We start from the raw sequence: 72,089 nt of genomic DNA on the forward strand, positions 1-72,089 counted from the left end.
TAATGTTTTCTCAATGTTCATGCATCCTTATATACTTAGTACATTCAAAGTACTAACGCATACTCTTTTGCCTACATGATATCACCATGTAGGGATCAGTGCTCCTCCTCATTCTCCTCCACGTGGCTAGTTGATATTCCATTGAAGACTACTTTTGGTGAGTTCCCATGTTCCGGGAACAATACTCCTTTATCTTTCTAGTTTATGATATGTTAAGATATTTTACTATGGAATTTCTTCTATTATGATTGAGGGTGATCTAGGGACTTGTCTTAGCCCCGTTAAATCTAATAGTTAGAGGTATTGTTGGACATATGTAAGTTGAAGATTTATTATGATTTCCGCTTGTTTATTTATCATCATTACCTATGAAAGTCTAAAAGAATGCTAAGAGGCTTGTTTGGGGTACTTTCGGGTTCCTCATTCGCCATGTCACGTCTAGGCCCTAGGCTTGGATCGTGACAACATGATGGGTGAATGGACCCACATATATCACCCTGTATATTGGGGATTCAATGCCCACTTTGATTACTGATGGTATAGTAATTAATTTGCCTTGAGAACATGCAGCACAAGAGAATTCTTTAAATTGAAGAATTTTTTGGTTCTTCAAAGAGTGTCCATGTGAACTCTCAATTATTTTGCGCATCATATTAAAATCGGGATGGCCCAACTGGTCATGCCAGATAATACAATTATTTGAGTGAGTAAACTTTTGGTTTATTGTGGCACGTGTTTCAATCATGCTGATACTTATGAAGTATAAGCCGGATGAAAGAGCGGTAACTTTTCAAGTATAATTTTTTTGCCCGACATTGTAGTAATGTAAAGATATTCATTTTTTTCATCATTTGTAGTCTCAATATGATAACCATTTTGACGAATATCTTTGAAACTTAATAAATTTCTTTGAGACTTACTAAAATATAATGTTTCATTAATTGTTCAATTTGTTCCTCTAGTAAGTACAACTTTAGCTTTTCTGGATCCTTCAATTAATCTTGTACTACCAGATATTGTATTAATATTATCATCTTTCATAATCAAATAAGAGAAATATTTCTTATCTCTTAAAATAGTGTATGTTATGTCACTATCAATAAGACACATATCATCATAATTGATTTTGGATTCAACTGATGACTGGAGAATTTCCATATTCTTCATAAATAAAAGATACATTGTAAGAACATGAAGTACTAACAACATAAAAACTTTAAGAAATTGTACTGTCCTAAGAAACATTTTTACGAAGTACACCATAATATCAAACATAATAAGAAAACAGTAACTATTTTTATAAGATTTATCCCCAGTTAGATGATTAATTTCTCAGTCAATATTCATAAAATCTTCAGTTTCCAAATGAGTAATATTTGGTAGATCTCCAAAATCATCATCTTTATAATCAAGATTTGCCTCAATATTTTCATGTTTATTTGAGAGGGTTGCTTCATCATCATTTCGAAAATTCAAATATGCCTCCACATTATTATCTCTTCTTTTGAGAGAGGCTTGATAAAGTTTCACAAAATAATCGGGCGTACGACATTCACGTGCCCAATGACTATTCATACCACACCGGTGGCAAATATTAGATTTACCTATGGAATAATTATTTTGAGGAACTTTATTGTTCTCATGTTTATTTTCATCATGATGACGATAATTGTTTCATCCTCTACCACATCCTCGTCCACGTCCACGGCCACGGTCGCGATAATTATTTTGTCTCGATTCAAACTGATTATGCACTGCTACAACATTCGCTTCAAGGAATGGAGCAGACCTAGTGGGACGGGCTTCATGATTTTTCATCAGCAAAGTATTATTTTGCTCAGCCACAAGTAGACATGTTATTAATTTAGAATACTTCTTAAATCCTTTTTCACGCTATTGTTGTTGTATCAACACATTTGAAGCGTGAAAAGTGAAAAGAGTTTCCTCAAGTAAGTCATCATCAGTGATAGAATCTCCACATAATTTTAACATGGAACTTATCTTGTGGATAGTAGAATTCTACTCTATCACAGTTTTAAAATCTTAAAAATGAAGGTGTATCCAGTCATATCGGGCTTTTGGTAACACCGTAAATTTCAAGTGATGATACCGATCCTTCAAATTAGTTCATAATTCAAGAGGGTCTTTAACAGTTAAATATTCAGTTTTTAATCCTTCATGAATATGATGACGGAGAAAAATCACGGTCTTTGCTTTATCTTGGCTTGATGCATTATTATCTTGTTTAATAGTATCACCAAGACCTTTAGTGTCAAGGTGAATTTCAGCATCAAAGATCCATGATAAATAATTTTTTCCAGAAATGTCAAGTGCCACAAATTCAAGTTTTGATAAATTTGACATGATAAAACTGAGATAGAAATTAGTTTAGAAATAATAAAGACAACTAAAAATAAAAAATTTCAGTAGATATACCTGCTTTAGGAGTTAATATATCTGAAGAAAATTAGAACTTCGTGCTGATAAAGTGTTATGAAAATAAACTAAATTTAGCAAAATAAGGCGAAGAGAATAAGAGAGAAGAAGGAAAAACATAGTAGAAAAAATTATTGCCGTGTATGTATTGCTATATTTCTGTGCGTCGAAATAAATTGTAAGAAAATGACAATTTATAACCAAAAAAAAGGGTAAGTTTTGCAAATTGTCTAGTGAGCCCCACCTCATCAATTTGGTGGTGGGTCCCACTACTATGACATCCACTTACTTTTCTTTAACATTGTTTAGTTTATAGAAAGACTCTAATATTTGATTTAATAGAATATTCAACTTCTTAGTTTTAGAAAGAGTCTAATACTTGGTAAGAGTTGTCTACTAGTTTGTTTATGTGCCTATATAAAGGCTTATGATTAATAAAATTTATGTGGAAAAAAATATGCATTCATATTTTCTACTCGCACCTCTCCAAAAAATATAATACCAAGTTACCAACCACATCTATAAATTTAACTGTATTATTTTAAGGTAATCACCAATCAAGGAGAATACATAAACAAAGAATATAAATCTTTATTAATGAAAAATATTTCAACAAATACATTAATAGCATCTGTCATATTAGAAACTAATAGTATATATATAACTTTAATACATTATTTTCTACTTATTAGACTAATAAGAATAGATCTATGAATACAGGTAATTAATACAAATGATAACCTTGATCTGAGCTATCAACATCTGAGTTGCTACTACCTTCATGACTATCTTTCTTCACCACTTTCATTTCTTCAACTCTACTTATATTACTCTTAGGACTTTCCTCTTTCATCTTCTTATGATGTTCCTCTCTTTTTTTTCTCCAATCACTCTTCCTTTTCCATTGTCTCACTAACAAAATCCCCAAACTTAGAAACACAACCATAGTGCATCCTCCCCCTATGATCATAACTTCACTTAGCACCCAATGAGCCCCCTTTCCTTGTGGCAATATTGACCATATTGCAGCTATATAAGCTGATGACATAAAAATTGTAGAAATCCACATTACTTTGTGTGTTGCCACCATTAATTTCATCATTGTTTTTCTCTTGAATGGGACAACACTAACAAGGACATTAACAATTCCAAGAGAGAGAAAAAGTGCCACAATGTTGCATACCAAAAATACCTTAAAGGCTGATGTTTTACCCAATAGAGCTTTTCCAGTTTGTTGATTAAATCCCCCTGGAGGATTAATACCAGCAGCAAATGTCACAGTTGCTATTAGAACTGCAACAACTGTTAACGTTTTTCTTGCATTTCTTAGACCTTCACTTTGGAGCTTGATTTTTTTTGTCCTAGTAGCGCGATGATTATTGATGTGCTTCCTTTGATGATGGTTATTATAATACGAATGTTGAGATGATGAGGACGGAGACTGAAAACTAGTAGTTTTTCTTCTTGTCCATGATGATCCCAAAATTGGTGATACAACTACCTGCTGGATGTCTTGAAAATTTGGTGGTAATTGATCACATCTTTTGGCACCAGCTTCTTGTAATGCTGGAATGATTGCAAGAGCACCAGAGTTACTTGCATCTGCTTCTACTACATCTAATGCTGTATATCCTTTTTGGTTCAAAGCATTTACTTCAACCCCAAGCTTAAGTAGATAAACAATCATCTGAAGAGAGAATTAACAAGTCATGTATACTTAGTTTTGAGCTTTTTATATACAACTAGTGCAACTCTGTTTTGCAATCCAGGAAACTAATTTCATTAATCATGAATAATTATTAAGTTAAAAGGGAAAATACTCAAAGATGTCATTCGTTAATAGTTGTGTTCACTTATGTCATCATCGTGACCCAAAGTGCCCATTCATGCCATTCTCTATTAAAGGCTGACATATCTGCTTCTCCGATTAAGTGATCACGTCAATAACTTTACACCCACCAAATTAAACTGACCCATCCACATTCCTCTTAACTCAAATATTGTACCCGATCCACTACCCTTCAACCCAATTAGTTTCTAATATGACAGAAGGTTATTATTTCTTCTGTTTCAATTTATGTGTCACAATTTTAATTTTGAAAGTTTACTTTTTTAAGTTTTAACCGCAAATTCAAACATTACATATAACCACAAAAACGTAAAGAAGTCTTTTCTTAAATTCTATGTGTCCAATCAAACACATTTACATAAAAATAAAACGACCACGAGTTAATAAAAGAATATTAACCTAGAAAATGGTAAAGAAAACTTACAGTGGTGAGTTTCCTAACAGTAGCCAAATGTAGAATGGTGTTTCCATCAGTATCTTGAACATTCATGAGATTTGAAACATCAAGTGACTCCATCAAGAACTTGAGGACTTCAAAGTGATTGTTCTTGACAGCCAAATGAAGAATTGTCTCACCATGTTTTGTAATCATTTCAGCAGATTCAAGAGTCACTGAGAGTATCTCAGCAATAATGTTCACTCTTCCTTTAATGACTGCCGAATGAAGTGGAGTTCTGCCTTCATTATCTTGTAAACTAGAAAGATCCATATCCATCTTTAGCAATTCTCTTGTTATATCTAAGTGCCCTTTGCTGCATGCTATATGTAATGGACTGCAACCATTCATCAACACATCCTTTTTCCAAGCAAAATCGGGTCGAACTTTAACCAATTCCTTCACTACTTCTGCAATCAATTGTTTTTTTTGACAAAATAAGGATCACTAGGGGTGTGTTTTGTACCAATGAAAATGTTTTTTGTCCAAATGTCTTTTCGCTGCTATAGCAACATGTTGTTATAAAAAATATATGATATAACATAATATGAAAAATAGTTTAAAAGAAAACCTGATTGTTTAAGTGAAATGTAATTATATAGAATGTCTGTTATAAAAAGATCTATTGTACTCTTTCTATCCCTTTTTGATTATCTTGTTTTTCTCTTTCACGTCCCTTTAAAAATCACAAGTAAGAAATATTTTTTAACTAATTTACCCATATCTCTATTTAATAGATACAAACTTTAGTTATATGGCTTATGCTATGTAATCAAATATTATTTGCTTTCGAAAGAACAATTACTCTCAAGGGGGAAATGGAAAAAGTATTCGTTCTAATTTTTTAAAATGACACTTATTTTCTATATTGACATTTTTAATAATCATGACAACTAAAAAAGGATATAGAAAGTATTTAGATAATTTTCAAAATTACATTACCCTCAAACAGTGTTTTAAAAGGCATGGTCAAGAGATAAAGAGTAAGCATCGAGGCACTGAGTGTAAGCTTTGTGAACATAAATTTTTAATATTTATGAATTTGTATAATAAAAAATATAAAACTATATAGTAATTTTAATAAAATATAAAATATACAGAAATATATACAAAACTGTTTCATCTTTAAAAATTAATCAAAATCAACAATTGACTATATAAAATAATCAACTGCTTATCTCAAAAACCTAATGATGCTTATTTTTTTAAAAAAAATGAGTAGAAATTATAAATTAACTTGGAAAAAAAAAGCGATGAAGGAACCTACAATCAGAAGCATCAAATCAAAACAAGTGATGAAGAATGATGCGTTTTTTTTTTGTTAACGAATGAATGAAGCGTTTTTGCTTTGTAGTTTGCACATTGAGTCATTTTCCCCTTTAACCCGTGAAAGACGAAGAGAAAAGTAAAAATTAGGGCTAAGAATAAAATATATTTAAGTTTTTTCTTTAAATTTAATAAAAAGTTGAATTTTGAGTTTTTTGGTATTAATTGAAGGACTTATTTCGCAATTATAATATTAATTAGGAGAGGCTTTTCTTGACATAAAACTAGCCCAACACCTAAATGTACGTCATAAGACTTATGTCTCACAATACTTTCACCTCCATAAATCACCATAGTGCGATTTAGTACGCTTATTCTAGTCTCACCCCAAACTCAAATAAAAAGTAATTGAACAAATTTAAAACAACACATGAATGGGCAATTAAATAACTTAATTAAAATTTATTAATTCTGTGAACATTCATACGTAGAATGAATAAAAATGCACATTTCTATTAATTGTAGGTTATATATGTAACTGAATATCACAAGAATCTAATTAAAATTATCAATATTTCATAGAATAAAAGCACAAATTTCCCAAATTATATATATATATATAGAAAAGAGGACTTGGCCCAGACGTAGACTTTGGCCGTCTGAACATTTGAAAATAGATACCATCCATTTAGTCTTACTTCACGGTTTTATTTATTTGATCTTTATATTCAAATAATTTATTTTACTTGTTTATTTTAATAAATTAAAAGACATTTATTATTTTCTTTTAATATTACTAATATTATTATTATTATTAAGTAATGATATAATGTAATAGTAGTTGAATTAAATTTTCAAAATATAATTAATAAGAATAATTTAATGAAATAAGTTAAAGAAAAATGTTAAGGCAACAAAGAACAAGTAAAATGAAACTAAAAGAGTTTAACATTGTTTTGGCGGGTATTTTTAATTGGACTTTTACCGAAATGATGTCACGATTTAATTAGACAATTTTGAGTTATGAGAATAGTTAATTAAGTAGCAACGATCCAAGTTAGCACACATACATATATTACGTACTAGTTTTTCCACTATATATGGTGTCACCGTTAAAGAACAAAAAAATTAAATTTAAGTAGGTAAATATACATGTCTTTACTCTTTAGTTATATTAAATATAATAATAACTTGAAGGCGTACATATTATCCTGTCATCCCTTGAATACATAAATCGCAATAATAATTGGAAAAAGAGATTGTCCACAAGAGTCCATGTCATATATAAAGTTAGGTATTACGAAATTATAAGAATGAGGATGTGTCCAAAAATTAAAATCATTTTTTACGTGCTCTATTGGCATGTTGAAAATTATTTTCTCATTTTGGTCAGAATTTTTCTACTTTGATGGTTGTAAAACATCTTTTGTGAAAATAATATCTACTTTAATATGTCTACTACATTTGTCTATTCTATGAAACTTGCTCTTACCGACACCATTAATTAGGAGTCCAATTCCCTCTTAATTAATTACCCCACATACTCAAATCCAGCATGCCATTTATTATACAATACAATAAAAAAGATATTTAATAAACATATATTTTATTTTTTAGCAAAAATATTCATTACTTTCCTCTCCACTTACTCGTAACAGATTTTTCTTCTATAGAAGCTACTTCTTCTGAATGGCATAATTGTCCGACACTACATTCCTTAGGAACATTTAGTGATAATTAAATTAGTTTTATTGCATCTAGAGTTACTAAAGTCTTTAGCGACATGTAAAGGGCTGGTTATAAATATCCTTATTATATTATTATCGTTAAATATAATATAGTGGTAATTATATAATTACAGCAAAATCTTTTATTTGTCATAGTAATAAAAGAATTGATTTTAGTTCAAGAACAACTTTTATCTATGCTTATTAATTAGAGATAAGTAATAATTTTCCTAGAATAAAAGAGGGTACAATTTATATACCTAAATTATTAATTAAGTTGAAGAGCTAAGGCCATCATTTTTGCGATGAACTCTTTACACTATAGTCTAATTTGATAGGAAAATGGCATAACTTTGCAAAATTTACTATTTTTTGTGCTCTAACGACTTTCTTAATCAAAACAAATTTCCTTTTTTCCTTTTGTTTCAGACTGTACATTCCTTAATCGAACCAAATTTTCCATTTATTTTTTGCCTTGTATAATATAGTATCAGTTATCATTTTATAGTATTAGTTGTGTGAATATCAATATTAAACACGATCTCCAAGCTAGTTGCACCAAACATAATGATCTGTCAAGTTAGTAAAGATCCTGAGAAACTGAGGTTCAACTTTTAGTAGAGACAAAAAAAAAACTACTCTGTACATAATTTTATTGTAATTGCGTAATTCTTGGTAATTAGAAAAGTAACATACATAGTACTTGTGCGAATGGAAGGCAGCCAGGCAGGGACGAAGCTAGAGGTCGATCAGTTTAAGGGGTTTGACAGAATCCTAGTAGCTTTCTTTATTCAGAGCTAATTAATCATTTTTTAAAAAAAAATAATCCAACACTCATAAATTCAAAATTTGAGCTAACTACTCCTCTAATAGATAGGTAACAAGTGTCTGGTGGATTAGTTAAGATACTTATGAGCAAGAGCTAACTGGAATAGCATCGTTATATAGAGAGAGAGTTTTACTCGAAGCTTGAACATTTAAAATCGGCGGAATATAATTTTTTTTACCTGTATGGCCTGATGAAGCTGCAGCATGTAGTGAAGTAGTGGACATATCAACTTCACGCATCAACAACATGTTAACATTATGTAACAAATGCTTAACCACTTCAATCCTCCCTCTCTCACATGCTACATAAAGTACACTCTTATCCCACAAATTTGTCTTGTAAGCAACCCATGGATCATTCTCAAGTAAAATTCTCACAATTTCCAGTTTCCCTTCTCTACATGCTTCATGCAAGGGCGTCTCCAAATCCCGGTTCTCCGCGGACACCATCTCCGGGAACAACTTGACAATCTCCCTGACCAATTCAACATGCCCAAATCTAGCTGCTAGGTGTAATATGGTGTGTAGTGACTCCTCAATGGTTTGGTTCACTATGTTTGAATCTTCTTCAATGAGTTTTTGAATGGCTTCAACATCTCCCCTGAAAACTGCTTCATTCAGCCGCCGGTCCATTTTTCTGATTTATTAAAAGTGTGTGATGGAAAATTATGTTTATCAAGGGGGACTCACTATTTATACAAAATTAACGTCATTGTTTTTCCACAACTGCAGCAACCAAGAAGATTCCTAGCTAAGGGACTTGTATAGAGTGAATATATGCAATAGAGGAATATTCCTCTCTTAATCAGAGATCTCGAGTTCAACCTTAGGTATGGAAAAATATTGGTAAGAGGATTTTCCCCCCAATAGGGTTCTATGCGGTGTGACTTCAAATTAATCAGCGCTCCATTGTGGATATCGAAAATCAGATAGAAAATCAAAACAATATAATATGTGAGTGTGTGTGGCGGGCGTCTCAGCTTCTAGCAAAATGGTGAAAGTCAAGACTTTGGAATAATTTTGTTTGGGTAGGTCGGGAGTGTAGAGAGTTACTACAATAAATATGGATTGTGTATTACTTTATGTGACATATAATTGAATATTTTTATCTGATTGTAATTTTAATCTACTTAATGGCGATACATAATTTAATTTCTGAGTTCAAATAACTATATTAGTGAAGTTCTGGTACAAACTTTTAATCTTATAGTTATTACTTTATTTAGGATAATGAATGAAGTTTAATAAATTTATGTTTTATATTTAAATTTACTGCCTTCATTTATTAAACTAATTATATCCATGTGATCCAATCGTATTCAAACCTCAATTTAAATTATTTATTTTTCTTATATGATGTCCCTTAACATGTCAATTTATTATAAATATAACTTGTTAAATAGTGATATAGATCATATATGGATAATGTTAATGAGCTGAGTTGAGTACTTAGGTAATTAGTCAACGATCAAATAAAGGAGTAATAATAATTTTATATATAACAACGTAATTAAACATATGCTTCTAAGAAGAATTGACAATCACGCATTTGTGATGTCAGTATCATTTATTTTACATCACTTATTAACATAGTTAACTATTGTTTGGGAAGGATGAAAGCACCTTTTTAGTCAAAATTAAGTATATATTTTAGGAATTTGGTAGGTTATTTTATAATCAAGTGTTAAATTTCAAAAATTAATTAATTAGATATGGTCCGAATGATTAAGACAAGAGGACAAATGATCTACTCTTTCTAGCAGCATGATTAAGGTTTCTGTTTTTGTTTTGTTTGAGTACCGAGTAATATTTTTTTAGCAATCAGTAATTTTTATTGGGGAGAGATAATTCCACATGACATGTCCTAATTTCAACTTATTTAAGAGGTAATAGAGAACACGTATTAGAATAGAAGATTAATAAATATATAATTGCATTGTCTAGCTTCTCCTTTCATATATACCAGTAATAGTATATATTCACATAGGCACTTGTTCTTTAATTTTTATTTTGTACTTCAATTACCTAATTATTTTGTTGTAGTTATTGTTCATTTTAACATACTTTGTCATGTTTTCTTTGTTTTTAATTTTTTTTTGTCATGGTTTTTTCTCTTCCTACTTTTTTTTTATCAAATTACTTTAAAGTACTTTTACTTGAGGCAATGATCTATCGAAATAATATTTTTACTTTTCAAAATAGAAATAAAATCAACATAAACTTTATTCTCTTTAAGTTATCTGTAAGATTACATTAAATATATTACAATTTTTCTTTTCTCCTGAACAAAGTTAAGTAGGAAATAAATGTGAATCCATTAGTATCTCTAATCCATTACTTAGAAAATACCTCATAATTTCACCTATGGAGACATCATTATCAATCAAAACGACAATCTATGTGACCTCACCTCTTGCATCAACATTTATGCATTAATAAAATTTATTTTTGGTGACTCGAAGGCGGTCCATTAGTTTTGTTATATTCCACAAAAAAATTTGAGACGTCAAACAACAAGTGACACATAATTTCGTACGAGCAGCCTCTGTTTATTGTTTTTAGTTTGGTGTGAATAGGATTTGAAATCCAAGACTTTTTGAGTTAAATTATGAATATTAGAAAAGCTGAAAAGGGATGTTTGTCCATATTGATTTTTTAAAAAAATTTAGGTATAGGTATAAATAGCTTAGGTATGAAACCCACATTTTTAATAATTAAAATATAAAGCTCAATAAAGTGAGATAATTTAAGTATGTTTTTGACTTTTAACTCTAAAAATATTAAAATAATAATAAGTTTTCTACTTATTCTCGTGTTAATTCTTTTTCCCCATTTTAAACATACGTTAGTTTTGCTTCTGTTAATCTATTATTCTTCTTTTTCCTTTTGAATTTCAATTAAATTTATGTCCAAAACACTAAAAGACATTTTTGACACATAAGTGAAAGTAGGCACATGCAGAAAAAACCTACATCAAAATTGCAAGTTTTCCAAAACAAAAAAAAGAAGAGAAAAGAAGACCAAAAGATATATATGAGAAAACCCAATGTATCAAAATTGAAGTAAAAAATAGATATGTTTTTAATGATATTAAATTTCCTTTCTTACAACATCCATTCTGCAATATTTTTTTTTTTGGAAGGTATACTAATTATGTTATTTTCTTTAAATAAGAAATTCTTAAATCTGTACTTTTATATTATTTTCTTATCTGTACTTCCTAAAGCAACTATAATCCAATTCTATTTAGAAATTTAAAGTTTGTTGTTAATATGTTCTAGCGGTATTGACATCAATTTTAGTTACATGATTTTAAAAAATTGTGATTTATATATTGAGTTTTTATGTGAGTAGTTTTACAATTTCGCTTACTCAACCATTTAATTTAGTACAATAACTTCAATCAATTAAATAAGTGTCTCAAATTATTTGAGATTTTATTTTATTTAGGTCCATATATAGAATGTGCTTAGATCTAAGATAGAAAAAGAAGAAGATCCAAGTTGAATATAAATAACCGAACAAATTCAATAATTAGAGCTTCAAAATAATATTGGTGTTTTGTTTTGAATATATGAATGCAAAATTCATAAAAGACATAATTGAAAGTGTGAAGATAAACATTAACACTTACAATATTTTAAAAAAAAATTTTAAAAAAATCCTTGAAGAAAGAGAGTTTGGAATTGCTAAATGTGTTGAAATCAAAATAACACGATGTCATACTAATCGAAAGCTAATAATTACAAATATTGACGAAGAAAAATCAGATGACATAGAAAATTATAATAAAAGAAGTATAATATTTAATATGATTTGATCAAGTGATCTACATATTAAAAAAATTAATATTAAAAACACAAAACCTATTGAAAGAATAATCTCCCCTAAACAATTGTGGAAGTTATTTTAGTATTTGTGAAAAACAAAATCTTCATCTTATAGAAGTGCAAAATTTTATAGAAGGGATTTTCCTCCAACAAAAAAACCTTTTCCACCAAAAAAAATAATTTTAATTATGGTATAAATATAACCCTGACAAAAGGACTCCTAAACGTGAAAACAATTAAATGACGTAAGTGGTTAAGTCTAATTTATTCGTACTCTAAGTAACAATCTAATTCTTTTCTACAAAAGACTCTTAATCTCATAGAAAGTAAGTATCCTAATAGAATTCTTACTAATTAGATAACAAAATATTTTTACTAATTTCATAATCTAAGTCTATAAAAGAAACAATAAAAAATGCACGTGAATGACTCTTTTTAAATATTAGAAAAAATATTAAATATTATTTTTATATATAAAACAAAATAGTGAAAAGACTATTTTGTCTAAATCAAAGTGTTTTAATGAACAACAAAAAGTTCAATCAATATTTGTTTTTAATATAATATAGATAGTGTCACGATCCAAATTGGGTCATGAGTGGTACCCAAACTAACCCTCCGGTGTGAGAACCAAAACTATACCCTAAACTAGCTTTCTAACACAGAAATAAACATTTAAAAATGTGGAAACAGTTTTTATAATAGTTTAGACTAAGTTTTCATAAACTCAAAAAATTAATCAATAGAAAACATTAACGTACGAAAATTAACCCTTAGAACCTGAAAGTCGTTGTACCAAAACTCTTAACTAAGGTCTAAGATAAGGGGATGCAACCCCGAAAAATAATATATAAAATAAAGTTTGGAATTAGTCTAAGTCCGAAGAAAAAAGACTAAGATAGAGAAGAATCCACGGTAGCCTGAAAGAACTGGCTCACCCTTGAATTCTACAATCATTGATCTCTTAACTGAGGTCTGTTAGTAGCCGCCTGAAGATTCCATGTAATCAACAAAGAAAGAGCAAGTGCAGTATCAGTACACACAACAACAATATACTGGTAGGATTAAACAGTCAATCGAATAAATGTAATATACACAAGTAACCAAAACATAGTAGAGACATTCATATACAAAAAATACATTACCAATTACCATTTCATGAGCAATAAATAATTTTATAGTGTCAATCTCAAATAAATAGTCAACAATGGTCCTCTCATGGAACCCATATCCAAACTGTTAGTTTGTACCGCCGTGATACCCGATCCAATATATGTTGGTGTGACATTCAATCCAATACGTATTGACATGGTACACGATCCAATTATGTATCGGCGTGACACCCAATTCAATATGTACCGATGTGGTAACCGATCCAATAACCACAGTCACAGTCGCAATCACAATCACAATCACTATCATAATTAACAATGAATAAATAGTAAACTTACATAATCAAGTATCCGGTTCATTTCATGCAATTGATCACAATAGTCATTTCATCAAGTTCATTATGTTTTTTTCTAGTCACATACATGCACGCAATACGATCAATTGCAGTTAAAAGGCACATAAAACATAGAAGAAAAATAAATCATCACCTACCTCAAAACTGTCACGACCCAAATCGGGTCGTGAGTGGCACCCACACTAACCCTCTGATGGAAAAATAAAAATTACACCCCAACTAGCATCCTAACACAAAGGTAAGCATGAAAAGATGTGGCAACAATTTTTATATAAGTTTTAAGCTGAGTCCCCATAAACTCAAAAATTTAATTCAAGTCAAGCATAATAGGAACTCAAACATGCGGAAGTTAAACCTCTAGAACTTAAAAGTCAATGTACCAAAACTGTTCTAAGAAATAAGTCTAAGAGTATGGGGATGTAACCCCAAAACAACAATATAAAAATAAAGTCTAAAAGGTCCAAGTCTGAAAAGAGTGGACTGAGATCCTATAAGAACTCATGGCAGCCTGAAAGAGCTAGTTCACCCTTGAATTCTGATGCAGTAAGTGGTCCCCTAACTGAGGTCTATCAGCAGCCGTCTGAAGATTCCCTGCACTTAACAAGGAAAGAGCAAGTGCAATATCAATATACATAATCAACGGTGTACTAGCAGGATCACATGGCCTACCCAGTTAGTGAAACATATGCAAGCAACTATAAAATAGTAAAGACAGACATCTATGAAACACATTACCAATTAGCAAGTTCATAAGCATGATTCAGTTGCACAGTTTTATTCTGAACAACAGTCAACAATAGTCCTCTCATGGGACCCACACCCAAATAATAGTTGTGTTAAAATATGACATCCGGTATATATATACATATATATATATATATATGTGTGTGTGTGTGTGTGTGTGTATGTGTGTGTGTGTAAGGGGTGTGGGCGTGTGTGGATGTATATATATATATGTGTGTGTGTGTGTGTGTGTGTGTATATGTGTGTGTGTAGGGGGTGTGGGCGTGTGTGGATGTGTAGGTATGTGTGGGGTGTGTATGTGTGTGTGTGGGTGTGTGGGTGGGTGTGTGTATATGTATGTGTGTGTATGTGGATGTGTGGGTGGGTGTGGGGGGGTGTGGGTGTGTGGGAGGGAGTATGGGTGTGTGGGTGTGGGTATGTGTGGGTGTGTATGTGTGTGTGTGTGCATGTGCGTATGTTCGTGCGTGTGTGTGAGTGCGTGTATGCGCGCACGTGCGTGTGTGTGCGTGCGCGTGGGGGGGATGTGTGTGTGGGTGTGTGGGTGTGTGGGTATGCATGTATGTGCATGTGTGTGCGTGTATGGGTGTGTGTGCGCATGTGTGTGTGCATGTATGTGTGTGCATATGTGCATGTGTGCGTGCGTGCGTGTGCGTGTGTGTATGTGTGTGTGTGTCTGTGGGTGTGGGTGTACGTCCGTGTGTGTGCGCATGTCTACGTGTGTGCGTGTGCGCGTGGGCGGGCAGGCGGGCGTGTCGGCAGGCGGGCGGGCGTGCGGGAGTGCGTGCATGTGTGCGGGCGGGCGGGCGGGCGTACGTGTGTGTTGAAATATGACACCCGATTCCTATATGTATATGTTTTTGAACATGAACTCAATACCTAGGTATACATTTATATCAACCACAACCAAATCACCTTCACAAAATCACAATGACTGTTTTACATACTTGCACAATTAAGTAACAGGTTCTTATCGTACAACTGCTTTCAAAATTTATTTCATTAAGTTTGTTACATCCTCCCTAGTCTCACACATACAGACAATACTGTCAATTACAGTAACAACTCATGAAACATAGACAGAGATGTAAAAAACATCACCTACCTCGAAATCAAACCTTGAAAACTCTATACAGCTGGATCTTTCCCCTTTTGAAATCTTTTGGCTTGTTCTCGATCTAGAAATTACACAAATCAAAGAACTATTAGCCTACAATATCCGAGTTACATCAAAATCCTAACCATTGACCAATTTCATGATCCTATCACCCATCTAGGGCTAATTCTTATCACTAAATTCAGGCCAAGAAACCTCCCCTAAGATATTTACCATAAAACCTAGGTTTTAAATATCAAATTACAAAGTAGGGGAGTATTCAACTTACCTTTGATGCAACAATGGGTGGAAAATGAAAAGAAATAGCCTAGTTCGTCCCTTTGTTCTCCAAAAATGAGAAAGTGCAGAAAATAATATTTTTTGGACTTTTTCCGTTTAAAACCGCATCTATCCTTCCATGGCGGCACTTACCTCCCCATGGCAGCCCCATCATAGCGGGAATAATCCTGCCGCAGCGAGTTGCATGGAAATAGAAGATTAAAATTTGTGTCCCAAGCCCCCATTTTGCAACATTCCCTCAAAATATGACGTTCTAAAATTAACCCTTCATGTCACGATCATTTACAAGAGTTTTACTCACGCGAATTTAATTTCGTAAAGTCGTACAAGCTCCTTAGTGTCTTGGTTATCAATTCCATATAAAATACCATTAAAATCATTGCCCATCCATTACCAGATTACCCTAAACGTCACCTAACTCAGATTTTATCCAAGTCTGGTCTAGGCTCAAATTTTTCAAGTTACTACTCAGAAATTTCATGGCCCAATTTCTTTTTCCATTGGCTTATCCATAATGACGGAAACATATTGTTACAGAAACAAGCCTTGGAAATTTTAAAAAACTGGAGCTTTCCCTTTATCCAAAGTCTTGGCTCAATCTTGGTCTAAAAACTAACAAGAAATACAAAAAATCAATTAAAAAATGGCCTACAATACCCGGATTATATCAAAATTCTAACTCTTGGCCACTTCATAATCATCTCCCCCAACTAGGGCTTTTTTCACTATTAATCCAGCCAAGACATTCCCCTCAGAAAATATTTATAGATTCTAAGGTCTATGAATCAAATTACCACTTAGAGGAATGATTAACTTACCTTTGACGAAGAAATGGGTTGAAAAATGAAGAAAAATAGCCCTAGGTCACTTCTTGTCTCTCAAGAACGAAGTAGGGGAAATAAAAATAGTTTTGGGACTTTTCTGACTCAAGTCCGCAACTGTCCTGCCATGACGCCACTTATCTTGCCATGAAAGTCATGCCATAGCAAGAATAATCCCACTATGACGGGTTTCACGAAGATAGAAACTCATAACTCGCATCCCTAATTTCCTGTTCGCAACACGCTCTCAAACCATGATGTTCTAAAATAAACCTTTCACCCCAAGATCAATTATAGGAGTTCTACTCACCCGAATTTAATTCAGTAAAGCTATATAGGCTCCTTAATGTCTTGGCTATCAACTCAAATGATCGAATTTATAATTAAATCCCCTATCCATTACCGGCTCACCCTATACCTCACCTGACTCAAATTTCATCCTAGTCTTGCCTAGGCTCAAAATTTTCAAATTACTACTCAGAAGTATTCAGGCACAAACTCTTTCCCCATTGACTTATCTATAACGACAAGAACATGTCGTTACAATAGATACCAATTTACCCATCACTCGTCCCTGAGTGATCAAAAATAGGAAAGTTGGCTAAAACAAGAATATAATAGTACCTGAATCATCAAATAATTAGCGATTGTTATCCCGCATATCCTTTGCGGTTTCAATAGTAGCTTCCTCATCCTGACGATGCTTCCAATGAACCTTTACCGAATTAATCTCTTTGGTCCTCATCTTTTAGACATCACGATCAAGAATTGCAATTGGTTCTTCCTCATATTGAAGATCTTTGTCAAACAAGATTGAGTCCCGCTTAATGATATAATCTCCATCCCCATGGTACCTATTCAACATAGAGACATGGAACACTGGGTAAATTCCAGATAGGCTAGGTGGTAGAGTCAACCTATAAGCCATTGGCCTTACACAATTAGGAATTTCGAAAGAACTAAGCTTGCCCTTCTTGACAAATCTTATCACACCCTTTATAGGTGACACCTTCAGAAGAACTTGTTCACCTACCTGAAATGTCATGTCCCCCACCTTAGGATATGCATACTCTTTCTATCGACTCTGGGTTGCTAGAAGCTTAGCTTGGATACTTCTAACTTTATCCTAAGCATCTCTTACCAAATTAACTCCTAAGGATTTCACATCTCCAGCCTCAAACCACCCTATCGGAGATCTACATCACCTCCCATAAAGTGCTTCGAATGGTGTCATGTCAATGCTGGAGTTGTAATTATTGTTATAGGAGAACTCACACAAAGTTAGGAATTTATCCCAATGTCTTCCAAAGTCAATTACGCATGCCCTTAACATACTTCCAACATTTGAAAATGTTCTTTCTGATTTCCCATAAGTCTGTGGATGGAAGGCTGTGCTAAAAGTGAGTTTAGTGTATGCACTACTCCTCATGCAATTTACCAAAAACTTTGATGTAAACTGCGCACCATGGTCTGAGATGATAAAAAGGAGCACCCCGTGCAGCCTTACTATCTTCTTCACATAGATCTTTGCCAACTGTTGAGAATTATAATCCACTCTAACATGAATAAAGTGGGCTGACTTTGTCAGTCTCTCAACCTCAACCCAAATGGAGTCAAATTTTCCAAGGTCTTAGAAAGACCCACCACAAAATCCATAGCTATTTGTTCTCACTTTCATTCTAGAATGGGCATCCTCTGAAGTAAATATGCAGGCCTTTTATGCTCATAGTTTTGCTGACAATTTTGACAATTAACCACAAACTCGACTATGTCTTTCTTCATGCCAGGCCACCAGTAGACACGCTTTAAATCTCGATATATCTTGGTAACACCCGGATGGATAGAATACTGCAAACCATGAGACTCTATCAACACCTTCTAAATCAAGTTATCCACTCTGGGAACATTAATCCTTCTCCTAAAATTGAACACTCCACCTAAATTAAGAGTTGCATCATGTACTTTGCCAGACATTGTCTTCCTTCTAAGCTCATTCAAATTCTCATCCTCAAACTGTTGGCCTTGATATCCTCAATGAAAGTGGGCCTAACCTCAATATTGGCCAGCACCCGACCTTTTTCTAAGATACCTAGCTTCATAAACTTGGTCTCCAAAGCCTGAATCTCCCTAGCCAAGAGTCGCTTAGAAATACCCCAAATAAGCCAGACTACACATACTCATTGGTTTCTAGCTTAATGCATCTGCCACCATATTAGTCTTACTCGAATGATACTGAATAGCGACATCATAATCCTTAAGCAGCTCTATCCACATTCACTGTCTCAGATTCAAGTCTTTCTAATTCTGAGTGAACATATGTTGTAGATTGCAATGATCAGTAAATACTTCACACTTAACACTATACAGATAATGTCTCTAGATCTTGAAAGTAAATACTACCGCTGCCAACTTCAAGTTATGCGTCGAGTAGTTTCTCTAATGAACCTTCAACTGCCGCGAGGCATAAGCTATGACATTCCTGTCTTGTATCACCACAGCATCACAATAAATAATGGAATCCTTACCTTTAACTAAAAATATTAGAATAGCTGTCGTGGTCAGAAGAGTCTTGAGCTTTTGGAAGATTTATTCACATTTGTCAGTCCACTCAAAAGGTACCGCCTTATAAGTCAACCTTGTCAAGTGTGTAGCAATAGAGGCAAAACTTTTCACATACTGCCTCTAATAGTTGGCAAGCCTCACAAAACTCCTAACTTTAGTCATATAACTAGGTCGGACCCAGGTCTTGACTGCTTTAATCTTTTTGGTATCTACCATCACCCCTTTTTTTGAAACCACATACCCCAAAAAGCCACTGAAGACAATTAGAATTCACACTTAGAAAAGTTTGCATATAACTTCTATTTTTCCAGGACATCCAGAATAATACGAAGATGGTCTGCATGTTCTTCCTTACTCTCCGAAGACCAAAATGTCATTTATGAACAAAATTACAAAAGAATTTAAGAACGGTTTGAACAACACATTCATCAAACTCAGGAAGGCTGCAGGTGCATTAATCAACCCAAACGACATTACTAAGAACTCAAAGTGCCCACACCAAGTTTTAAAGTCGTTTTAGGTACATCCCCAGGCCTAATATTTAGTTGATAGTAACCATTCCTAAGATCAATTTTAGAGAATATTGATGCACTCTAAAACTGGTCAAAGAGATCATCTATACGAGGTAACGAGTACTTATTTTGGATGGTGATCCTATTAAACTACCAATAATCTATGCACATTCTTCTTATGAAACAAGATCGGAGTACCCCATGGAGAGGCGAATGAAACCTTTATCAAGGAGCTCTTGGATTTGAGCCTTAAGCTCCTTTAATTCTGTTAGAGCCATGCGATAATGAGGGATAGAGATTGGGCGAGTGCCCGGCTCCAAGTCAATACAAAAATCTATATTTATATAAGGCATACCAGGTAAATCAGTAGGAAACACCTCCTTAAACTCATATACTACAGAAATAAACTCAATAAAGGGAGACTCTGCTTCAATATCCCGAATGTGAGCTAACTATGCCAAACAATCCTACCCCCCCCCCCCAATTTTCTTTCCCCGATGAAAGCTATGATTTGGCTATCTTAGGCTTGTACACCCCTTCCCACTCTAATATTTTCCTACTCGGGATCTTTAGAGTCACAACCTTAGCATTATAAATCAGTACAATATAATAGGGGGACAACCAAGTCATGCCTAAGATCACATCAAAATCATTCATATCCAAAATCACCAAATCAACCCAAGTATAAAAACCCATAAATAGAATTGAACAAGCACGATAGGCATGAGTGACTACAATAGACTATCCAAATAGGGTAGAAACATGGATGGGGGCATCAAACATGTAACAAACCACATCAAAACTGAAGGGAAAATATATTAAAACATAAGAGTAAGAAGAACCTAGATCAAACAAGACAGTAGCTATCCGTTCACATTCAAGAATAGTACCTGTGATCACCACATCAGATGCCTCAGCATCTGTCCTACCCGAAAAGGCATAAAACTGTGCCCTATCATCCTAATGGGCAACCTCTCTACTTGGATGCACTGCTTCTCTACCAGTATTTCCATTTCCCCAACCTCTACGAACTCTTTGATTTCCTCTTCTCCCACTTTATGGACGTTCTCTACTATTATTACCTCCACCTATTGGTACCATTGCACTGGTCTTCTATTGCGCTGGATCATTTATACGAGGGTGGGGAAAATTTCTCCTCATGTGTCCTAGTTCCCCGTAATTATAGCAATTGTGGTCAAGGGACAACCTGCTGCTTGATGTGAAAGAATCTCCTGGACCATTCTGAGTGGTATTCTGTTGTGGAGTCCCTGAGTAACCACCTGTAGAAGTGGGCATGGATGACTGAATTGGCTGGGCTGCAAATGTCGGCCTACTTGAACCCCTGGAGTAAGACCCATTGAAGTTACCTGTACTCTTGGTCTTCTTAGCCAAAGCTTTGACCTGTCCATCTCATCGAACTCCTTCTACTTTCTTCACAAAGTATGTCACTTCATTAAAACTCCTACCTGCAGAGATCATGTGAATACACAATACCTATAACTTGGGGTTCAGTCCCTTGACGAACAAACGGATCCTCTCCTCCTCTATAGTTATCAATTGCATAGCATATCTGGACAAGGTATGAAACTTAGCCTCATAAGTGCTACGGTCATGCTACCCTGCTCAAGATCTATAAGCTCATCTTTCTTATGATATCTCAGGGTCCTGGGCACAAACTTCTCCAAAAATAGGGCATAGAACTGAACCCAAGTGAGTGGATGAAAAATTGGCGATCGACATTTCACAAAGTCTCTCCACCACTTCTTAGCCTCACCATGAAGCTGAAAGGTCACAAACTCAACTTCATACTGGTGTACGATGCCCAACTTATGATGTCTCTCATAGTAGTCTAGGATAAATTCGTAGGCATCCTCACTCTCAGAACCCTAAAACACTAGAGGCTTTAACTTTAAAAACTTAGTCAACATCTCATGCTCATTGCCAGTCATCACTGGGCCCAAAACAAGACCGAAGAAGGCATTAGTGTCCAATGCTCCATCTATCTGAGTGACTACAACAATAATAGGACGAATGACTAGAGCTTCAGTAAGGGGCTCCGTGAGAATGGCTCCAGAGCTGAACAACCCACTAAGGGGGAATTCCTATAGCCTCAGTCTCTGAATTCTCTTCAACCACAACATCTACATTCTCCTCTACCACTTCCTAGGGTGCGGGAGGGGCCTTTAACCTGCCTTAGTTACCTCCTCACACTGTTGGCTTCTTCTCTTGCTCATTAATGAGAGAAACAGGCCAGATAATGTTATATCGTATGTTAACCATCTGTGGACAAGATAGTGAAAGATATTAGATACCAATTTGGATAACCAAATACCAATTGGAATCAAGTTATAGCACGAAGTTATAGCACCAAATCCTAAAGTCCTATAGCTTTTCAAAGAAAATTACAGACGTCTTTGTACTGCTTTGTAAGACTCTACTAGATTCATTTTGATACAACGAGATCAACAAATCTAAGGCTCTGATACCAATTTTATCACAAACCAAATTGGGCCATGATTGACACTCATACTAACTCTCTGGTGGGAGAACCAAAACTATACCCCAAATTAGCTTTCTAACACAAAAATAGACATTTAAAGATGTGGAAGCAATTTTTAATAATAGTTTAGACTGAGTTCCCATAAACCAAAAAATTAATCAACAGAAAATATTAACGTATAAAAATTAACCCCTACAACCTGAAAGTCATTATACCAAAACTCTAGATGCAACCCCAAAAAACAACATATAAAATAAAGTCTAGAATTAGTTTAAGTCCGAAGGAAAAGGACTAAGACGGAGAAAAATTTGCGGTAGCTTGAAAGAGTTGGCTCACCCTTGAATTCTGCAATCACTGATCTCCTAACTGAGGTCTGTCAGTAGCCTCCTGAAAATTCCTTGTACTCAACACAGAAAGACCAAGTGCAATATCAATACATAGAATAACAATGTACTGGTAGGATTACGCGGTCAGTTTAATAAATGCAATGTACACAAGTAACCACAACATAGTAGAGACAAGCATATACAAAAAAAACATTACCAATTACCATTTTATGGGTAATAAACAGTTTCACAGTATCGATCTCAAATATAATAGTCAACAATGATCCTCTCAATCCATACCCATATTATTAGTTCATATCGGCGTAATACCCGATCAAATATGTGTCGGTGTGACATCAAATTCAATACATATTGGCGTGGTACCTGATACAATCTATACTGACGTGGTACCCAATCTAATTATGTGTCGATGTGACACCCTAATCTAATATGTACCGGCGGGGAACCCTTTACAACAAACATAATCACAATTAATAATGAATAGATCATAAACTTGCACAATCAAGTATCCGGTTCATTTCATGTAATTGATCACAATAGTCATTTCATCAAGTTCATTACATTCTTTCATAGTCACATATAATACAGACAAGAAATAAATCATCACGTACCTTGAAACAAGCCTTGGAAACTCTTTATCTAAAGTCTTGGCTCATTCTTGGTCTAAACACAATCAAGAAATACAAAGAATCAAAGAACAATGGCCTACAATACCGGGATTATATCAAAATGCTAACCCTTGGCCACTTTCATGATCATCTCCCCCAACTAGGTCTTTTTCTACCATTAATTTCAAGTCAAAACCTTTCTTTAAGAGAATTCTCATAGATTCTAAGGTCTAGGAATCAAATTACTAGTTAGAGAAATGATTAAATTACCTTTGAAGAAGAAATCAGTGAAAAAATAAAGGAAAATAGCCCTAGGTCACTTCTGGTCTCTCAAGAATGAAGTGGGAGAAATAAAAATGATATTGGGACTTTTCTGACTTAAGTCCACAACTATCCCACCAAGGTGCCTACTTATCCAGCCATGGCGGCCCCTCCATAAAGGGAATAATCCCATCGTGGCGGGTTGTACGGAGATAGAAACTTGTAACTCGCATCTCAAATCCCATTTCTTAATACACCATCAAATCATGACATTCTAAAATTAACCATTCACACCAAGATTAATTACAGGAGTTCTACTCACCCAAGTTTGATTCTATAAAGCCGTAACGACTCTTTAATTTCTCTGCTATCATCTCAAATGATTGAATTTAAAATTAAATCCTCCATCCATTATCGAACAATCCCAAACCTCACTTGACTCAGATTTCGTCCAAGTCTTGACTAAGCTCAAAATTACTAAGTTTCTACTCAAAAGTGTTCAGGCCCAAATTTCTTCCCAATTGGCTTATCCATAACGACAGGAGCATGTCATTATATATATATATGACCAAAATTAGGACCAAAATTCTTTTTTTCCCACTATTTTCGTGCCATTTTTCCTAAAGGCAGCACGTTTCTTTTCCTTCAAAAAGACATTTTCTTCTTCCAATAAAGGAGCCACCATATTCCCTTACTTGTTGGAAACTAGATAAGTTTATGTGTAATATATATACATATATATATATATATATATATATATATATATATATATATATATATATATATATATATATATATATATATATATTATTGAGAAAATAATTTGAGATTTGGATTAAGCATTGAAGTTGTTCAATAATGGAGGGAAAGTAATTTGGGAGATAATTTATTTACTCATGTATTGCAAATGTAATGTCCAAATTCTTGAGAAATTACTTTTTCATGTGAAATAGCCATTTTTCCCTTTACCTTAGAGGTTTCATGCTTTGTTTGTATTTTAAAAATGGTTTATGTGGTCCCCAATGTGATCAAGAGAGATTTTGGTGATTTCGAGTTAAATTTTTATGAGATAGTTGACTTTGATTACATTATAAGATCCAAACGTCGAATGATAAATTTGTTAGTTTCGTTGTATATAAAATATCGAGTTTGATCTAGTATGGTAGTTGGTAAGAGCCCCGAGACCTTGGAATTCATTTTGAGTGTTTAGGCTAAAACTTAAGTTTTAGGCCTAAGAGAGGTCCGTGGGGGTATTTTTATCATAACAACTTTTTTTTGGAAATTTGATGATCCCATTGACTCCGAAATATATTTTATGATCAATTTTCACTTGCTTCATGTTTGTAGGGTTTTGGATGAATTCTAAGGGTCAACAACATGTTTTGTAGAGTGCTGGTGCAAGGTCACCACGGTCAACACGGTCAACAGGCCCTTTTTGCTTGAAAATAGCCTATTTTTTGGGTTTATTCCTTCTTTTTCTCATTTCCACCATTGTTACTCAATTGGATCTTAGGAGAGGTGATTTTTGAAGCAATCTTTTGAGGAAATTCATTTGAGTAAGTCTGTTTATCATTTCTAAATCATTTCCTAATGATTTCATCTTCCAAAAATATTTCAAAATCAAGATTTCAATATGTATTTTGTGTTGTTCTCCCAAATTTTAAAATTAGTAATTTCATGATTTCGAACTCGATTTTAATGAATTTCTACCACGAACTTCTCTTGATGTGTAGAACCTGATTTTCAAGTAAAATTTCAGTATTATCCTCTTCATTTTTGAGGTAATTTTTAGACAATTTTGACCTCAATTCTTAAATCTTACAATACGGGTATCGTTGAACTCCTTTTGATAAATTCTTTTTATTTTTGATAGTTTTAGATTGTTTCAGAATTGGTATTTCAGGTTAAAGATCTGTAGAGTGTTTGAGTAAAGTTTTTGGTCTTAGAGGAGAGTTTGGTTATCCTTCTTTGAGACTGAGATTGAATAATTGATCATTCTTATGTCATAGGCTTTCGGATGTGATCGTAATATGAATTGGGATTGTTGATTATATTATAATATTTGTGTGGGGCTTGATTATATTATGATGCTCGTGGGGGGTGGCTTGATTTTAATATGTTGCCTATGTGGGGGCTTATTTGTGCGGTTTAGTTCGTGTGGGGGCCTTATTTGTTAATATATGTGTTTTGGAAGCATGCGATTCATGAATTGCCTATGAGAGAATCTTGTAACACTAATTGATTTTAATGTCCGAGTGAGGGATTGAGTTGGGGTCTAGATCAAATTTTGAGTAAATGAAATGCTTTTCAAATGGGTGAACACTTATTTTAAATGAACTTTTTCCCACTATTTTCCATATGAAGGTGTATAACATGATTTGGTTGAGTTTTGCAAACTTTAAACCTTCTGATACATGTTGAGTTGATTGTTTCCTCCATGTTATATGTGTTATGATGCATTCATCCTCATTCATCATATCATGGTTCTTGAGAAGTTGAGAAACATGGAAATTCTTTTGATAAAGAAAATGAGACACTCTTTTATATCCTTGACAATGAGCTAGGTGGAAAGTTGATGAGATATTGAGATTATGATTTAGAGCCCATTTGGATTGGCTTATAAGTTATTTTCAGCTTTTTTGAGTGTTTGACTGGCCAACTTAAATCCATTTTGTGCTTAAAATAAGTCCAAAAAATAATTGAGTCTATTTGGCTTAACTTATCTAAAGTAACTTATAAGCTGCTTAAAATAAATTAAACCAAACAAGCACTTAGTATATGGACTACGAGTCCCTCATGGGTCCTTGTCTGGAAGCCTTAGCTCGACAAGGTGTATATGACAGGTTATGCGACAATTTTAATTCCACCGCACCACTACATCATTGAATCATCACATTGCATTGCATTTATCTTTGAGTTTTTGACTTGTCTGATGATATGCGGAATTGTTCTAATTATATTTGTTTACTTTACTCAAGCCATTCTTTATAAATTGACGACACCGATGCTGGAGTGAGACTTTTCTACGGTGGAAGCGATCCTTAGCTTATTTTATAAGTTTGATTAATTCCTTATCCTCAGCCAGTCAAACGTACTGAGTACATGTGGATTATACTCACCCCTACTTCTGTGTCACTTTTGCTACAAATTCTAATTTGGGTAATCCTCGTGGCGGTTGATCACCTCTACTGCGGAAGTTTATTTGGATTGGTGGTGAGATCCCGTATTTCGGATCACCATTAGTTGCATCTTCTATTTCAATCTTTATTTTTATTCAGAGACTCGTGATGTACTTCATACTCAAAAGTTGTATTAGATGTTCTTTATACTTATGACACCAGATTATGTGAAATTCTTCGTTATACTTCTTTTCTTTTCTTTTCATTTGTGGCATGACTTCCCCTTTGAGAGTCTCGTATGTGATTTATTATTCAACTTACACATCAAATTGAGTTTTGAAATGTGCGCCATCATGGCCTCGGTTTTTGGATCGTGACAGAAAACTTGAAAACTGAATTGAGTACAGTGTGTCATATATATAGGATTGAGGACTAAAATATGTACTCCTAACCGACTCACCATTGGAGCTCAGCTCCAACTAACTAACTAACTACTTTTCTAGCAAATAACCAACTATGTACAAGTGTTATGCATACATAATGTGCTACACATGACAACATCTATTTCTACACTTTCCCTCAAGTTGAGGAATGAAACACGTTAAACATTCCTAACTTGCAAATCATGTCATTATGTAGTTGCTTTCCTAGTCCTTTGGGAATTCACCTGCTCCTTTCTTGGTACATATGATGTCTTGTTGTATTCTTTCCTTAATAAAAAGATAATCTATTTTAATGTGTTTGGTTCTCTCATAATACATAATATAAAATTAAAGGCAATTTGCAAGGTTGCTTTACTGTTACAATTCAGCTCCTTGGGCAAACTTTCTTTCATTTCCAATTCACTCAGCAATTCTTTCAACCATACTAGTTTTGCCACAGTGGTGTTCATGTTTTTGTACTTAGCTTCAGCTAAGCTTGGGGTTGCAGTGCTTTATTTTTTTTATCTTTATGAAATCAAAGAATCTCCAAATGTGATGCAAAATCTAGTGAATGACTTTCTTGATAGCAGACATGAAGCCTAGTCTGCATCACAGTATGATGTCACCTTGTTAGATTGCTTGCTGCTCAACAACAATCCAAGTCCAGGGCAACTTTTGATGTACCATACAACATGCAAGGCTTCTTCATAGTGTGATTTCTTTGGGGTATGCTGTCACGATCCAAGCCTAGGGCCTAGACGTGACATGGCGAATGAGGAACCCGAAAGTACCTCAAACAAGCCTCTTAACATTCTTTTAGCCTTTCATAGGTAATGATGATAAATAAACAAGCGAAAGTCATAATAGTAAATCTTCAACTTACATATGTCCAACAATACCTCTAACTATTAGATTTAACGGGGCTAAGACAAGTCCCTATCTCACCCTCAATCATAATAGAAAAAATGCCATAGTAAAATATCTCAGCATATCATAAGCTAGAAAGATAAATGAGTATTGTTCCCGGAATATGGGAACTCACCAAAAGTAGTATTCAATGAAATCTCAACTAGCCACGTGGAGGAGAACGAGGAGGAGCACTGATCCCTACATGGTGATATTATGTAGGCAAAAAAGTATGCGTTAGTACTTTGAATGTACTAAGTATGTAAGGATGCATGAACATTGAGGAAACATTATAACATTTATGTAATATGGAGCATAATGTAATGCATGCATAATAAATCATATAGATATCCTTTAAAATATTCATTTTGTGGGAAAATGACTATAACCGACATTTAAAACCATGCGAGCTATTACATGGAATCCAACATAACCCCCTACGTTGGCCGGGGAGACTACTTGCCAGGTAGAACTCCGTCAACTTTATTCATTTCTTTAACTTTAACTTTAAGGGCTTTCATGGATCCATTAGCCTAAGCCTACAAGGGCCCCTATGTTGGCACATAGTTAATGAGACAAGGGGTTGCTACTAGGATTCACTTACTGAATCTCACCTCAATGCCTCATTCGGTGCTAAGTCAATCCCACGGAATAGTTTAATACTTTAAAATATTCATAGCATATAACTTGAGAATTCAAACATCATATTCGGTAAAATAGCTCATTAAAATATTTGAAAATTCAAATATGCAAGAATTGTCCTTATTGCATAAACAATCCATCATTCATATCATTTTATCATTCTTTATTTTCATAAGACTCCCTTTTGATCATAGATATTGCTTTCACAAACATTCATTTGGAGTCAAGGCTTTCAAGTCAAACTTTATTAAAAACATAGTAAAACTAGGTGAGTTCAAATCACTTCAACTTGAAAACATGTATGTAAATAAATATACATAAATACTTTGAAATTCATTAATTAAAAGTCATGCTTTAGACAACCCACCATGAATTTCAAGAACCTTTAAAGATATAAATAAATAAATTACTTGCAATCCATCAATTCATACATATAAAATTATGTTGTATCAAAATAGACCAATAATCATTAGTTTAACCATGATTCATACTATTAAGTAAAAATAAGAATTACCATAAGAAAATATTACTTGAAATCAAGAGACTTAATTGAAAGAGTTTTTGGACTACATGGGTGGAAGAACCTATGGATAAACACCCACATAACTTAGAGTAGAGCTTAAAGAAAATAAATATAATTTATCATATAATCAAAATAATTTAGACATGAGAGTGGAAGGAATACTCTCATTGAAATCTTACATACCTGGAATCTGAAGCTTTAGTCGGAACCGAAGGACTTAATGAACACTCTTGAGTCCTAGCTTTTCTCCCCTCCGGAACGTTTTGTGTACTACCCGGAGTATATAAATCACCGAAATAGTATTTCTTCACTACTAAGAACTAAACTATATTTGAGAATGAGAAAGAAGTGTATAGAGAGAAGAGTTGCTTGAGAAAACTTGATGAATTAAATGAGTAAATAAGGTAGGTATTTATAGGTGTGGAGGAGGGACCTAACAATAAATAAAATAATTATAAAGAAAAAATCTGAAAATTTAATAGAAAATTATGATGTCATGGGTGATGTTAAATGGAGGACAATTGATGTAATGAGTGATGTTAAATGTATCTAGATCTTTCCATGGTAGGTGAAATGAGTTATCTTTGACAGAATACTCCTTTTCGGAGCTGCGTTTGAACAAGATAAATTCCTTATTAGGATTTGGTGTCTTCATAAGAATTGTAGATATAGAATTCTAGTTTCATGTCATTCAAGAATCAACCAATTTAGAGAAACCTACAGTGAGATATGAAATTTCTTCTACAAATACTCCATTTCGTCACAACACACTATCTTACAATAATTAATTTATTTGACCTACTTAACCTCTGAAACTTAATATATGGTCTTCACAAAAGTTGTAGGTAATGATGTTGTGATTACTCAGAAATTTCAATCGCCTAATTTGGACTATTCTATGAAAAGTTATTCCCAAAATACAGAGGTTGTATTATTTTTAGGCGATAATTAAAACATCGTATACAACGTTTTTAGGGGATATTACATATGCATAAATTGTCTCAAGTGTTGTATAACATTGGAGATATCTAGTCGTGTTGTGGCTAAATACATCAACCTGCCTATAAGTCTCTGATAGCTCCCAATGTCTTTAAGCTCCTTATCATTCCCTATGTCAAAAGCTTTGTCATACTCCACGCTAGTTGTTTCTGGTTAGGTATCAAAGAGGTTGAAGCTAGCTTGGATCCCTCTAGCCCACATTATGAGATCAATTTCAAATCATATTTCCTTTGATTCATAAGTATTTCCTTTTCTGATCTAGCAAACTCAATACCAAGAAATATCTCGGATTTCCCAAGTCCTTCATCTTAAAACTACGATTTAAAATATCTTCAGTTTCTTTAATCAGTTATGTGTTACTTTCGATAATGAGAAAATCATCTACATAAGCTAGGATAATCACTAAATCAACACCAAGCCTCTTGGTAAATAATGAATAGTCTAACGTGCTTTGGTTGAAACCTAATTGTACCAATGAATTAGTTAACTTTATGTTCCCTTGTTTACTAGCCTGTTTGAGACCATAAAGTGATTTGAGTACCATGCATACCTTAAACTCTCCTTGACAATGAAATCCTTGTGGTAATGACATATATACTTCTTTATGCAAATCTCCCCGCAGAAAAGCATTATAAACATCTATTTGCAAAAGGGGCCAATGAAACTGAGAAGCAAAAGAGACAACACATCTCATTGTGACCATCTTAACCACATTAGAAAAGGTGGCATGGTACTCCATACCCTCTTGTTGAGTAAATCCCTTAGCCACAAGTATGGCTTTATACCTTTCTACACTACAATCAGCTTTATACTTTACCTTATACACCCATTTACAACCAATAATCTTCTTCCCTATAGGTAAGTCTAACTACATTCCAAGTGTTATTGTCAATGAGAACTTGTAACTTAAGATTCATGGCCTGAACCCAAAATGGATCCTGAAAGGCTTGATGAAAAGAGGAGGGCTCAAGAATAGAAAACATCGCAGACAAACAAGAAGCATAAGTAGGTGACAAGGAAGAGTAGGCTATGAAAGTTGAAATATGGTAAAGGCATGAGGTAGAAATGAGGCGTGTATAATCATTGAGCCAACCAAGGGACTTAGGCTCTGTGGAGAATGATAAGTCTATTTGGTCAATAATCACAATAGGATAGGAGAAAGGAACAGGTTCAAGAAATGCATGTTTTAGGGGATTCAAAAGGAAAAACTAAGGAATTCGAAAGGAAAAACTAACTCATCAAATGTGACATCTCTACTAACAAATACTGAACCAGTAGAGATGTTATAAAGTTTATAGCCCTTTTGGGTGTTAAATAGCCCAACAAGACAAAGGAAATAACTTTGGTAGAATTTATCAGTGTAATGAGTCTTAGTGGCATAAAAAATACAACAAAAGAATTTTAAGGAATCAAGGGAAGGGATTGTGCCATGAAAGATCTTATATGGTGATTTTCCTGCTAAAATAGTGGAAGGCAATTGGTTAATGAGATGAACAACAGTGAGAATACGTCCCCCTCCCCCTCCCCCAATTTTTTTTAAAGGCACATAAGCTTGAAATCTAAGCGCTCTGGCCATTACAAATAAGTGTTCATGCTTTCTTTTAACCACCTCATTTTGTTGGGGGTATGAACACAAGAACTTTGGTGAATGATACAAAGAGAAGAGAAATGAGTGGCACAATGATTATTAAAGAACTCAAGACCATTATTGGATCTAATTATTTCTTCGGATTTTTTTTTAAAACTAAATATTATCGATTTTAAAAAATATAAAAACAAATCAAATCAAATCAAACCCAAATAAAATTGGAATATTTAATTGATTTGGTTTAATTTTTTGGTTTGAATCAATTTTTATCCCAAATTGTGAACACCCCTGACCACGACTTGATTTCCTTTAGGGTCTGTTTGGAAAGCCACTTGATAATTGAAATTGGTGTAATTACTAGGAAAATAATTACTAGCCCAGTAATTACAGAGTCTACTAATTATGATGATCTGTTTATTTGCCACAGTGTAATTTCAGTGTAATTATAATTATTCTGTTTGGTTGCACAAGTGTAATTACGAGGTTATATTAAATTTTACAAATAAAAGTTAATTTTTTAAATTTAAAATTTATATTAGACAAATAAAGATCTTTATAAATGATATTAAATTAAATATTAATTAATAAACATATGTTCTTAACTAATATTATAAAAAAATAATTTATTTATATTTTTTAAATTAGTATATTTTAAATAATTTAATCAAATAAACATAAGATTTTATGAACATCATGAAATATATGTTTGACAAAAATGTTAATATTATAAATATAATGTCATAAAATTATTAAAATATTTTAAAAAAATAATCTATCAAGTTTAACTAAAAAATAAATTATTTGCAATGTGAATATCAATTCAATACTACTAAAACAAATAAAATTGAAAATATGAGAAAAATCCTAAATAAAAAATAAAACATTTAACATAATGCTCTTATATCAAATTTTAACACAACATACATAAATATTATTTTAAAAATTAGAATTACTAATAAAATTATGTAAATAAAAAAATAGAATAATAAATAAATAAATAAATAGTATGAAAAATTGCATGAAATGAAAAGGTAAAAGTTAAGAATGAGAAGGAAATGAAATATAAATTAAAAACAAATATTTAGAAACTATTAGAATAATAAAATATTTTTTAAAAATTTAATAGAAATAAAAAATAAATTAAAATAAAAAAATATAAATATAATAAAAGAAGAATTTTAAAAAGTTTCATGTAATTACATGGTGTAATTACACTCAATTCCTCTCTCACAAAGTAATTATTTAATCTACCAAACATGACAAAAAATATAATTATACCTAATTATATCAAATTTCAATTATATTGTGGCTTTCCAAACAGATCCTTACTTTCTGTTTTATTCATAGTAATTATATATAGAAGTTCTTTGTCTTTTTATTTTTTTCTAAATATTTATTTAAGTTCACACGTTGGAGAGAGAAATTAGGGTCAACGTCTGTATTTCTTTTCTTTTTCTACTATATGGAAAAGCCTTGGTTGGGACGACCAAGGGTAGAATAGTAATGTCAATTATATATTTTTTTAATTAAAGATATTTTTTGCATTCCAGTTCTTCTTGAAAAACTACTCCCTGTGGAAACAACTGCTTGTCGATTGTTCTTCACTTTGGGCATCTCTTTTCAATCACCAAATCAAACATTGTAGAAGACACGAAAAGGATAAGCATTTTAATGCCATTACCTTCAATCTCTCCTCCCTTTCCAGTTGCTATCATTTTCGCAGCAGTAGCTGCTGCCGCCGGATACCCATTATTTGCTCCATCATTGGGCTTCTCCATAGAAACTTATGTTTCCAGATGCTTATATGTAGCCACATCAATAAACTTATTTATGCACTGAAACAACAAGGAGGGACATTGTATATTTGTTTGACCGTGTGAATGTAGCGGAGTGCATCTGGGGCTTATTTGTCGGTGCTCACTCTTTTAGAATTTGTCATTTTTCCTCAACCATCAAGATTAATCCTTATAGTCATAATTTCACAGGCAGAGATGAAAACTATGTTGATACAATAAATAAAAAATAACATATCAGGACATATTTCCACATTATTATTTTGCTATTTATGTTTCTTCTTTTTTCTGTTGACTCAGTTTAGAATGGTTTGTTCGTAAACATCATTTTTATGTGGAACACAAAGGGCATAAAGACTGTTAAAAATCATAGATTTCTAACTGCAATGACGATTAATCTTTAGAGAGTATAGACAGTACTTGAACTCTCATCTCTTTTCTCTGCTTCTTCTATACTTCAAATTTAAGAAATAGCGTCTGTATCTCTATTAGGTAAAGCTTTTAAATGAGTATTTTTTTCTTCTCAACATAACATGATTAGCACAACCAAATAACTTGATGGATTCATCTACTGACAGGCAGTGTATTTGACAGCTCAGGAGTTGTACAGTAGCAGAGGCAAGTTGTGATGTTAATCCTTGTGAAGGTAGCAGTACCATAGGAAAAAGATCATTTCTCTCTTTTGGACATGCAATGAGTTCAAAAAATTCAGGTGTTCTTGATTATGAATTGACTTGCAATTTTTATTTTGTTATCGGTACTACATGATTCGAATTCGGTCAATAACAGGTAGTACACTGTGGATTTAATAACAGTTCATTTGTTTGTCTCAGTGAAGTATAATCTCGAGGTTACGCTACAATTTAACAACATGTTAGAGCATGTACTGCTGTGACATTTCAGTAACGTTTCTTTTGACTGGTGGTCTGAATTAGAAAAAAATATTTATCTTCTTAAGCATTCATGTGTTTTAGAAATTAAGTTGAGAACATTGTACAATTTAAAGATGATATCAGTTTCAACAGTGATAAGTTTCTAACCTCATTATTGATAAAGACTTTTATAACATCTCGTTGCCTCTTTAACAACAAAGACCCAATAGAAGTTTTAGAAATTAAGTTGAGAACATTGTACAATTTTGTTGTACTTGGCAACATGACATTTTTTGACTGACTTAATTGATTAAACTGCACTAATATTTTTGTAGAATCATCCATTGGTGAAGATTAAATAATGACATTCTGAAATGATTTATCATACTTCAGTTGGTTGGAAGTCGAAGAAAAAGAAGAAAATGAACTCTAGAATGTGCTACGAACTGCAAATTTGTAATGACATGATAACAATGACATTATACTGTCATTGAGTTGTGAAAAATTATTTGGTCCAGAAATTTAGGATTAGAAAAAACAGTGTCTTTCAGATATATTTAATTATTTATATCGTTGTTCTTTATTTTTTAGTCATATGTTGAGGTACTCGTTGTAGTTATTAACAGCTCCATAATGCTTAAATATATCTAATATTGTTATTGTAGACTCCATTTGCCGTAGTTGCCACAAGTATGCTGAAATAATTTCAACTTCTTAGTTGTGAATATTTTTTATTGGAATATTGTTCTAGAATACCACAAAACTAACCAATACATAATTTAAATGTTGGCACGGGCCATACCTATCTAGTATATATATATATATATACATACATACATGATTATTGTCTAGTGTTGATATCTCCTCTCAACTTACTCTTATCTCAAGTTTTCTTGGTCAGCTCAAGTTTTAAACTAAGGTAATTACTTTGATGAAGTCTAAGTCTGTTTCACATGATATTTTATCTAATGCATCAGATAAAGCTTCGAAACCTCTAGATCCAGAAGCAATTCAGAATTTAAATTTTGTGAGTTCAATATTTAAGCTTATTAGCACTGAACCTCTTCTATATGGCAGGGAATTAAGGAAAGATGGCACAATTTCTGCTACATGGTACTATTCATGTTACTTTATTCGAGGTTGATAGGCTTCATTCTAATTTTGGAAGAGACTTTTTCAATAAGGTGGAAATTTTATCCCTTCATATTCTTTTACATATATGATTTTACCCACAATGGATCTACCAAAAATTGGAAAAATTCCAGTAAATGACAAATCAAGTGAAAGTGTGTGTAGAAAACAAAATAGGAAATGCCACATTATTTCTTGTTTGGTTTGATTTAACATTGCAGATGAATTATGCACTGACTTCTTCTTAGGATTTAGAAATTTGGGGAATGGAAACAGTAGTTAGAAGAAACAGAAGGGAACTGTTTTTTTTCCCGCAGTGTTTGGTACCAGTATTGGGGTGATTAAGTTAGAGATCATGTTGGAAACCCTCATTGTTTATCGGAAAAATTGTCATTTTGGTTAACAGTAGAATTTGTAAAAAAAGATTAAAAGGCAAGTTGGCTAAAGTCAATCATGTTTATTTCCTTTAAACCAAATCTCCAAGGGAGGAAACGAATACAAGTGTTAACATTGCTCAAAGGAATAGAAAAATACAAGCAGGAAGAAGGTTCAGAGCCTCCTCCCTTGAAAATTCTAATAAAAGTAGATAAGAAGGCTTTCGGGGCGACTTCTGGGATTTTCTAAATGTCTTTCTTCCTTTGAGAGGGTTCTTTTATAGGCCAAAAAAATCGGATCTGTTGCCTCAATGTGAAATGACTACTCGCTTAGCTCTGAAAAGGCTACTTAGTAGGGCTCACGGCTGATTGGGGACAGATTGGCACTAGACTCGAGAATAATTGTTAATCTATCCAAGGATCATTATGAGGGTGTTGCATCTGTAGAGTGGTTCCTCCTAAGGGAGGGGCCCTGCTGGCTACCTGGTTACGAAGTAGCCATGACTGTCCAGACGTACTTCCATCGATGTCATACACATTATCTAGAATAACGATTAAAGTTTCAATATTTCTTTTCACACTTGTTTAGCATACAATTACAATTGTACAGTTTGACATGTTAGGAGACAGTAACAAAATTATTTACTTTTTAACAGATCCATATTAATGTACTTATTTGCTTTTAGGTGGTGCAAGGCGTTGAGGGAGCTATTGGATTCAAGAAGACAGCGTCAAGATTGTATGCAACGATTGATCTTGGAAAAGCCAGAGTTGGCAGAACCAGATTGCTGGATGAACACAAAAATCCACGGTGGTACGAGTCATTCCACATTTACTGTGCCCATATGGCTGCCAATGTCATATTCACCGTCAAATTTGATAATCCAATTGGAGCAGAAGTCATTGGAAGAGCCTACTTTCCAGTTCAACCACTGCTAGATGGAGAAGAAGTTGATGAATGGCTTGAAATCCTCAATACAGAACGAAAACCTGTGCATGGACACTCTAAAATCCATGTGAAGTTGCAGTATTTTGATGTCACAAGGGAATATAATTGGAATAGAGGGATAAAAGTCACTAGATTTCCTGGAGTTCCTTACACATTCTTTAGTCAAAGACAAGGATGCAGGGTCACCCTTTACCAAGATTCTCATGTTCCTGATAACTTTATTCCTAAAATTCCTCTTGACGGTGGCAAGTTTTATGAGCCACAACGATGTTGGGAAGACATTTTCGATGCCATCACTAATGCAAGGCATTTGATTTATATAACTGGATGGTCTATTTATACCGAGATCACTTTAATAAGGGACAGGAGGAGGCCTAAGCCTGGTGGAGACATATCGCTCGGAGAGTTGCTTAAGAAAAAAGCTAATGAAGGTGTGAGAGTTCTAATGTTGGTCTGGGATGACAGGACATCGATTCCTGTGTTGACACAAGATGGGCTAATGGCTACTCATGATCAAGAAACTGCTAATTATTTTCGAGACACTCAAGTAAAATGTGTGTTGTGTCCTCGAAATCCTGATGATGGACGGAGCATTATTCAAAATATAGAGATTGGGACAATGTTTACTCATCATCAAAAGATTGTAATTGTTGATGGAGAATTGCCTAATGGAGGCATACAGAGGAGGAGAATTGTGAGTTACATTGGTGGGATTGATCTTTGTGATGGAAGATATGACACACAATTTCACCCCCTTTTCAGGACTTTGAACACAGCACATCATGATGATTTTCACCAACCAAATTTCACGGGTACCTCAATTCAAAAAGGCGGACCAAGAGAGCCTTGGCACGATATCCATTGCCGAATAGAAGGGCCAGCTGCTTGGGATGTGCTCTTCAATTTTGAACAGAGATGGAGGAAGCAAGGTGGAAAGGACTTGCTTATAGACCTAAGGGATATTGATAATATAATCATACCACCTTCACCTGTTATGTATCCTGATGATCATGATACATGGAATGTTCAAGTTTTTCGATCAATTGATGGGGGAGCAGCTTTTGGCTTCCCCAATGCTCCAGAGGCGGCAGCCAAGTCAGGTCTTATAAGTGGTAAGGAAAACATCATTGATCGAAGCATACAGGATGCATATATTAATGCCATTCGTCGAGCAAAGCATTTCATTTACATCGAAAACCAGTACTTTTTAGGCAGCTGCTTTTCATGGTACTCCGATGATATCAAGGATGAAGCCATTAATTCTCTACAGTTGATCCCAAAGGAGCTGTCTTTGAAGATAGTAAGTAAAATTGAAGCAGAGGAAAGGTTTACGGTTTATATTGTGGTTCCAATGTGGCCAGAAGGCCTTCCTGAGAGTGCATCTGTACAAGCAATACTGGATTGGCAAAGGAGGACCATGCAAATGATGTATACCGATATAATCCAAGCTCTAAAAGTAAAGAGAATTGTGGCAAATCCTAAGGAATATTTGAGTTTCTTTTGCCTTGGCAATAGGGAAACAAAGAAAAGAGGAGAATATGAGCCTTCTGAAACACCAGAACCTAATTCAGACTATCGAAAAGCTCAAGAAGCCAGACGTTTCATGATATATGTACATTCCAAAATGATGATAGGCAAGTTCAATTACAAATATGTGTGTGTGTGTGATCATATATTTCAAAATTAACTTCTATTTTTTTTTTGTGTGCGCGCGCAGTGGATGATGAATACATTATCATTGGATCAGCTAACATCAATCAAAGGTCAATGGATGGTGCAAGAGACTCAGAAATAGCAATGGGGGCCTACCAACCATTTCATCTGTGTGTGAAGGATCCAGCTAGGGGTCAGGTTCACGGCTTACGAATGGCACTGTGGTACGAGCACTTAGGCATGTTAGACAACAGTTTCCTTCAACCAGAGAGCATAGAATGCATCCGAAAGGTGAACAAAATTGGTGACAAATATTGGGATATGTATTCAAGTGAGAGCCTCATTCATGATTTGCCTGGCCACCTTCTTACTTATCCTATTGGTGTTACTGAAAATGGAGAGGTCACTGAACTACCTGGGACACAATGCTTTCCTGACACCAAAGCACCTGTTCTTGGTACCAAATCTAATTTTCTTCCTCCCATTCTCACAACCTAAATCTCCAACGTTTAATTTGTTCCACTCATTCTCTAGACATATAATATGATTATGGTGTATATGTTAACAAGGTGTCTTATTAAGGAAAGGTTTATATCACCATAGGGTATTCACTGCCAAAAATCAATTATTTTTTCATTGAAATTTTTCATTGAAAAATGTTCAGTGGCCATTTCCACAAATACTTTGATTGAATCAGTGAGAAAATAAAAAATGTTCAGTGGTGATTCCCACTATATTTCAATGAGAATTTATTTTCCTCCATGCGTTTTTCAAGTGAGCTAGTTCAGCGGAAATGGAATGGAAAAAGTCATGCATGTATAACACAAATAATCTCATTGATTCACGGTGGAAAAAAAAAATTCTATTTCTAATAATAGTTATAGAATAGTTAATATTTATTTATTTTTAATTAGAGATATCGAATTCTATCTTTCGAAGTGAAACCACCCCGCTCCCAAGATAGGTCCACTACAAAATCCCATAGTGGTGGACTTTTTGCGGTGCAAATCCATATTATTTCAAACCAGTGACTTTGAGCACCAAATGATTGTACACACACAAAATGTGACGCCATTTGCGACGCTGTCCCTTTTTATTTTTAATTTTTTTTTTACAAAATGCGACGGACAATGACTATATTTATGTCGCTTTTATGGCGAATTTTTATGTCAAAAATATATAAAATTAATAATTATTTATTTAATATACGCACGAACGTTGTCTGTCTCTTTTAATTAAAAGTAATTATTTATAAATTAATTAATAACAAAGTCGTCCGTCATTTTTATTTAATTTTAATTTATCAATTTTTTTTAAAAAATAAGTGACAGACTATGTCGCTTATTCCATCAATTTTTGGTCAAATATTATAAAGAAGCGACGAACAACATCGCTTAGTCTGTCGCTTTTTAAAAAATATTTAACCAACATTTTGACCAAAAAAGCGATGGACTAAGTGACACGGTCCATCGCTTTTATCAAAATATCTGAACAACCAGATCACGATTCTCTTTCATTTTTTCCTTTCTTCTTCTCTCTAAAAGTACCCAACCGACATTGCCTCACTTGACACCACCTCCACCTCCGTCACCATCGCCCTTCCTGCCTCACGAGCTGCTGCCGCCCTTCCGCCGTCCAACCCTAGCCTCTTTCACATCAAATTAAGGTTAGAATTTTGTATTTGTGTTAGTTTTTTTCAATTTGAGTAATTTTTGATTTGTTAGTTAGTTTATTCTATTTAGTTTGTTGAATATATATTATTAACATAGTTGGTTTGTATATTTGATTGTGAATTAATGAATAAAGTTATAATTTTGATTTTAGGACTTTAGTTTGAATTGGGGTTTTTGAATTAGATTGTGAATTGGATATTTTTGAGTTGGAATTGAAGTGGTGTTGAAGTTAGAAGTTAGAACTAAGAAGTAATTAGAAGTCAAAACTAGTTGAATTATTGAACTTAGATACTTGAATGTAGGATGTTTGAAAGTTGAACTTAGAAAATATTGGATTGTATGATTTTTGAAGTTTAGAACTAATTAGAATTAGTTATTCAATGTTGTGAACTTAAATTTTAGGATTTTTGAAGTTGAACTTAGAATTTTTTTGGTTTGTATAAATTTTGAACTTTAGACTTTAGAACTATTTAGAATTTAGAATTTCATATTGTCATGAACTTGAATTTTAGATACTTGAATTTTAGGATTTTAGAACTTTAATTATACTTGAAATTTGGAATTTTGTACTTTAACTTAGAAATATTCAACTTGAATGTTATGAACTTATAATTTAATTAAGTACTACTTAGAACTTAATTATAACTTGAATTTATAAGAACTTGAACTTACAACTTTGAACTTGAAATGTTGTTGACTTTAGAAATCCTGATGAATTGAGTATTTATGAACTAATAAAGCTAATTAGAGTTTAGAAATCTTGAATTGTACGATTAATTTGAACTTAGGTTGTGAACCTTAAAAATTTTGAATTGTTCATGAATTTATGAACTTATGTTTGAATTTTAGAAATCTTGATGAATTGTAGTATTTATGAACTAATTAAACTTAAACTTTAGAAATCTTGAATTATTGTAGGATTTCTGAACTTTAAGTTGTGAACTTTAGAAATTTTGAGTTGTAGAATTTATGAACTTAGGCTGTGAACTTTAGAAATCTTGATGAATTATAGTCTTTATGAACTAATTAAGCTTAAACTTTAGAAATCTTGAATTATCGTAGGATTTATGAACTTTGGGTTGTGAACTTTAGAAATCTTGAATTGTAGAATTTATGAACTTAGGTTGTGAACTTTTGTAATGACCCTGAAGGTTATTTTTGGAAATTTTTATAAAAAGATCATTTTACCCCTTTTGGTAGTTTTCTCGACTCATATTTGGTTGATATCTGATGTCGATTTCGTGATTTTCTTGAAAAGTTGAGATTTGTTTGGAAAATTTTGAGTTTTAGAGGTTTAGAAGGACTAGAAAGTGGTATTTGAGGTCATTTAGAGTTTTGAGTCTCAGAACAGAATTTCGTCGATTCTACCAGTTTTGAAACGTTGAAATTGGTTTAGGAGAGTTGATGGAATCATAATTGGGGTCATATTGTGGATTTGAGGTGTTGGGAATATTTGAGTTTTTTGCCATAGGTTTGACTTTGGTCAATATTTGGGGATTAGATGCTCGGAATTAAATTTCGATGACTCCATTAGATTCGGAGGGTGATTTTAGGTCTAGGAAGAGTTCCTATGTATTTTTCAAAAGCTTCGAGGGCGTTTTGGTCTTTTAAGGCATAATGTTGATTTAGTTGTGACTTTTTAGTTTCTAGGTAAAGGAGACCTCAAAATTAAATTCCGATGATTCCGTTGAGTTCGGAACGTCGAGTTTAGTGGGGGTGCATATGTGGTTTGTCTAACGGGGTTCCGAACGAATTTCGAGGGGTGATTTCAGGAATTTAAAACTTAGAGAAATCTGTTGTGTATTGCAATCTGGTGCCTAGGAGTTTCTTCTCCGCGTTGGCAGAGCTATGGCTACGTTCACGGAGGGAAAGGAATTCCTTCTCTACGTTCGTAAAGTGTAGCATTTCTATATTCTGCCTTCGCAGAGTGGAGACCGCGTTCGCGGAGCATAGCGGCATTAGTCTCCGCATTCGCAGAGTTAGTGATTCGTGTTCGTGGAGAGGAAATTTGGCCTGAATAGTGAAAAGTCAGGGTTTAGCCTATTTTCACCATTTTTGATGATTTTGGAGCTTGGGGAGGTGATTTTTCAGAGGATTCTTGTGGGGAAACTTTAGGTTAAGTGACTCGTACATCAAATCTTAATTACCCATTGATTATTTAAGATTTTTAGCATGAAATTGAGGTTTAATCAGTCTGGATTTGTCCAAGGAAGGAGCATATCTGAGAACATTATGCTGGCTCAAGAAATTATGCATAACATAAACAAACCCAAAATTGGAGATAATGTGGTTATTAAACTTGACATGGCCAAGGCTTATGATAGAGTCTCATGGTCCTTTATCTGTCTTGTCATGAGAAAGATGGGATTTGGGGAAACCTTCATAGACATGGTATGGAGAATAATGTCTAACAATTGGTACTCTGTCATCATAAATGGCAGCAGACATGGTTTTTTCCACTCAACAAGAGGTCTCAAACAGGGAGACCCACTCTCTCCTGCTCTCTTTGTTCTTGGTGCAGAGGTGCTGACCAGAATGTTAAACAACCTTCATCAGCACTATCTATACACTGGTTTTCAAATGGAGAAAAGGGGTCCTCAAATTAACCACTTGAGTTTTGCAGATGACATTATTATTTTCACCTCAACTTCCAAGTATTCCCTTCAACTCATCATGAAGACTCTTCAGATATATGAAGGCATTTCTGGGCAGCTTATTAATAAGGACAAAATCCAAATCTTAATCCCTACCAATACACCTGATGATATAATGGATAGAGTAGTGACCATCACTGGTTATAAATGCACTCATGGGCCTATGACATACTTGGGATGTCCATTGTATATAGGAAGACATAGGGTCATATATTTCACTGGTATAGTTTCAAAAGTGATTGCTAAAATTCAAGGGTGGCAGACAAAGATGCTAAGCTATGGGGGGAGAGCCACTTTGATCAAATCAGTGCTCCAATCACTTCCTATACATCTGTTATCTGCCATAACCCCTACCAGAACCACTTTGAAATAAATAAAATGCCTTATTGCTGACTTCTTCTGGGGTTGGGATAAGGAGAAAAGGAAGTACCATTGGGCCTCTTGGGAAACCCTTAGCTTACCATATGAGGAGGGAGGTATTGGTGTAAAAAACTTGGAAGATATATGTCTGGCAATGCAATACAAACATTGGTGGTTGTTCAGAACTAAGAGATCTTTATGGGGGGATTTCTTGAGAGCTAAATACTGCCAAAGAGCTCACCCTGTCATAAAAGAGTGGCACACAGGTCAATCTCTCATGTGAAAGAACATGATGAAGAACAAAGGTGACATAGAACCTCACATTAAGTAGACCTTATGTTCAGGGAACTGCAGTTTCTGGTGGGATGATTGGCTGGGTATTGGCCCTCTAGCCAATCACTATGAATATATTCCAAGATTCAACAACTCCACTGTCTCCATGTTCTTGACAAATGGAAAATGGAATGAAGAGAAAATCAGGCAACAGGCCCCTCAACACATGATACACACAATTCTCAATACTAAAATCATGTACCAACAAAATACATTAGATCAAGCTCAATGGAAGCTGCAATCACATGGAAATTTCACTTGTAAATCAACTTGGGAAAATGTGAGAAAGAAAAAAACAAGACATTGATAGATAGGATGACATGGCATACTAACATCCCTTTCAAGGCTTCATTCTTGCTTTGGAGAGCATTGAGACACAAACTGCCAACCAATGATAAACTGATTTCTTTTGGGAGAGAAACTGCAGAGTGCTCATGCTGCTACAGGCCTGGTTTGGACAACATAGATCACATATTTGTCTCTGGAAGCTTTGCTAAACACATCTGGACATATTTCTCCAACTGGGGGGGGGGAATCATGCAGGACCACAACTCCATTAGAGGCATCTTGATGAGATGGTGGACCTACAAACCAAACAATGCTGTACATAAACTCATGTTGCAAGCCCTCCCTATATTTATTTGCTGGAATGTCTAGAAGAACAGGTGTGCAAGTAAATATGGAGGAAAGAAATCTAGTACTACTAGAGTGAAGTTCAATATAATCAAAGAAATATACATGCTTATTACTACATCTTTTCCATATATCCCATGGCCACCAGCTTGGAAGGATCTAATTATTTGGATAGAAAACTGTAAGCATGACATAAAAGTAATCCAGGTTAAATGGCTCAACCCCCCCTAACATAGTTAAACTTAACACTGATGGGAGTGCCATAGGCAACCCAGGAAAGATAGGAGCAAGAGGCATAGTAAGGGATCATAAGGGTAATCTGATATATGCTTTTGCCTCTCCTTTGGGAGTTGGAACCAATAATCAAGCGGAAGTGCAGGCAACCAGTTTTGGCATTAATTGGTGCATTCAACAAGGTTATAATAGAGTAATATTGGAAGTAGATTCTGAACTTGTGATCAAGTGGCTGAATCTGGACATCAAACCACCCTGGAACATTCAAAACTACGTTAATGAACTCCAACAACTGGTCCAACTGCTAGAATTCTTCCAATGCAAACATGTTTTTCGGGAAGCAAATTTTCCAGCTGATACATTATCTAAGTACAGCCATACACTTGATAATACACAACACTTCTACAATCTTCAACAACTTCCACAAGAAACCAAGGGCTACATAAAGCTAGACAAGATAGGAATGGCAAGCTTCAGGAGAAGAAGATTAAAAAGGATAAAACAACCTCCTTGAACATTTTTTATCTCTAATGTTCCTAACTTGGACAAAATCGATATGACAAAACTGGGAAGAAAAAGATGTATCGTATACTTGATCTTCTTCATTTAGCTATGTATAAAATGTAGCTTATTTGAATAGGACTAGTGTAGGTATCTTTCTTGGATTCACATGGAAGGGGAGAGTCTCCCTCATTTATGGTTTTCCTAGTCGCATTGTATCGAGAGGAGTCCTCTCATAGGTTTACTGCTTTTCTAGTATTTAGGAAGCACTTTCTAGTATCGGGGATGAGTTAGCCGACCTTAGTAGGTTTGCAGACTTATGAACCACCTTAATTCGGAGGTAAGGTTATATCCCCCTCTTTGTATCTTTATATTTTATGTATGATAAGGCTTGGGGGTTCTGCTCAACCCCTGACTGTGCACGAGAGGTGGGAGCCTCGTGTAGGGTCCCTTCCCGTAAAAAAAAAAAAAATTGGAGAAATTGTAGTTTTTAAGAACTTGAATTAGTTTCAATGTTTTGATGATTGTGAGCTCGTTTTAAGTCCGAATCCACTTCCATTTTCACTAGTAAATTTCAAATACTTTGAGGTTGTTGTTCATGTAAAAATTTCAGGAATTTTCTACTCATTTTTGGAATTGGATTTTTCAGGCATTTCGGGCATTTTGGGTCAGTTTCGGTCTGATTTTCAAATGCATGATTTGGATATCGTTGGGTCCGTATTTTGATTGGGAACTTGAATTTGCATAGATTGTGGTGATTTTGAGTGCATTCGGAAAGGAAAGGCTCACTGGATTGATCGATCGCTGATTGGCTAAGGAATGTGGCCTTTTAAAATTCTGTGAATCTCTTAGAATTCTCGAATATCCCATTGTATATTTGTTGGGGTGTAATGGGGATGAGGTACGGGTTTAATTGTGATATGAACTAATATAAAATAAATCGACGGGATTAATAAAAGACGATGTGTGATATTGTTGAGTATTGAATATTACACACTGTAATCTAGAAAGTTATGTGTATTTGATGAAATACTTGATAGACTAATTGTGATTGCGGTTTGACTGAATTGAATATTCCTCATTACTTATGTGAGCATGTTGTTTGCATTGGTTCTAAAATACTGTGATGAGAGGTATATGATTGTGAGACTGAGGTCTTTTTCGGTTAGAGATATAATATGGCTGAGGTTATTTCCGATGGGATTATAATATCGAGGTCATTTCCGACAAGATTATATTAGCAAGGTCATTTTTGGCGGGGATTATATTGCCGAGTTCATTTTCGGTGGGATTATATTATTAAGGTCATTTTTGGCAAGATTACTTTACCGAGGTCATTTTTGGCGAGGATTATATGGTCGAGGTCATTTTCGGTGAGATTGTGGGACCGAGGTCATTCCGGTCAGAAATTATGAGATCGAGGTCATTTTCGGTCTTAGTCTATTAGCCGAGGTCTTTGCTAGTAATTGCACACATGCATGATCATTGAGTGTGCATATACATATTCTGCATATCTGTGTGTGACAGTGTGGATGCCTATTTGTGACTTGTGATTATTTGTACGATACATCTTGTGATATTGAGCTGAGATTTGAACCTTATTGAACTATGTAGTATGAACTGTTAGGTTGGGGTGGTTTTTTGTGTAGGTTGTAGTCTGGAGGTTCAGTTGGGTTGGAAAAGGAGTTCATGAATACTATTAGACTTACTTAGCTTTTCTAGTTAGCTTGTTGGGTACCGTATTGTTTGGTACTCACCCTTGCTTCTACACTTATGTAGGTTCTGAGCCTGGACTTTGACCACCATCTCTTTTAATCATTCGAGGCTTTTGAGAGTTTGAGAGATGTAGCTATTGATATCCAACGGACCCTCGCACTTTCTGTATTTTTATGCTTTAGTCTGTTTGAGAGTTGAAGACATATTGAGACTTGTACTTTTATTTCCATCTTGTTAGTTTAGTGGCTTGTACACGTGAAAATCAATCTTTAAGGGTATTTAAGTTAAAGGACTTTTAATTTTGCTTATTGCCTACTTATTTAGACTCTTTCTACTTTATTTTCGTAAATATTGGGTTTTAGGTTGACTTATCCGAGGGGGAAGGACAGGTGCTATCACACTCGAATTCGGATTGTGATAAATTGGTATCAGATCCCCGGGTTCATAGGTCTCACATGTATAGTCAAGTCTAAGTAGAGTTTTGAGGATCGATACGGAAACATCCGTACTTATCTTCGAGAGGCCATGAAGACTGTTAGAAACTTCCTTTATTCATTCTTCTTATCGTGCCAAATCATTATCGCTAGTGCTGAGTGTGATGTGTTATTTTGGCAGATGCCGAGAACCAGATCTACGTTTATTGGTAAAAGGGAACAAATCCCTGAGGTAGCTGTTGAGACCCCAGCTAAGGGTAGGGGTAGGGGCCGAGGCGGTGAAGCGGTTGCCGGTAGAGGCCATGCCTGAGGACCGGAACTTACCCAAGGTCATGCTAGAGAGGCCTCTTAAAGCCAAAAAATTGAGATTTCAGAGGACCAGGTTCCTCCATAGAACGCACCACCACTGCTTTAGGAGCTTATTGAACATGCTGGGTATGTTGGAGAGTTTCACTCAAGGTGCTGCAGAAACGCCAGAGGGTTCACAGACTAAAGTTGGTGTATAGACTCTAGAGTAGCATTAGGTCCCAATGGTTCAGGTTTAGGTGGGCCAGCCACCATTGGTTCCCGCACCAGTTGTCGGTGCGTAGATTGCTCCAGATATAGTTATGAATATAGCAGATCAGCGGTGCTATGAAAGGTTTCAGAAGATGAAACCAGCCTAGTTTCAGGGTGGTAAGAGCGAGGATGCACATGATTTTTGACATTATGTCGTGAGATACTGAAGGCAGTGATCATGGCTTATGCCCGGGGTGTTTGATTTGTTGCACTCCAGCTCCGTGGGTCAGCCAGGGAGTGGTGGAGGACATTCATGAGGTCTAGATCAGTTGGATCCCCTCTAGTTGAGTGGGGAGTTTTTGCTAGTGCTTTTGAGGATCGTTTTATCCCATGGAGCATACGGGAGGAAAGTAGACTGAGATTTGAGAGTTTGACTCAGGGCAGCATGTCAGTTGTCGAGTATGAGGCCCATTTCTATCAGTTGTCAAGGCATGCTATAACATTGATCTCAGATGAGGCAGAGAGGATCCGCAGGTTTATGAAGGGTTTGATCTTCTCTATTTGATCTTATGTTTTCAGATCGGCCCATGAAGGAGCTTCCTTCCAGTCCATTGTGAGAATCGCCAAGGAGGTGGAATTGATGGTTAGAGAGGAGTTTGGGGACCCTAGGAGGGTACGTGTTAGTGGTTATTTTTTGGATACCTCATCTGGAGGTAGAGGTTCACATAGAGGCGGCAGCCAGTTTTAGCGCCAGAGACCTGTTCATGCTTCTATGCCTGCAGCTCATAAGTTAGTCTGAGGGTCTCAGAGTTCGAGTTGAGGTGATTATAGTATTCCATCAAGGTCGTCGCAATAGTTTTCTATCCCGAGGTAATATTTAGTTATGGAGATCCAGATTATTTGATGCGTCAGTGCCTACTATAGACTCTTTCAGGGCCCCAATGCATCTATTCAGCAACTCTAGAGAGAGATTTGGCGCCTACAACAAGAGGTCGGGGTAGAGCTCAGACAGGTAGATGTGGTAGAACCTCTAGTAGTGGTGCTGTGGTTCCATAGGCAGAGGTACGGTTTAGGCGGGTGGTGGTAGAGTAGCCAGTGTTATGCTTTTTTGGGAAAGCCCGAGGCTGAGGCTTCTGATGCAATCATTACAGGTAGCGTCCCGGTTTCCCATCGACCTGCATCTATGTTATTTGATCCTGGATCTATATTCTCCTATGTGTCTACATATTTTGCATTTGGATTTGATTTGACTTGTGATCACATGCCCGTGCCTATACATGTGTCTACACCCGTGGGTAACCCCTTAATGGTAGATCGAGTGTATCGATCCTGTCTTATCTCTTTAGTCGGGTATGATACTTAGGTATACATGATTATACTAGGGATGGTAGACTTTGATGTGATATTGGGTATGGATTGGCTTTCTCCTTATCGCACTATTCTTGATTGTTATGCAAAGACTATGACTTTAGCGATACCGGGTGTTCCGAGGATCGAGTGGAAGGGCACTAGTGGTTTCTATCCTAGTAAGGTCATCTCATATATGCATGCTCACAGACTGATTGATAAAGGGTGTATGTCTTATTTGGCTTTTATTCAGGATACTAGTGCTAAGTCACCTCCTATGGAGTCTAATCCCGTAGTTAAGGAGTTCGCCAATGTGTTTCCTATTGATCTTCCGGGAGTTCTTTCGGATAGGGATATTGACTTTGCTATTGACTTGGCGCCGGGCACTAAGCCCATTTCTATTCCACCTTATCGCATGGGTCCGGTAGATTAAAGGAATTGAAGGACCAGTAGCAGGATCTGTTGAGTAAGGGGTTTATTCACCCTAGTGTATCACCTTGGGGTGCACCGATTATGTTTGTGAAGAAGAAGGATGGGTCTATGAGGATTTGCATCGACTATAAGCAATTGAACAAGGTGACAATTAAGAACAAATATCCTCTTCCTCGTATTGATGATTTGTTTGATCAGCTTCAGGGAGAGACCTTGTTCTCTAAGATAGATTTGAGATCCAGGTATCATTAGTTGAGGATTAGACCGTCAGATTTCCCTATGACTACTTTCCTTACTCGTTATGGCCATTATAAGTTTCTGGTTATGTCATTTGGGTTGATTAACGCCCCATCAGCATTCATGGAGTTGATGAACGGGGTGTTTAGGCTGTATCTGGACTCTTTTGTGATTGTTTTCATTGATGATATCTTGGTGTACTCCAAGATAAAGGAGGATCATGCTAGTCATTTGAGGTTGGTGCTTCAGAAATTGAGGGAGCAAAAATTATATGCCATGTTCTCCAAATATGAGTTTTGGCTTGATTCTGTGGCATTTCTAGGTCACGTGGTGTCCAAGGAAGGTATTAGGGTGGATCTTGCCAAGATTGAATTGGTTAGATGATGGACCATGCCTACTTTCCCTACCGAGATTCAGAGATTTGTGGGTTTGGCTGGATATTACCGATACTTTATGCAAGGATTCTCTACTATTGTGGCTCCACTGACTAGGCTGACTCAAAAGGTAGTAGATTTTCATTGGTCTGATGATTGTGAGACGAGCTTTCAAAAGCTCAAGACCTTGGTAATTTCAGCTCCTTTTTTTACCTTTCCCGAGGTGGGTGTAGATTTCACTATGTATGGTGATGCTTCTGGTGTTGGACTAGGTAAAGTTTTTATGCAGAAAGGAAAGTTAGTTGCCTATGCGTCTAGACAATTGAAGGCTCATGAGAAGAACTACCCTACCCATGATCTAGAGTTAGCGGCGGTGATATTTGTATTGAAGCTATGGCATCATTACTTGTATTGTGTGCATTGTGAGGTCTTCACTGATCACCGGAGTCTTCAGTCAGCGTAGATGGCTTGAGATACTGAAGGAATATGACATGACTATCTTGTATCATCAAGGGAAGGCCAATGTAGTGGCCGATGCTTTGAGTAGGAAGGCTCCTAGTATGGGAAGTCTCGCGGCGATTAGTGTTGAATGGAGGCCCTTGGCTAGAGATGTTCAGAGGTTAGCCAATAGCCTTGTCTGATTGCGATCTTTTGAGTAGAGTGGAGGATTTATTGCTTCTATTGAGGCTTGCTCTTCCTTAGTTGAGCATATTCAGAAGAGGCAATTTAATAATGAAAAGATATGACCAGACAGGGTGTTGAGAGGTGAAGCCAAGGAGGCTAGACTTGATTCAGAGGGGGTCTTGAGGATTGGGGGCCGAATTTGTGTGCCCAAGGTGGGCAAATTGACCAGATTGATACTAGATGAGGCTCATTTTTCTCGATATTCTATTCATTCGGGTGCGACAAAGATGTATCATGACGTATCATAACCTTAGTCAGCATTATTGGTAGTGTGGGATGAAGAGGGACGTCACAGAGTTCGTGTCCAAGTGTTTAACCTGTCAACAGGTCAAAGCCCCCTTCCCCATCTTGTTCTTTTTTTCTCCTTGAGTCAGATGAATCGAGGGTTCCAAACCTTCTAAAGATGATAGGTATGTGTTCTTTCTTGGCACTCTCTTAGACTGTCTATCCCTTTATATCTGGGTATAAAAGCCAGAAAGTGGATAAGCAGGAGGGGATTCCTGGGGTTAGATTCTTATCTTCTTCCCGCCCTAGGAGTAGCACAAAAAGAGGGATTAGCTGCTGATACTGCAACAGTATGGTACCAAGAGACCCATTTCAGCCACTGTTTCACCCATCTGAGTAAAACAGTGCGTTCAAGGATTTCTCTTCAAGTGTGAGCACTAGTGGCCTGGAAGTGTAAGTCAGATGATGCCCATTCCTACTTGGTAGTAAGAGCGGATCACCATGGACTTCGTTATGGGTATGCCTCCTATCGTGGGTGGATATGATTCTATATGGGTGGTTGTTGACAGACTGACCAAGTCTGCCCCATTTCATTCCAGTTAAGGTAAAGTACACGGCTGACAGGCTAGCTCAGTTATATATTAGTCAGATTGTTCGGCTTCATGGATTCCAGTATCCATTATTTTGGATCAGGGTTCAATGTTTACTCCATATTTTTGGCAGTCTTTACAGGAGGGCCTGGGCACTAGGCTTGACATGATTACAACTTTTCCCCCACAAACTGATGGCCAATCCGAGGGGACGATTCAGGTGTTGGAGGATATGCTCCAAGCTTGTGTTATTGATTTTGGTGCTAGGTGGGATCTTCATTTGCCCTTAGTAAAGTTCACCTACAACAACAATTATCATTCCAACATTCAGATGGCCTCATTCAAGGCATTTTATAGTAGGCGATATCGATCTCTTATATGGTGCTTCAATTCAGCTAAGATGGACTCTTTTGATACAGACTTGCTTAAAGATGCCATGGAGCAGGTTCGTATTATCTAGGATAGGCTCTTGACAGCCCAGAGTAGGCAAAAAGCTATGCGGATAGGAGGATTCGACCATTGGGGTTCATGGAGAGTGACCATATTTGGCTCCGAGTATCGCCCATGAATGGTGTGATGCAGTTCGAGAAGAAGGACAAGCTTAGCCACTAATTTACGTTCAATAATCCTAGGGGATTTCACTTCAACTCTGTTTATTAGCCCATTTGAGATTTTAGGGCGAGTGGGAGATGTGGCTTATAAATTGGCCTTACCTAACTTATTAGCAGTACATTCGGTGTTTCATGTTTCCATTCTCTGAAAGTATGTTCCGGACGAGTCTCATATGTTATCTCTTGACACGATAGAGTTGGGTTTAAATTTGACTTTTGAGGATGAGCCCATAACAATTCTTGATAGATGGGTCCGTAAGCTTAGGACCAAGGAGATAGCTTCAGTGAAGGTACAAGGAGGCACTGCTCAATCGGAGAGGCGATTTGGGAGTTGGAGGATGACATGTGGTTTTAATATCCACAGCTTTTCGAGGCTTCGGGTACTTTCTTTTACTTTATATTTGAGAACGAACATGATTTTTAGTGGTGAATGATGTAATGACCCTGAAGGTCATTTTTGGAAATATTTATAAAAAGACCATTTTACCCCTTTCAGTAGTTTCTTCGAGTCATATTTGGTTGATATCTGATGTCGGTTCTGTGATTTTCTTGAAAAGTTGAGTTTGGTTGGTAAACTTTGAGTTTTAGAGGTTTAGAATGACTCAAAAATGGTATTTAAGGTCATTCAGAGTTTTGAGTCTCAAAACGGAATTTCATTAATTCCATCAGTTCTGGAACGTTGAAATTAGTCTAAGAGAGTTGATGGAATCATAATTAGGGTCCTATCATGGATTTGGGGTGTTGAGTTGGGAATATTTAAGTTTTTGGCCATAGATTTGACTTTGGTCAACATTTGGGGATCGGATGCTCGAAATTAAATTTCGACGATTCTGTTAAATTCGGAGGATGATTTTAGGCCTAGGAAGAGTTTCTGTGTATTTTTTGAAAGCTCTGAGGGCATTTTGGTCTTTTAAGGCATAATATTGGTTTTGTTGCAACTTTTTATTTTTTCAGGTAAAGGTTACCTCAAAATTGAATTTCGATGGTTCTATTGAGTTCAAAACGTCGAGTTTAGTAAGGGTGCATATGTGGTTTGTCTATACGGAGTTCCGAACGAATCCCAAGGGGTGATTTTGAGAATTTGAAACATTGAGAAATCTTCTATGTATCTTTAATCTGGTGCCTGAGAGTTTCTTTTCCGTGTTCGTGGAGCCTTGGCTACGTTCGCGGAGGGAAAGGAATTCCTTCTCCGCATTTGCGGAGTGTAGCATTTCTATTCTCTGCGTTCTCAGAGTAGAGACCGCGTTCGCGGAGGGTAGCGGCATCAGTCTCCGCATTTACGAAGTTAGTGATCCGCGTTTGTGAAGAGGAAATTTGTCCTCACCCGTGAAAAGTAGGAGTTTAGCCTATTTTCACCATTTTTGGTGATTTTGGAGCTTGGGCAGGCGATTTTTCAGAGGATTCTTGCGGGGAAACTTCGGGGTAAGTGATTCTAACATCAAATCTTGATTAACCATTGATTATTTAAGATTTTAAGTATGAAATTGGTTTTTTTAATTGGAGAAATTGGGGTTTCAAGAACTTGAACTAGTTTCAATGTTTTAATGATTGTGAGCTCGTTTTAAATCTGAATCCACTTTCATTTTCATTAGTAAATCTCAAATACTTTGAGGATGTTCTTCATGTAAAAATTTCTGGATTTTCTTCCCATTTTCAGAATCAGATTTTTCAGGCATTTAGTTCAGTTTTGGTCCGATTTTCAAAAACATGATTTGGATATCGTTGGGTCCGTATTTTGATTGGGAACTTGAATTTGTATAGATTGTGGTGATTTGGAGTGCATTGATAAAGGAAAGGCTCATGTGGATTGATCGATTGCGGATTGGCTAAGGCAAGTGGACTTTTAAAACTCCGTGAATCTCTTAAAATTCTCGAATATCTCGTTGTATATATGTTGGGGCATAATGGGGATAAGGTTATGGATTTAATTGTGATATGAGTTAATCTAAAATGATTAGACGGGGTTAATAAAAGATGATGTGTGATATTGTTGAGTATTGAATATTATATGCCATAATCTAGATAGCTATGTATATTTGATGAAATACTTGAAAGTCTAATTGTGATTGCAGTTTGATTGAATTCAATATTCCTCATTACTTATGTGAGCATGTTGTTTTTATTGGTTCTAAAATACTATGATGAGAGGTATATGATTGTGAGACCGAGGTCTTTTTCGGTTAGAGATATAATATGGCCAAGGTCATTTCCGACGAGAGATTGATAGGCCGACGTCATTTCAGGCATGATTATATTGCTGAGGTCATTTTCAGCAGGAATTATACTACCAAGGTCATTTTCAGTGGAATTATATTATTGAGGTCATTTCTAATGGGATTACTTTTCCGAGGTCATTTCTAGCTGGGATTATATATTCGAGGTCATTTCCGGTGAGGTTGTGGGATCGAGGTCATATTTGGTTAGAGATTAGGAGATCGAGGTCATTTTCAATCATAGTCTATTATGCCGAGGTCTTTGTTGGCATTTGCACACATGCATGATCATTGCGTGTATATATATATATTCTGCATATCTATGTGTTACGGTCTGGATACCTATTTGTGACTTGTGATTATTTGTACGATATAACTTGTGATATTGAGTTAAGATCTGAACCTTATTGAACTATGTAGTATGAACTGTTACGTTGGGCTGGTAATCTATGTCATTTGCAGTTTGGGGGTTCGGTTGGTTGGAAAAAGAGTTCGTGAATACTATTAGACTTACTTAGTTTTTCTAGTAGCTTGCAGGGTACCGTGTTGTTTGGTACTCACCCTTGCTTCTACTCTTATGTTGGTTCTGAGCCTGGACTTTGATCACCGTCTCTTCTTATCATTTGAGGCTTCTGGGAGTTTGAGAGAGGTAGCTATTGATATCCAGCGGACCCTTGCACTTCCTGTATTTTTATGCTTTACTCTATTTGAGAGTTGAAGACATATTGAGACTTGTACTTTTATTTTTGTCTTGTTATTTTAGTGGTTTGTACATGTGACAACCAATCCTTATGGGTATTTAAGATAAAAGACTTCCGCTTTTGCTTATTACTTACTTATTTAGACTGTTTCCACTTTATTTTCCATAAATGTTAGATTTTAGGGTGATTTGTCCTAGGGGGGGGCGAGGACAGGTGCCATCACACCTGGATTCGGGTTGTGACAATTTTAGAAAGCTTGATGAATAATAGTCTTTATGAACTAATTAAGCTTGAATATATATAATTGTGTAGATGGATTATCATGTGTGGATGTATAACATACATTATGAAATTGGTGGTGGTTTGAAACCTGAGTACGGGGTATGAATAAGGTGGATTTGTTTGTGGGTCCTCGACGAAGACTGTGCTCCAGCTGGTGTTGAACGAAAGGGGCTTTATGGTAAAGATGACATTCAGGCTTCCTTAAAATAAGAATTGAGGTGCGGAGCCTTCCAATCCAATATTCGTGAGGTAGTTGACATTCATAAAAAATATCTAATGAAATATTAGTTCAATCCATCATGTTTAACATTCTTGGTTGTCTTTAAAGCGGGCCCAAACATGTGGTTCAAAAAAAGGGACTATTATAGCTATGTAAAGGGACTGACTTCCCATTGTGTAAGAGGTTTTGTTGATCATGCACCATCACTTGATATTTTTAAGAACAATAGATTGGTTAGGTGTCCTTTTCGTGAATGTAGCTGCTTAAAAGTTTTTAATCCAGATACATTTATGGTTCATTTATATGTAATGGATTTAGGCCTAGTTATTTTGTATGGGTTGATCATGGAGAAATAGATGGATTGAATGGTATCTTTTATAATTTTTTGCCCATGGATAAATATAATATGCTTGCATCACATAGTCAAATTAGGGTTGAACATGATAGGGTTCAACATGATACATTTCAACATGATAGAGTTCATGAAATGGTCAATGATACTTTTGGGGTTCAAGGTGGGATGGAACCCAAACAATATTTGATGAAGCTCCTAATGAAGAAGAAAAACGTTTCTATCAATAATTAGAAGAGGCTAATCATCCACTATGTGAAGGGAGTCTGTATTCTGCTTTGTTAGTTGCAGTTAGATTAATGAATATTAAATCAAATTGGAATATTCCTCATGCAGCTATGGATTGAGTGGTTGATCTTTTGGGCGAACTGGTTAATCCGGAGTTTAACATACCTAAGAACTTCTATCAGGCAAAGAGATTGATTTCCAAGTTAGGATTGTCGTATGATAGAATTTATTATTGTGTTAATTGTTTCATGTTGTTCTACAAGACTGATAGTGAATTAGAAAATTGTAAGTTTTGTGGACATGCTCTTTATAAGAGGATTCCTGCTGGAAAGATGGTCCCAGATAAGGTGATATATCATTTACCTCTTATTCCTAAAAAGGTTGTACGCATCGATGAAGTCTGCCCTATATATGAGATAAAAAAAGGGCAGCTCGATGCACTAAAGCTCTCGCTATGCACGGGGTCCAGGGAAGGGCCTGACCATAAGGGTCTATTTTACGCAACTTTACCTTGCATTTCTACTAGAGGCTATTTCCAAGGCTTGAACCTGTGACCTCCTAGTCACATGGCAGCAACTTTACCACATATGAGATGACATCATAAATATAGAAGGTCGTCGGATGTCTTGTCTCATCCATATGATGGAGAAGCATGGAAGTATTTTGATAACATATATATCTTGATTTTGTTGGTGAACCAAAAAATGTTAGATTGAGATTGTGTGTAGATGGTTTCACATCATTCTCTAATTCTACCTCACCTTATTCTTGCTAGCATGTATTTCTCACTCCATATTTAGGAGTTACCATATTGGAAGGATAATCACCTACGGCATAATCTTGATGTGATGCATATTGAAAAAAATATTTTGATAATTTATTTAACACAGTGATGAATGTTAAGGGGTAAGACAAAAGACAATTCTAAATCAAAGAATTACTATTTTTTCAACTTGGGGAAGAAACCCCAAAAGCTACATTTGAAAATTGGTTTAAAATGATAAATTTTGAAACACCTTTGTTAAAATCAGTTTATCCATAATACAAGGACCTTACATCTCAAAAATCAATGAAAACCCATTCAAAATCGACATTTAAATCAATAATTTTTCATTTCTCTTTTTTGAGGTTTAAAATATCCACTTTATGAGTAGAAATCAAGATATATGAAAGGGATATTCTTGCAAAACAATTAAAATAAGGTTAGAAATACGCATCAAAAGTAACCTCAAACGGAGATAGCTCCCAAAATGTCAAAAATACGAAATGAGTTAGAATAGATTTTTAACTCAGTGATTTTATCGCTAAAATCCATTTTCCGTCGCCAAAAGCCTATTTTTCTGTTACTAAAAATATGCACCAACAACCTTCAAAATACCTTTTTGACCTTCGAAACTCACCCGGAACCCTTTAAACATGAAACAATAGTGCAAATTGATTATAAAATAGAGATAAGTGTAAAAAAAACACCAAAACTATTCCTTTTCTTTTAGTTTCCTGCCTAAACTATTGAAAGTGTGAGTTTCATATCTAAACTATCACTTATTAGTGTGAGAAACACACCCCAATGGAGTGTATAATACACTATTTATTTTTTGAAAAACCCTTGCCACATGGCAATCCAAAAGGATAAAATATTCCACCTTGACAAAAATTAAATAAACTATTAGTATTAGTTAAAAGTTAAAGACTAAAGTATTTCTATGTCCAAAAAAAGAAATTAGTTTTTATAAAAGAAATTACTTTTTAAAAAAAGAAATTTAGCTATGAAACTAATAAGTGATAGTTTAGGTATGAAACTCACACTCCCAATAGTTTAGCTATGAAACTCAAAAAAAGAGATAATTCAGGTGTATTTTTGACATTTATCTCTATAAAATATGATTTAGAGCCAATGATATTATTAGATTCCTAAAAAAAATTGTTACGACCAAAATACCCTCTCAGACCTCTCTAAGGCCTAAATTTCAACTTCTCGCCTAAACACCCAAAATACTATCTAATATATTGGGGCTCTAACCAACAATCCTTCAAAATCAAACTCGATGTTGCGGACGCAATAGAATTGACAGAATCATCATTTGATGCATGAATCTCATAAATTTGACCAAAGTCATCCATTTTGCTATAACCCAACTCAAGAGGCTCGAAACTATCAAAATCTCACATGAACGCATCGAAAATCATGCTGACCATTCCCAAAACACATAATAAATATGAAAATGCTGAGGAAAAGGACAAAATGGTTATTTCACCAACAAAAGTGATATCTCATAAAATAAAATATTATATATATACAGAAAAATTGAAAGTTGCAAACAAACAATTAAGCAAAGGGGAAAGATCAAAAAATCAGTTGCTCAAGGTCATATTGTAAGAGAAACTTACAATTTTTATTCATATTACTTTTGGAATGAAGTGTCATGTAGGAGAAATAGGCCCAATAGTAATGATGAAGGTGATAGTGATCCTATGTTTCCACCATATCAATTTTTAATCGAAGAGGTTGATAATCTAAAAGGCGTGGAAGGTGAGGCTTCACTAGTATGGAAAGGCAATCAACTGTGACACATATTTTGCTTAATTGTTCAAAGATTCAATCATATCTTAACTAAGTGTTAAATTATATTATCTCATTACATATATTAATTGTAAATATTTGCTTCTGTCATTACGGGTAAGCCAATAGGAAAGGAATTCGGGTAAAAAAAAGCTTGGGTAGTGATTTCGAAAAAATTGAGCCTAGGCGAGACTTGGACGAATTCTGAGTAAGGGTAAGTCTAGGGTGATCCGAATTTTAATGGGGAATTAAATCTTTAATTTGATTGGGTTAGCTAATTGGAAAGATGATATGGAGCTTGTACGGCTTTACGAAATCACATTCAAACGAGTAAAATTCTCAAAATTGAATTTAGCGTGAACGGTATATTTTTAGGCGTCTTGGGGTGTGGGTATGTTATGATATGGGAGACTTGGAGACTTTTTACGAGCTCACTGTCTCCACATATCCCACCAGGGTGGGGCTGCCAGAGCGGGATGGTCCTGTTGTGGCAGGGCAGACGCGACTTAAAGTCGGGAAAAAGTCCAAAAAAGTTTTAGTCATTTCCACTTCATTCTTAAGAGACCAGAAGCGACCTATGGCAAATTCTTACTGGTTTCCACCATAGTTTGTACCAAAGGTAAGTAATTTACTCCCTAAACTTGTAAATTGACTTCTAGAACCTATAATCTATAGGGGGTGATCATTGGGAGAGAGTTTTGGATTGAAACTAATGGTGGGGAATGACCCTATAATGGGGGTTAGGATAATGGATTTGGCCTAAGAGGGGAATTATGTTATAATTCATGTAAATTAGGCATTTGTATTGATCATGTGTATGTTATTACTATTTTAGAGTAAGAACAAGCTGAACGAACCCAAAAGAGGAAAGCTCCTGCACTTTAGAGTTGTCAAAGCTTGACTTCGAGGTAGGTGATGGTTTGTTTCTTTTATGTGACTCATTTACTTGCTAAATTACTCCACTGTGTTCGTATGCATATATGAATAAGGAGGAATGCAATGATCTATATGAAATGATTACTTACTGGCCATGACTTGTAATAAATCTATTCTTGGTAGATATGATGGCTTGACTAGTCAATATGATTGTGGATGACTTGTATGCTTGGATCGGGTGTCACATTTTGACACACGTTTGGATTGGATGTTATGTTTGGACACTCATCTAGATTGTGTGTCTTATTTTGACATAATATTTGACTGAGTGTCACGTTTTGACACATAAATGAGTGGTTGCAGTTCCCATGAGAGGGCCCTTATGTGATATTGTATGATATTGAGTTTGATGAACTGTGATAATGTTGAGTACTGGTTAGCAAATATTATTGGCTAAGTCTGTTCTGTATATATGTACTTATGGTGCTATATTTACTTGTTCATGTCTCGCTTACTGGCTAGCCGTGTGATCCTACAAGTACATTGTTGCTTTTGTGTATTGATACTACACTTACTCTGTCTTTGTTGAGTACACGGCATATTCAAATGGCTGTTGAGAGACCTAGAATAGAGGACCGTTATATTCGTGAATATTGTTAGTTTGGGCTTTAGTAATGGTTCTTCCATTAGAGGAGTAATATAAGTGTCAATCACAGCGGGCCAGGGTCTTTATAAAGTTGGTATCAGAGCCTTAAGTTCGATGATCTCATTGTACCAAAATGAGTCTAATAGGGCCTTGCGGAACGATAAAGAGATGTTTGTACTTTTTTTTGAGGGGCTGCAGGACCTTAGGAAAGGTTTCTCTGTCTTTTCTTTCCCTCATGCTATAATTTGATTCCAATTAGTATCTAGTAATCCAAATTGTTATTTAACCTCTTTCACTCTCCTATCCACAAATGTGAACACTTGCTATAATAGTGTTCGGCCCGTAGCTCTTATTGAACCAGAAAAGGAGCCAGCTATGAGAGGATGTGGCCAAGGCAGGGTTAAGAGAGGGAGATGCGGCAGAGGCCTAGGAAAAGCAGTGCCCATCAGGGGTGAGGCTACGATTAAGGAAGTAGCAGGAGAGGATGCCCCTTCCGCACCCCATGATTAGTTGGAATAGAATAGAGATACAGAGGAAGAAGAAGTTGGTGAACAGGTGGAGGACACCCAAGCTAAGGCTGTTGGTCGTCCCCCTCTGGACCCCATACTAGCACAGTAGATCATGGCCTTTCAAAATGGGTTGGCTGGCCCTGGAGCCATTCCTACCATGCCCACAACACCAACTCTTGTTGCTCGCCCATTTGCTATTGCAGATCCTTTAATAGATGAGGTAGTAGACACTGATGCCTTCTTCAGACCACTTATGGGCCCAGTTATGACCATCACTGAGCTCATAAAATTTCTAAAACTTAAGCCTCCAGTCTTTCATGGTTTGGAGAATGAGGACGTAGTTCATCCTTGACTACTATGAGAGGTTTCATAAATTGGGGATATTGCACCAGCACGGAGTGGAGTTTGTGACTTTTCATCTGCAGGGTAAGGCCAAGTAGTGGTGGACAGCATATGTGGAGTGCCATTCACTAGTGTTACCTTCACTTGCATGGATCCAGTTCCATGCCTTGTTCCTGGAGAAATATGTGCCACAGACCTTGAGGGATAGCAAGAAGGATGAGTTTATGGCCTTAGAGCACGGTGGTATGTCAGTGGCCGCTTATGAGGCTAAATTTCATACGTTGTCCAGGTATGCTACTCAGCTGGTAACTACAAAGGAAGAGAGAATCTAGTTATTTTTGAAGGGGTTGAACCCCAAGTTACAGGTTTTGTTGGTTCACATGACTTCATCAGGCAAGAGTTTCAATGATGTCACCGATTTTATGAAGAAAGTAGAGGGATTGAGATAAGATGGGCAGGCTAAAGCTTTGGAAAAGAAGCCCTATAGTATAGGTAACTTCCAGGGAACCTATTCTAGAGTGTTAGGCATACCGACAATTGCGACACGTCCGATTCAGTCAGCACCGCCCACTTCTACTTTCAATTTTTTAGGTACTCTATAGTAGCATCCGAGCCAAAGAGCTTCTTTTCTGGGTAACAGACCACTATTTGAGTGAAACTATTTTAATGTTGGTGAGCCAGGGCATATTAGGAGGGAGAGTCCCTTCTCTCGCAGGATAGATTCACCACCCCAATAGGCCAGGGCAGTGGTACCTACAGGCGGAGGTGGAAATAGTAGAGGACATCCATAAGGTGGGTGAGGAGGAAACCCAAGAGGTTGTGAAGGTCGAGGTAATGGTAATGCAGGTTGAGGAGCATCATAACTAGGCAGGGAGATGGCTCTTCAGGATGACATGGCTAAGTTTTATGCCTTTTCGACCAAAACCGAGGCTGAGGCATCTGATGCAGTGATCACAGGAACTATTCTTGTCTATGACTAGATGGCTAGTATTTTATTTAATCTGGGTTCCACTTATTCATATGTGTCGGTCAGATATGCCTTGGGTTTTGATGCACTTTGTGATGTACTTGATGCGCCTATCCATGTTTTTACCCCTATTGAAGAGTCTGTCATAATCACCCATGTTTATCATGTTTGTTCAGTTATGTTTATGGGATTCCAAAATTGGGCTGACTTAGTGATTTTAGGCATGAATAATTTTGATGTGATCTTAGGCATGACTTGGTTGTCCCCCTATTATTTTGTGCTTAACTGTAATGCTAAGACAGTAACTCTAGAGATCCCAGGGAGGGAAAGGTTAGAATGGGAAGGGGTGTACAAGCCTAAAGTCAAAGCCTTTCTACAGGCTAGAAAATAATGGGGAGGGGTTGTTTGGCATATTTGACCCATATTCGGAATGTTGATGTAGATTCTCCATCTATTGAGTCTATTCTGGTAATGTTTGAATTTTCAGATGTGTTCCCTGTAGACTTGCCTAATACGCCTACCGATAAAGATATAGTTTATATTGATTTGGAGACGGGCACTCTTCCAAATTCTACTCCTTCTTACCACATGGGTCCAACAGAGTTGAGAGAGCTTAAGACTCAAATCTAAGAACTTTTAAATAAAGGATCTATCCATCTTAGTGCTTCTCCATGGGGTACTCCGGTATTGTTTGTTAAGAAAAGGGATGACAGCATAAGAATATGCATAGATTATCGGCAACTGAATAACGTCACCATTCAAAATAAGTACATATTATCGCGCATTGATGTCCTTTTTGATCAGTTGTAAGGTGCCTCAGTCTTTTTAAAAATTGATCTCAAGTCTGGTTACCATCAATTGAATATTAGGCCTAAGGATGTGCCCAAAACAACTTTTAGAACAAGATATGAGCACTATGAGTTTTTAGTGATGTATTTTGGGCTGACCAATGCACCTACAACCTTTAGGAGTTTGATAAATGGGGCTTTCAAGCCATTTCTAGATTCTTTCGTAATTGTGTTAATATATGATATTTTGGTATATTCAAAGAGTGATCAAGAACATGCAGACCATCTTCGCATTGTTCTAGGTGTTCTAGGGAAGCAAAAATTATATGCAAAAATTTTTTAAGTGTGAATACGGGTTGCCTTCAGTTGCCTTCTTGGGTCATGTTGTTTCGAAAAAGGGGTAATGGTAGACCCACAAAAGATTAAATTGATTAACAACTGGGTTTGTCCTAGCTCTGTGACCGAAGTTAGGATTTTTGTAGGACTATCCATTTAACAAGGTTGACTCAAAAGGAGGTAACATTCGAGTGGATCGAAAAATACGAAGAGAGATTCCAAAAGTTCAAGACTCTATTGTTTATTATGATGCTTCACATTCATATTTGGGTGTTGTGTTGATGCAAGTGGGGTGCTCAACCTTAGGGGAAGGATTTGTATTCCTCCGATAGATGGCATAATTCAGAAAGTTTTTCTGAATCCCATGGTTCGTGGTACTCTATTTATCCTAAAGTGACCAAGATATATCAAGACTTGAAGCGTGTATATTGGTGGCCGAGTATGAAGAAAGACATAGTCAAATATGTAGCTAAGTAGCAAAATTGCCAGAAGGTGAAATATGAGCACTAAAGACCTGCATGTTTGCTCAAAAGGATGTACATTCCTTAATGGAAGTGGGAAAGGATAGATATGGACTTTGTGGTGGGACTCCCCAAGACCTTGGGGAAGAATGATTCCATTTGGGTGGTGGTTGACAGATTGACAAAGTCAGCCCACTTCATCCCGGTTAGAGTGGACTACAGTGCGCAACAATTGGTAAAAATTTATGTGAAGGAGATAGTAAGGCTACACGGGATGCCCTTTTCTATCATTTTAGACCATGGTACGTAGTTTACCTCTATATTTTGGGGAAAGTTGCATGAAGATTTGGGCACTCAACTCACTTTCAACACAGCCTTTCATACATAGACAGATGAGAGCACGTGTGATGGATTTTGGGGACATTAGGATAAGTTCTTTCCCTTGTATGAGTTCTCCTACAATAATAGCTACCACTCCAGTATTGAGATGGAACCATTCGAAGCCCTTCATGGGAGAGGATGTAGGTCTCCTATAGGATGGTTTGGAACTGGAGAAGTGGAGCATTTGGGGGTGGACTTAGTAAAGAATGCTCAGGAAAAGGTAAGAAGCATCCAAGCTAAAATTATGGCATCTCAGTGATCAAAAAAAGTATGCTAACTGCAAGTTAAGGGACATGACTTTCCAAGCAAGTGACCAAGTGCTTCTAAAAGTGTCACCTATTGAAGGGGTAATGAGATTTGGTAAGAAGGGCAAGCTCAACCCTCGTTATTTTGGCCCTTTTGAGATTCTTGATCATGTAGGACTAGTGGCTTACAAATTGGCTTTACTGCCTAACAAGTCTAGAGTACATCTGGTGTATCATGTGTCCATGCTAAATAGGTACAATAGATATGGAGATTATATCATTAAATGGGATTCGGTCTTGTTAGACAATGATCTTCAGTACAAAGAAGAGCAGTGGCAATCTTGGATCATGATATTCGGAAGCTGATGACCAAAGAAATTAAGTCTGTGAAGGTTCAATGGAAGTATCGTCCATTAAAGGAAGCTACTTGGGAGATCGAAAAGGACATGAGAGACAAGTACCCTCAGTTGTTCATCGAGTCAGGTCTACTCTATCTCTGTCTTTGCCTATTTTTCCTAGTTGGTCACTTGGGGTGGAGTGATGGGTAAATTGATATCTATTGTAACCTTCTTTCATCGTTACGAGTAAGCCAATAGGGATGGAATTCGAGCCAGAAAAATTTGGGTAGTGATTTTGGAAAAATTGAGCTTAGGCCAAACTTGGACGAGTTCTGAGTCAGGAAAAGTCTAAGTTGATCCGAATTTGTATGGGGGATTGAATGTTTCATTTGATTTGGTTAGATGATAGACAAGATGGTATGGAGCCTGTACGGCTTTACGGAATTGTATACGGGCGAGTAAAACTCTCAAAATTGGACTACGTGATGAGTCAAGAATTTTGACTCATTTTTAGCTCAAAACTCAATGAATTAGTGTCCTCTATTCCTATATTATGGCCAATATTGAGTCTAAAGTGATGATTTGCAAATGTGAGAAGTTAAGGACAAAGCATAAGCATAATGTTGAAGAAAAGAGATTAAAAAGGGCAAAAATGCATGTTAAGGCTCGCACAGAGCCTTTGGCGAATCGCTAATAGGACACAGAAGCTCACCCACTTGCTCAGAAATCAAGACCAATAGCTAGAGTAACTTGGCGATCTAAAGAAATCTCAACGACTCATCGATTGGAAATGGGCAAGACACATCGTGCCTGACTAAAGGTGGCTGAGAGTTTCAACTAAAGATTAGAAAGGAGAGAAATGAAGGCAAAAGGCGAACCGCCGATCAATAAGGCGAGCTCGTCCGAACTCGCCCAAATGATTAGAACTTCAAGGAAAAAGGGAGATTGAAGATCGAGGCTAAAGGCTAAAAAGATGATATAGAGGATGGGGATCGCAAGGGAGAACCAACCACAGCAACAACAACAACAATACAAGAATTTTCAACTTCTGCAGACTTCATCATAGGCATCATCAGAAGCTGATAAAAAGAGGTGGACACTTAATGATTTCGACATTGGGAAGCCTCTTGGAAGAGGAAAGTTTGGTCATGTATATCTAGCTAGGGAAAAAAGGAGGAATCATATTATCGCATTAAAAGTGTTGTTCAAGACCCAGCTAAAACAGTCCTAGGTTGAACATCAGCTTCGTCGTGAAGTTGAAATACAAAGCCACCTTTGCCATCCAAATATTCTGAGGCTTTACGGTTACTTTTATGACCAAAAACCTGTTTATTTGATCCTGGAATATGCTGCCAAGGGTGAACTCTACAAGGAGCTGCAGAAATGCAAATATTTTAGTGAACGACGTGCCGCAACTTATGTTGCACATTAGCCCGAGCCCTTATATACTGTCATGGGAAGCATGTAATACACAGAGATATTAAGCCAGAGAATCTTTTGGTCAGTGTAAAGGGTGAACTCAAAATTGCAGACTTTGGATGGTCAGTGCATACCTTTAATCGAAGGCAGACTATGTGCGGCACTATAGACTATCTGCCACCTGAGATGGTGGAAAGTGTGGAGCATGATGCAAGTGTCGACATTTGGAGCCTTGGTGTCCTATGCTTTGAGTTTCTGTACGGGATGCCCCCATTTGAAGCAAAGGAAACTCTGACACATATAGGAGGATTGTGCAAGTAGATCTCAAATTTCCTGCCAAACCAGTTATTTCATCAGCTGCCAAGGACCTCATTAGTCAGATGCTTGTAAAGGATTCTTCTCAGCGTCTGCCCCTGAAAAAGGTACTTGAGCATGCTTGGATTTTGCAGAATGTTGATCCTTCAGGGGTTTATAAGGGCTGATGAGTGTACTACATCAATTACTCTCACAATCTTTGTGGCAGACTACAATCGTTTTCATTTTTTTTTAATTGAAAAAGCTAATTAGCTCAGCTAGATCGTAAATTTGTGATGTAACCTTGCATTGCCTAAAAATGAAAGGAGGTTTCTTTACAAAAAAAAATCAGTCGGTGAGCCCAATCATCATCACCGAATGAGTAGAACATGAACTGAAGAAGGAATGTGCTAGAAGGCGAGGAGCAAGAACAAAGGGCAACTCGCCGATCACTTCGACGAGCGTGACTAATATCGCCGAAGTGGCTCGAACAAAGATTTTTTTCTGTGTTTTTCTCAAGTACAAATGGATTTTCAAAGGCAAAAGAAGGGAATTTTTTACTACGAAGAATCAGAGACAAGCTAAGAACCTTTCAGTTATCTTGGGGTTTTAACTTTATTTTTGAGAATTTGGATTTGGGCACTGGGATTTGAAGTTATTAATTTGTTGAATTGAAAGAAGGATAGTTACTTTGGTAAAACTCTATTTAATTTCTCAATGTGTAGCTAAATCCCATACTTCTAGTGGGTGCTTATTCAGTTAATTTGTTATTTTAGGATTTAGGTTTTTATATTCAGCTCAATTAACATTAATTTGATATGCATTTTCTTAATTTGACATGTATTTAGTTATGATTTATGGTTGCAAACATATTTCTATGTTAGATCTTGATGTCAGCCTGAGAGGGTGATATGAAATGGTTAAATTCACAAATAGTCGTTGATTTGAATTTATCAATTGTAATCTCGCTTGAGATATGAGGTTTTGCTAAGGATCAGATTAGTTGTGGTAGTACCCTTGTCTAGGTTCGAGAGAGCTAGCATGGATAGATGATTATTTATCGAGAGATGTTTTTCATGTGATTGATTGATCTTTTCCTATCTATTGGAAATGATATTGAGTTGTGCATTTACCCTTATTCAAACAATATTATTAACTACACACCTACCCTAGAAGCCTCTTCTATAATGTTACAACTAAATTAGCTCTAATTGTGGGGATACTGAATCTAGTTAACTCTAAACTATAGATTTAATTCATGTTACAATTCAATTACCTTTATGCTATAAAAGTCTATAACACGCTCTTACTTCTTGATCGAATTCTATTCTTAATCGTTCCTTATGGGATTCAACCCCGACCTGATACATTAGGCTTATATTTCTAACTATCGCCTACACTATGAATTGTAAGAAGTTTAGTTTAAGCATTATCAAAAATGACGCCATTGTCGGGGAACGGTTATTAGAGTTCTTTTATTTAAGTTGTTTGTGATCTAGTTATTTGTAGTAGGAATACTTTACTATCATTTGTTTGTTTTTATATTTTCTAGGTGAAGACATGAGTGTTTGTGGAAGTAACACTGGAGTCATGAACAATGACATTAGGAAGATGAACGATATCAATGTTAACCAAATGGGTAGTGCCGAAGCTATAAGATTACCTCCTACTAAGGGTAATGCGAACTTCCACGTGGCTGGCACTATGTTGCAATTACTTCAAATGAAGGGGTTATTTGGAGGCCTCGCCCACAAGGATCCTCATGATCATTCTGTAACTTCATAAATGTTTGCAGCCTTTTCTCTTTCAAGAACATATTGCAAGGGTCTATTCGGCTAAGGTTGTTTCCCTTCTCTCTTATGGCAGAAGCAACCAAATGGTTAGCGGAGCTACTGAGGGATTCCATCACCTCTTGGGATGAACTTACAAAGGAGTTTTATGAGAGGTTTTTCTCGCCATCCAAAATTCTGAAATTGAGAGATATTATCCAAAATTTCAAAAGGGTCGATGGGGAACCGATTCATGAAACTTGGCTTAGGTTCCAGAAGTTTCTCTTGTAATATCCCACTCATGGGATACCGAACAATGTGTTGTTATAGTATTTTTGTTATAGCCTTGATACAGTGAATAAAAGGGTAGTAATTTAGCTTATTGGTGGTGGCATCATACGTCAACAATTCAGTGTTGCTTGATAAAATAATGAAAATCAATCGTGCTTGGCACACTCGAGAGGACCATGTGTCTTCTCTTCATGTTGGGCTAACTAAGGAAAAACTTAAGAAGAACCATGAAAAGGATGAGACCAGGGCAAAAATTATGACTCAACTCGATTTGCCCTCCAAATATATTATGGGTGGAGGATATAAGTGCGGTAGATGCAACTATTGGGTTGAACCCAAAAGATGTTAAATTCGATAATATGTACAACAAGAAAGTGCAATTTCTAGAAAATCAGCAGGGGAGAGGGGGTTCCCGACCGACCTATCAAAGGCTGGGTGGGAACCAAGGTTATAACAAGGAGCGAGAAACCAGTTTGAGAGATAAGGATTGACACGACTGAGGTAATACTTGGAGGGAAGTTTATGGTGATCGTGATAGATATGTTCCTCCTCATCAAAAGCCCAAGAGGTGAATGCCAATCCTGAACATTTTCGAATGGAGGATTTGCTTGCAAGAATCTTAAGCAAGGTTGAGGGATCGAATAAATTGTTGAAGGTTATGAAAGCTAATTTTTACTCCTTAAACCAAACATTCACTTCACATTCAATATCAATTAAGAAATTAGAAGCTCAAATGGGTCAGATTTCAGCTCATCTAAATCAGAGGCCAAAAAGGGTCTCCCAAGTAATAACGTCATAAATCATAAGAATGATAATGAACAATGTATGGCTATTTTGACAAGGAGTGGAAAAGTTGTCGTTGATGAAGTGCCAAATAATGAGGCAGCAAGATCAAGTAAAGGGAAGACGAAAGTGATGAACTAGTCAAAGAGCTCAACAATGACCAATCCAATGAAGTGAATGATGCATCGAATGAGATTGATTCTGCTGTGTCTCAAAAGTCTAATGTGGGTGTTGTCCCACTGGTGGTTTCCACAAATCCACTTTCTAAAGTGAAGCCTTATTTCCCTCAGCGTTTGAAAAAGAAAGATGAGGATATCAAGTTCTAAAAGATCCTCTCGGTTTTTAAGATTCTTTTCATTAACTTGCCGTTGGTTGAAGCATTGTTAGAGACGTCTGTGTAACACCCCTCAAAAATTTTCCTTAAGATTTGGACCCTTCTTGTGTTCGGAGAGGGTCGGACTCGAGTATTGTAGAGCCTTCGCGTGAGTAAGACGAGTTGTTGAGAAATGTTACAGCATTAGAGGTGATGTGGGGTCATGAAGGACCCCTAGGACCAAATTTAACCCAAGGATTCGTCGTGACTAAGTTCAAGGAGGAGTTCGCTTGAGGGGTTGACTTCTAACGACCCTATTTTTTGATAGATGATGATCTGGGTGGCCCATGATCTATTAAATCAAAGGTCGTCGAGTCTCCTTTCCAACGCCACCAAGAATGCGAATTTTAGAGTTTGGAGTCGAAAGATATGACACTCCTAAGACGAACTAGCGCGGCAGGAATTTTATTTTTGGCCTGGGTTGCAACTGCTGGGGAAATGGCCTTGGCGATGTAAGGGAGCGACGCGCCACTATCGCGCCAGAAACATGCCTCAGTAGTTTGGTCCTTGGTGTGATGCGCCACTAAAAGTTGTACAGGGTTTTTCAGGCCAATTTTCCAGAATCCAGAAACTTTGACCTTGGCGCTGTAAGGGCGCGACGCGCCACTATCGCGCCAGTAAAATGCCTCAGTAGTTTGGTCTCTGGCACAGCGCGCCACTGCGAGGTGTGCAGGTTTTTAGGCGTAATTGGCCTGGCGCTGCAATGGCGCGACGCGCCACTATCGCGCCAGGTGCATTTTTGCCTATTTTTCAAAACTTTGAGAAGGGGCAATTTGGGAATTGCCCCAAATTATATATGTATCACCCTAGACTATTTTGGGATCATTTCTTCAGCCCCCACTCTCTCTCTAAAAAAGCCCTAGGAGTTTCTCTCTCTCTTCTTCTTCTTCTCCATTTCCAACAAAAAGAGTCCTAGAACTTCAAGATTTGAGTCCTCCATTGAAGGCCCAACCACAAGGTTTTCTTCAAGTCTTCACTAAGGTATGTAAGGCTATCCAAAACATGGGTTGAGTCCACCCATGTGCCCTATTCTTGCTTTGAGGTTAGGTGTCCATGAAAAATGGAGTTTCTTGGTATGGTCTAAGTTTAAATGAGTTTTGTTTCCTATTTATTTAATGCTATATGTGTTGATATTATTGAGCTAAGAAATTCCTAAAACCCTCATGTTAGTATGAGTTGATGGAGATGACTTGTTATTATGTTTTGTTGATCTCTTTAGCCAAGTGATTATGTTGCTTAAGTCATTTTCCTTAAATGTGTTATTCTACTTGAATTGTTGAGCTAAAGTCATAGAGTTGTGATGAGTCTTGAGGAAGTGTCATAAATGCTTACCTAAATAAGGCTTGATTGAGTTAATTGGAGGATAGAATTGACGAGTGGATAAGGTCCTAAATGAGACTTGCCATTATGACTTAAATTGAGTTAAGAATGAGGATAGAGTTGATGAATGGCAAATGTTCCACATGAAACTAGCCGTGAGGGCTTGTTTGAGATGATTGGAGGGAGTCTTATGAGCATAGAGTCATGAGAGGAGTATCGAGCACCGAAGCGGGTAAGAGTATAGTCCATACTCGAACCCCAGAAACTACACCGCCAACGTAGGTAGGGATGGAACCATTAAAGTCGGATGCTTCCCCTGGGATCGAACTGTTAAAGTCGGATGTTTCCCATTTTATTGTCCTGAAATGATAGGACTTGACTAATCGATGGTATCCATGATTAGGGAGGCGTTCATGCCCTGGCAAGGTATGGACGGATGTGGCAACAACGTCTGATTATTGTACTATCACCGGCTCATAGGTGATGGTTGTTGGTTAAGAGAAACTCCCATTTAGGCCTTGATAGTGCTCCGAGTCAGTTGAGTTAAGTGGCTTATGAGTTAGTCCTGTCTAAAATATTCTTGTTGGACTTAGGACACTTGAGTGAGTTGTCATGTATGTATGAGTTGAGACCCTGAGTTGATGTTGATGTTTCCTTGATGTTTGTTTCATCCGGCCATTTTACATACTCGTACATTCCATGTACTGACGCCATTTGTCCTGCATCGTTTTATGATGCAGCAACAGGTACCAGAGATCATCAACCGGTGCACCGTTGAAGATCTACTTACACTCCCAACTAGCTGGTGAGCCCTCCTAGTTTCCGGAGGATATTGAGTTCCTTGTATAGTTTTGTTGTTGTTGCTTCCTTTATCTTGATTGTTGGTAGCCATGGGCTTGTCATTGGCACCTTCTAGACTTTGATAGAGGCTTCATAGACTAGAGTGTGGGGAGGTTGGACTGTTATTTTGAGGAGTCCTATTATACTTATTTTGTTGAGTTAAACATGTTTGGCCTTCGGCCCTTATATTATGAATAGTATGTCATGATTGAGCCTTCCTTTGAGCATTTATGACTGATTGATAAAGTGATTGAATCAAGTGGTTCGCTTGAGGGTCAGAAATGGCTTTCAAGTGCCGGTCATCTCTAGGGTGCCCTCTCGGGGCGTGACAAACATGGTATCAGAGCCCGGTTCAAGTGTCCTAGGGAGTCTATGAAGCCGTGTCTAGTAAGTCTTGCTTATGGGTGTGTTGTGCACCACACCTATAATCAGGAGGCTATAAGACATTAGGAATTGTTTC

The 72,089-nt window shown here is 36.0% G+C and overlaps 2 protein-coding genes and 1 pseudogene across 4 annotated transcripts; 2 read left to right on the plus strand and 1 right to left on the minus strand.

Moving 5' to 3' along the window:
• Positions 1-3,027: 3,027 nt before the first annotated feature.
• On the minus strand, positions 3,028-9,683 carry LOC129889316 (ankyrin repeat-containing protein At5g02620-like). The gene is made up of 3 exons (XM_055964571.1): positions 8,722-9,683; positions 4,710-5,131; positions 3,028-4,123 (listed from the first exon to the last, which is right to left on the minus strand). Exons 1-3 carry the CDS (start codon positions 9,173-9,175, stop codon positions 3,161-3,163), a joined length of 1,839 nt encoding a protein of 612 aa, XP_055820546.1. The 5' UTR covers positions 9,176-9,683; the 3' UTR covers positions 3,028-3,160.
• Positions 9,684-33,329: 23,646 nt separating this feature from the next.
• LOC129889317 (phospholipase D alpha 1-like) lies at positions 33,330-39,319 on the plus strand. 3 transcript variants are annotated; one of them, XM_055964572.1, is made up of 5 exons: positions 33,330-33,696; positions 34,159-34,292; positions 35,530-35,636; positions 36,644-38,540; positions 38,624-39,319. In XM_055964572.1, exons 3-5 carry the CDS (start codon positions 35,544-35,546, stop codon positions 39,055-39,057), a joined length of 2,424 nt encoding a protein of 807 aa, XP_055820547.1. In that variant the 5' UTR covers positions 33,330-33,696; positions 34,159-34,292; positions 35,530-35,543; the 3' UTR covers positions 39,058-39,319. The 3 variants fall into 3 exon arrangements, with proteins under 3 accessions (XP_055820547.1, XP_055820549.1, XP_055820548.1); XM_055964574.1 differs by having other exon boundaries at positions 34,159-34,226; XM_055964573.1 differs by having other exon boundaries at positions 34,175-34,292.
• Positions 39,320-65,525: 26,206 nt separating this feature from the next.
• LOC129889320 (serine/threonine-protein kinase Aurora-2-like) lies at positions 65,526-66,461 on the plus strand (annotated as a pseudogene).
• Positions 66,462-72,089: the final 5,628 nt, after the last annotated feature.

This window comes from Solanum dulcamara, chromosome 5 (genome assembly GCF_947179165.1).
Source record: "Solanum dulcamara chromosome 5, daSolDulc1.2, whole genome shotgun sequence".
Lineage (NCBI taxonomy): Eukaryota > Viridiplantae > Streptophyta > Magnoliopsida > Solanales > Solanaceae > Solanum > Solanum dulcamara.

What these genes read in the sequence shown, in the direction of transcription:
- LOC129889316 (XM_055964571.1), bottom strand. Translation starts at nt 9,175, where the DNA reads ATGGACCGGCGGCTGAATGAAGCAGTTTTCAGGGGAGATGTTGAAGCC. An exon ending in AGCTTCATCAGGCCATACAG is followed by an intron (nt 5,132 to 8,721) that starts GTAAAAAAAATT and finishes AATTGATTGCAG; the next exon opens with AAGTAGTGAAGGAATTGGTT. An exon ending in CTGTTAGGAAACTCACCACT is followed by an intron (nt 4,124 to 4,709) that starts GTAAGTTTTCTT and finishes TTCTCTCTTCAG; the next exon opens with ATGATTGTTTATCTACTTAA.
- LOC129889317 (XM_055964572.1), top strand. Translation starts at nt 35,544, where the DNA reads ATGGCACAATTTCTGCTACATGGTACTATTCATGTTACTTTATTCGAG. An exon ending in GAAGAGACTTTTTCAATAAG is followed by an intron (nt 35,637 to 36,643) that starts GTGGAAATTTTA and finishes ATTTGCTTTTAG; the next exon opens with GTGGTGCAAGGCGTTGAGGG. An exon ending in ACATTCCAAAATGATGATAG is followed by an intron (nt 38,541 to 38,623) that starts GCAAGTTCAATT and finishes GTGCGCGCGCAG; the next exon opens with TGGATGATGAATACATTATC.